This window comes from Mytilus galloprovincialis, chromosome 8 (assembly GCF_965363235.1).
Source record: "Mytilus galloprovincialis chromosome 8, xbMytGall1.hap1.1, whole genome shotgun sequence".
Lineage (NCBI taxonomy): Eukaryota > Metazoa > Mollusca > Bivalvia > Mytilida > Mytilidae > Mytilus > Mytilus galloprovincialis.
The window spans coordinates 37,237,664-37,309,752 of NC_134845.1; the positions used below are offsets into that span (position 1 = coordinate 37,237,664).

At 30.8% G+C, this 72,089-nt stretch overlaps 4 protein-coding genes across 9 annotated transcripts; 2 read left to right on the forward strand and 2 right to left on the reverse strand.

Moving 5' to 3' along the window:
- Positions 1–357: 357 nt before the first annotated feature.
- On the reverse strand, positions 358–13,354 carry LOC143041845 (WD repeat-containing protein 55-like). The gene is made up of 8 exons (XM_076213944.1): positions 13,282–13,354; positions 8,318–8,427; positions 6,534–6,722; positions 5,674–5,746; positions 5,304–5,410; positions 2,896–2,995; positions 1,627–1,805; positions 358–742 (listed from the first exon to the last, which is right to left on the reverse strand). The coding sequence occupies exons 1-8, from the start codon at positions 13,282–13,284 to the stop codon at positions 397–399; spliced, it is 1,107 nt and encodes a 368-aa protein (XP_076070059.1). The 5' UTR covers positions 13,285–13,354; the 3' UTR covers positions 358–396.
- A 204-nt stretch (positions 13,355–13,558) lies between these two features.
- LOC143041846 (post-GPI attachment to proteins factor 2-like) lies at positions 13,559–31,859 on the forward strand. Its single transcript, XM_076213945.1, has 5 exons — positions 13,559–13,771; positions 19,664–19,928; positions 21,424–21,530; positions 22,724–22,832; positions 23,551–31,859. The coding sequence occupies exons 1-5, from the start codon at positions 13,607–13,609 to the stop codon at positions 23,766–23,768; spliced, it is 864 nt and encodes a 287-aa protein (XP_076070060.1). The 5' UTR covers positions 13,559–13,606; the 3' UTR covers positions 23,769–31,859.
- A 5,441-nt stretch (positions 31,860–37,300) lies between these two features.
- Positions 37,301–50,270, reverse strand: LOC143041847 (autophagy-related protein 13-like). Its single transcript, XM_076213946.1, has 5 exons — positions 49,849–50,270; positions 45,260–45,822; positions 40,349–40,516; positions 39,549–39,879; positions 37,301–38,223 (listed from the first exon to the last, which is right to left on the reverse strand). Exons 1-5 carry the CDS (start codon positions 49,999–50,001, stop codon positions 38,014–38,016), a joined length of 1,425 nt encoding a protein of 474 aa, XP_076070061.1. The 5' UTR covers positions 50,002–50,270; the 3' UTR covers positions 37,301–38,013.
- Positions 50,271–50,360: 90 nt separating this feature from the next.
- Positions 50,361–65,436, forward strand: LOC143041848 (acyltransferase PGAP2-like). Of its 6 annotated transcripts, none has more exons than XM_076213950.1 (7): positions 50,361–50,542; positions 53,845–53,856; positions 55,529–55,787; positions 56,130–56,245; positions 56,943–57,051; positions 59,438–59,634; positions 63,513–63,704. In XM_076213950.1, exons 1-6 carry the CDS (start codon positions 50,393–50,395, stop codon positions 59,584–59,586), a joined length of 795 nt encoding a protein of 264 aa, XP_076070065.1. In that variant the 5' UTR covers positions 50,361–50,392; the 3' UTR covers positions 59,587–59,634; positions 63,513–63,704. The 6 variants fall into 6 exon arrangements, with proteins under 6 accessions (XP_076070065.1, XP_076070063.1, XP_076070064.1 ...); XM_076213948.1 differs by having other exon boundaries at positions 59,438–59,586; XM_076213953.1 differs by lacking the exon at positions 50,361–50,542 and adding an exon at positions 50,559–50,850 and having other exon boundaries at positions 59,438–59,586.
- Positions 65,437–72,089: the final 6,653 nt, after the last annotated feature.

The window sequence follows — 72,089 nt, forward strand, 5'->3', positions numbered from 1 at the left end:
TTATGTAGACGAAACGCGTGTCAGGCGTACTAAATTATAATCCTGGTACTTTTGATAACTATTTTATAATCCTGGTACTTTTGATAACTATTTACCAAAAAGAAAGTTTAAAATGAGAACATGGCATATTCCTTCAGAGAATAGAAACATTGAAAAATCAAATTGCACAAAACTAAAACAAAAGCAATATTAACCCCTTTGAAACAAAACTAGTGGTAAACTCAGGTGCTCAGGAAGGTTAAGCAGTGTTTCCTATGTATGCTAGTAATGTCTGGTATAAAAATACCCTTATACCCAATTTAAACAGGTAAATAGCAGTGATGTCTACAAGCTGAATAACATAAATCCTTAAAAATATCATACATAAGTTGATAAGAATAATTTTTATTATTTTTTTTAATTTTCATCACTGTCATCATCTTCACTATCACCATCATCGTCATCATCGCTATCGTCATCGTCACTAGAATCATTGCTAGCACCTGTTCCTTCAGCCAGTCCTGAGAAGAAGTCATCTTTCTTACCAGCCGATGATAAAAGTTTTGACTTATTAGATTTCTTTTTCTTTTTGTCACTCACTCTCTGTTCATCCAAATCGTCAATATTCCAGAATTTAATTGTTTGATCATGTGAACAGCTAGCCAGTAATTGTTTGTCATGTGACAAACTAATGTTCTCCACAGGGAATTTTTCATGGTCACCAACTACACCAATTATTCTGTTTGGTAAAATATTAATAGCTCTGGAAAAGAAGAATTAATATTCAGTGTAAAGAAATACATTTTCAAAAAGATTTTTTTATATAAATTTATTGGTAAAGTTTACCTAGATTTCTACAACTTATAGTGAAATTCAGTTGCTTTGTTTCATTTCAGTTATCAATTAGATTTGTAAGAAATACATATACGGTATGACATACAAAAATATTTGTATAAAAATTGTTTTTATTTGAAAGTTAGAAATTTTAATTGCTTTGCCATTCTTTTCAAACTAATCATCTTTGCAGCATCATTTAGCAAACCTCAAATGGTGCATGGCTTGCTATGTAATGTACACCAATTTATAACAGGAGGCCTTGCCTAGCATTTTTGCCTAACAAAAATTGATTCAATGCAACTGGATAGGAGGAAGGTTAGATTTTTTTTTCTGATTATTTTGATTTTTAACAGTTTCTACCTATCTATCATAAATTTGGAGGTAATGGACAAAAACACTTAAAATCTTTAGTAAAGGGCAATAACTCCTTTAGGGGATTCTGATCATTTTGGTGAACATTAGAAGTAAGTAGATCTTGGATCTTTACCTATATAGCCTGAAGTATGTTATACTGCTTATCGCTATTTTACCAAATTTTCTTTTGATCCTACTGAATGATAATTTCCTTTCTCAGCAAATAGAGTGATATGGAAAATTATCGCTAGAATATAAGGCCACATGTTCCATTGTCAATGAAATTAAAAACGTTGTAAAAGTAATAAACAGATTATCATTGGTCACCTAAACTTGATTGCTTTTCTCTCTTTCACTGTACCTTTTCAAACAAGAAAATCAATCTCGTTGGGTTGACCAACGAAAACCTATAAATATTATGAGAGTACAGAACATTGCTTTGAATAAAACATTTACCTGATATTTCCATCATCACATCCACAAACTATGATATCATCTGTGAGAGCTACCATACAGTCTAAGGAAACAGGTGGAGAGTTTAGAGCAGGGAACATGTCACTCATATTACCCCATTCTCCCCAGTTAAACAGGTAGAATACACCATCTCCAGATCCACAAATTACTTTCTGATTGTTCTGTAAATTAAAATGGAATATATCTTATTTACCTGTACATGAAAACAATATATGCTTTATATAAAGTATATATTCTTTTTCTCTGTATGACAATAATTAATAAAGTATATTATAACTAAAAATAACCAATGAAAGTCTATTTATTTTTAACAGTTTCTTTGCAACTAAGCACTTGTTAAAAGAATTGTTATAAAAAAAAACATTGGTTTTAAAGGGAGATAATGTCTTAATAATATATCTTAACTTTGTATTATAGTATAAGACTTCAACCCATTGTTTTTTTTTAGACATTTATAAATTCTACATGGAATAAAAGTGAGATATAATGTTGTGACAAAAATGAAAGCTTTCAAGAGATCTCATACTTCAGTGTTTTGAAAAGAAGACACCTATACATTTCACTTCTGAAACTATTTCTCCCCTATCATTGGTTTATAAAGAAACATTTCAAATTTTCTTCTTATTTTCTTGTCATGAATGAATATCTAGCTTGAAGCTTTTATAGTCTTATAGTCTAGGAGAAATATAAATTAATAAAATACAATTGGAGTCCTTTTTTGAATTGATTTTTATGCCCCACCTACGATAGTAGAGGGGCATTATGTTTTCTGGTCTGTGCGTCTGTTCGTCCGTCCGTCTGTTCTTTCGTCCGTCCTTTCGTTCGTCCGTTTGTCCCGCTTCAGGTTAAAGTTTTTGGTCAAGGTAGTTTTTGATGAAGTTGAAGTCCAATCAACTTGAAACTTAGTATACATGTGCCCTATGATATGATCTTTCTAATTTAAATGCCAAATTAAAGTTTTGACCCCAATTTTACGGTTCACTGAACATAGAAAATGATAGTGCAAATTTCAGGTTAAAGTTTTTGGTCAAGGTAGTTTTTGATAAAGTAGAAGTCCAATCAACTTGAAACTTAGTATGCATGTTCCCTTTGATAAGATCATTCTAATTTTAATGCCAAATTAGAGAATTTATTCTAATTTCACGGTCCACTAAACATAGAAAATGATAGTGCGAGTGGGGCATCCATGTACTGTGGACACATTCTTATTTTTACATGATTGCTATCAACTATGTTACGCTATTACTTTACCTTCATTTGTGCTATGGATAGAAACTCTGAATCAAACAGTTCTGACTGCATTTCTAACTTTTTCCGTCTGATATTGTAGGCGGTAAGTGTACCATCACCACTGAAAAAAAAAAGTAAACAATATTTTAGATTTATAAAATGTTAACAATAAAATTTCAGAATGCATATTTTCTCAAATGTACTACATTCAAATAAAAGCTTTATATAATGAACACTGCAACATGAGCATATGCAAAGAAATAGAAGACATGTCTTTCATGTACTTAGTCCTTTGATTCCAGAAAATCATCTATTAAACTTAAACGAATGTTTATTTAAGAAGTTGTTTCTACAATTCAGCAAACCCCCGTGCAGTTGTCATATGAAATAATGAATTAATAGTTATCAAAAGTACTAGGATTATAATTTTATACGCCAGACGCGCGTTTCGTCTACATAAGACTCATCAGTGACGCTCAGATCAAAATAGTTAAAAGGCCAAACAAAAACAAAGTTGAAGAGTATTGAGGACCCAAATGTGTTGTACACATATGTCTAAATTCTGCTAAAAGTCATCAACTGGAAGGAAACACAAACTCCATCTTCAAGAAATCATTATGCACTATTGTACTAAATATAAGACTTATGATATAGTAGCTTGCTGTTTGATGTGAGCCAAGGCTCTGAATTGAAGACCATACTTTGAGCTATAACGGTTTATTTTTACAAATTGTGACTAGGATGGATAGTTGTCTCACTGGCACTTACCTTCTTATATCTAGATACAATAAAAACAGTTCATGAAATTTTCTATGTCTAAGGGGTAAAATTCAGTATTTTGCCAAAAGTTGGTCAATTGGAATGAAACACAACCTCTATCAAGTTTATCTGTAAGTTATCATTATACACTAATTTACCAAAAATCCAATCAATTCTGCTGGTATAATGAAATAAGTCCAGACACTGTTTTTACCTGAATGACAGAATGACTGACATGATAATACTATATGTGCTGGCAATGCCAATATAGTCTCTCCTTTTCTATACTAGAGGCTCTAAAGAGCCTGTGTCGCTCACCTTGGTCTATGTGAATATTAAAGGAATCAGATGGATTCATGACAAAATTGAGTTTTGGTGATGGTGATGTGTTTGTACATCTTACTTTACTGAACATTCTTGCTGCTTACAATTATCTCTATCTATAAAGAACTTGGCCCAGTAGTTTCAGTTGAAAATGTTAGTAAAAATTTACAAATTTTATGAAAATTGTTAAAAATTGACTATAAAGGACAATACCTCCTTAGGGGGTCAATTGACCATTTTGGTCATGTTGACTTATCTTTAGGTCTTACTTTGCTGTACATTATTGCTGTTTACAGTTTATCTCTATCTATAATAATATTCAAGATAATAACAAAAAACGGCAAAATTTCCTTAAAATTACCAATTCAGGGACAGCAACCCAACAACCAGTTGTCCAATCCATCTGAAAATTTCAGGGCAGATAGATCTTGACCTGATAAACAATTTAATCCCATCAGATTTGTTTTTGAGTTATAAGCCAAAAAATGCATTTTACCCCTATATTCTATTTTTAGCCATGGCAGCCATCTTGGTCGGTTGGCTGGGTCACGCCACACATTTTTTTAACTAGATACCCCAATGATGATTGTGGCCAAGTATGGTTAAATTTGGCCCAGTAGTTTCAGAGGAGAAGATTTTTGTAAAAGATTACTAAGATTTACGAAAAATGGTTAAAAATTGACTATAAAGGGCAATAACTCCTAAAGTGGTCAACTGACCATTTTGGTCATGTTGACTTATTTGTAAATCTTACTTTGCTGAACATTATTGTTGTATACAGTTTATCTCTATCTATAATAATATTCAAGATAATAACCAAAAACAGCAAAATTTCCTTAAAATTACCAATTCAGGGGCAGCAACCTAACAACGGGTTGTCCGATTCATCTGAAAATTTCAGGGCAGATAGATCCAGACCTGATAAACAATTTTACCCCATGTCAGATTTGCTCTAAATGCTTTGGTTTTTGAGTTATAAGCCAAAAACTGCATTTTACCCCTATGTTCTATTTTTAGCCATGGCGGCCATCTTGGTCGGTTGGCTGGGTCACGCCACACATTTTTTAAACTAGATACCCCAATAATGATTGTGGCCAAGTTTGGTTAAATTTGGCCCAGTAGTTTCAGAGGAGAAGATTTTTGTAAAAGTTAACGACGACGGACGACGACGACGACGGACGACGGACGCCAAGTGATGAGAAAAGCTCACTTGGCCCTTCGGGCCAGGTGAGCTAATAAATGAAACTAAAATTACTGTAACTTGATTGTAAGCGTTTCACTTTTAAATTCATTGGGTGGAAAATAATATTATAATTTGTGTTAAAAATGCAATTATCTCCCCTTACCTGGTTGCTAGCAGCATTCTTTTATGTGGATCAATTCCCATGTCACTGATAAAATCTTCATTTTCTTTTATTTCTACAACCTCTTTGTTAATTCTCACATCCCAAATCTGTTCTGAAAAGAATATACATGTTTACTAATTACATTAAATTCAAATTTCATTCTTCAATATTATAGCTAAAAATACTGTATTGGTACTTTTTCAACATGTATATGTTTAAACAAGAAGAATATACCAGAATGTTCATAAACAAATTATATTCCTTTATTCAAATTTTTGAGTTTTAACAGTGAAAACAGTTTACTTCATAGCAAAAAAATGACAGTATTGTAAATCTGAGCAAATTATTTAGTCAAAATGTTTGACATTACCTTAATTACACCATCATCATCGCCTGTTGCTATAAAATGTTCTCCTGTAACCAGCATAGAGTACACAGGACAGCTGTAAATATCAAATATTCGCAATTATATAAAATACTGAGTTGCATTCAGATATAATTTCAAGTAAAAGCAAAAAGATATGTAAAGTTACATAAGTGCAATATAAAAATAAAGAAATTTTGTATGATCACCAAAGAGACAACATTCAAACTATAGACTACAGGTCACAGATTGGCCTCATTAGTTTGATATTAAGCACAGCAACTATGAGCCATTGTACACAGATGCCTTAACAACACTATCATTTTATATGGTCAGTGAACTGTGAAAATGGGATAAAATCTCTATTTTGATATTAAAATTAGAAAGATCAAATCATAGGGAACATGTATACTAAGTTTCAAGTTGATTGGACTTCAACTTTATCCAAAATTACCTCGACCAAAAACTTTAGCCTGAAGCAGGACAGACAGACGGACAGACGAACAAATGCACAGATCAGAAAACATAATGACCATAAATGGGACATTAAACAATAACTTAAAACAGACACAAAGAGCAGATCTAGATTCCTCACAGTTAGCTAAATCCAATACCCATCATAGGCTAGAAGGACACTAAAACCAAATCACATTTAATCAATTTATTGGTACATGTATATATATCAATAAGCAATGATAAGAAATGAAAAAAAATATATCTTTTAAACATAATTCTTTTCTTTTTATCAAAATATTAAAATTAGCATTCATATATTTCAACAGATGATTTTAATCTTCAAACAGAGATTTTATATACAGGTACAATAAAGTATTTCTACATCTTATTTATTCTGAAGTTATACTTACTCATGAGCTTTTTTGAACTTATGTTTCACACCACCAGTATTTAAATCTATAATCTGTATTGATTTATCTTTTGATGCTGTGTATAGTTCTTCTCCATTGTTGGAGAACCTCAGACATCGGCAAGCTTTTTTGTGATGTGTTAATGTCATTATCTCACTTGTGTCTCCTCCTGTAGCAGGATATGAATATCTATAAAAATCATAAAACAATACAGCAAATGTACAAGATTATTCTTATATTCTAAGGAATTTGTGTTGCCTTGTTCTTTTTTCTTGTTTTTTTTTGCTAATGTGTTTTACTTAGCAGTGGTGTAATTTAAGAAATAGATTCTATTTTCAATGTTTGTGCCTAATCTTTGAAAATTTATCACAGCTTGATTTAGAATATGACTAACATGACAAGTTGTGCTCAAGTTTTGAGGTAAATACATACATGACATATAAGGCCAATTAAAATGAATTGATGGATTTTCATCCCCGCCCGCCCTGATTTTTTTATTTTTGAAAAAAATACGATTTCCGGATTTGTTTATTTCCGTTACCGGTAACTGTCGAAAATTCGTTTCATTAAAAACTTCATGTTTAAAATTTCGGTTTTCGTATTTCTTAGAGTATTCTTACTAAATAATTAAGTCAATATATTCTGCTGATCAATGATGACAACATCATTTACCGAGAATAGAGATTGATTATGAGAAGGGCGTGAAATAATCGGATTACGAGTAATACGCCGTGTCCAAGAACGCAAATCGCCGTATTTCACAAATGTTTGTGAGTAAAACACCTTGGATTTTTTTTTATCTTTATACATTTGTTATACAATGACTTTGTGTCAAGAAATTTGGACTCAAATGTCCCAATACTCATGATAGAGTCATTAAACAAATTTATGTTTTACATTGTAATTATTTTTGCATCTGGCATATTAAGGACCAACCCTATTATGTCAACACTGTTTGAGTTTTCATTTAATTCTGTACTTATCATACTTGTGTTGTATACCTATTACCAATGCATTTGCTTCATTTTATTAGGACAACAAAACATTGCTTAGAAAGCAAAATAAAATTGGTGTAGGTAGTCCAACTGAAGACTCACTGAGCCTTTCTCCACGTTTCTGCTGTTTACTATAAAATAGGTTTCTATATAAAGTGGCAATTAAATGTAGAAAAGTGGTTGCCAATTAGAGATATATATATATTTACGAATTTGAAAAATTAGCACCAGCATATGGAGTATATGTGTCTCAACTGATACGTTACTATAGAGCTAGCTCAAAGTACGTTTATTTTGTTGAATGAGGAATACTGCTTTCTCAAAAGTTGCTAAGACAGGGCTATGAATCAATCAAATAAAATCAATATACGGTGCAGGAAATGCTTACCCTTCCAGAACACCTGATTTCACTCCCGGCTTTTAGTAATAATGGAGTTCATGTTGTTTCTTATTTATTATTTAAAATTGTGTCTTTGTTTACTCCTTGGTTTTCATTGTTATTGTCTTATACACGATACATTATGCATGTATTTACATGATATAAGCTTATTATTATACTTGCATTTTTGAATAACATGTGACAAGAAGATTTCATATGAAATAAAATTTTTAAAATAAAATCCTCCCACCCGCCCCATTTTTTTCAAAAATTTGGATGAAAATCTACTAATTAATTTTAGTTGGCCTAATCAAAATCAAAAACTTTTGAGAAACGTTAAGTGTAGATATGAATGGTTAAGATAAAAGTGAACCAAGTGCAACTACTGATTCACCGCATCTGATACTTACAGTCTTATATCCCCCTCCATATCTCCTGTTGCCAACACATCTTTTTTTGGATGAAAACACAAATCTACTGTTACATTGTCTGTTTTAATTGTATTTGGCTTGGAATCCATCTACAAAAAAAATGATTCATAGTTGAAACCAGATGCTCTGCAGGGCACAGCTTTACAACCGCAGAATTCTAAACCCTGAACAGTTAGGGCAAGTATGGACACAACATTCAAGCTTGATACAGCTCTGAATTTGGATTATGATTAATGACCCCGATTTGACAACTTGAAAACTGGGCCCATAATCAAAAATCTAAGTACCGGTACATGTTTAGATTCAGCATATCAAAGAACCCCAAGAATCAAATTTTTGTTGAAATCAAACAAAGTTTAATTTTGGACCCCGATTTGGACCAACTTGAACATGTTGAACTTATTTTTGTCCATCTGATAAGTTAAGCCTTTTTCAACTGATTTTTATAGTTCGTTCTTAAATGTATGTTGTATTGTTATACATTTTGCCATTTGCAAAACTTTTACTGCCAAATAAACATTTCCTTCCTCGAGTTTTCGCTTTAAAAAAGATGCAGAAACTTCATAAAAGTAATGAACAGTGCTAACAGAGACATATAAAACATGTCTCTGGTGCTGAAAAGTTCATTTCTAAATTATATGAAGGAAGTCTTACCCCTTCTCTGACAACGTGGTCTCGACCATTTTAACCATCTACGATTATTTCATTATTTTTAATTTTACAACCGCTGTTGAACCTGTATTGCTTCAAGGAAGCATTCATGTTATCAAGGGATTCATTACATGTCCGTATTTTACGAAGTTGTCCATCCATCACTCTTTTCCAAATGGATCAGAGAAAAAACGAAACGAAAAATTTGTGTAAATATGTAGAAAATATCGATAACTGTCAACCAATCATCAAAATACATCAATTAGATAATGCTTTAAATTTAATATAAACATAGGATGGCTTGGATAAGGAATGGCATTTCATGCTACAGATAAGATAAGATAAGATAAGATATTTTTATTTCCAATGATGGGCCCCAAAGGGCATAAACATTACAACATCAATAATTTTTTCATAATACAATACAAACAATGAGATAAAAAAAAAAAAAAAGTTAAACGAGAACTATTTAAGTTCTTAAAGAATACGTAGATAAAGAATCTATAGTATGTTGGTTTTTTTTAATACTAATGCATTTTATTACAAGTGTGGTTGATATAGATAACAAACAAGCAGCCCAAAAAGAAAAAAAAAAAGAAAAATAGATATCCACATATGTATAGTACACAAAAAGTTGGATCAATTAAATATATAATAATTAGCCAAAAAGAAAGTAGAAATTAAACATGTCCATGACTCATCCTGTGTCAGCAGCAAATAGGAAAGCATTATGGTTTCCTAAAGGCAGCTGACACCAGGGGACGATACCTTATGGGCCATAGGCATGTAAAATGTGTGTAAATGTCTCTTTCCTACCTGTATCAAAAGCAAACAAGGAAGCATCATAGGTAACTTGAATGCAGTTGATACCAGGGGACGATGCCTCAAGGATATAAGAGAACATTTGAATAAATAATATATCTTAACAATTATTTTTTTTTTTTTTTTTTAATCGGCTAGTACGTTTGTGATATTCAGATGAATATAATTTTCTATGTCCAATCAAATGTATATACACACATAGATTTCCTTTAACTAATCTTCACTAAGGAAGATGTTTGTATATAAAATTACATATTATTTTAAGTAACTCAACATTTTCTACACTAAATAACCAGATAATTTTGCTTTGACTGTTCATATGATTAAAATAAGAATTATATTGTGCAATACTAGCTAACATACAATTTCTATCATCCTCAAATTTGTTACAATCAAATAGAAAATGAGCCTCATCTTCGACAGTATTGGAAGAACATTTATTACATATTCTGTTAATTCGGGGAATACCCTGATATCTACCTAATTCTATTTGTAATCTATGAGAAGATACACGTAATTTAGTAAAACTTCTTCTAAGTTCAAAATTCTTGATCAATGTTAGATATTTTTCAAAACCAAAATTTGTTTTAGGTTTTCAGTTTACTGTCTGAAAATTTATCTATTTGTTTTTTCCAACAGCTAATAAACAATATTGATAGCTTGGTTTGTAAAAATTAAAGCTCCGATGCCGGGATGCTACATAAGCCACAAATGTAAACAGGAAGTTGTGTTAGCCATGCATTAAGGGAGATAATTTGGGAGGGAAAGTCCTAAAAGAAGTATTGTCAAATCTTGACAAACTTATCTGGTGGCAAGTCTTCAAATGTTTATAAAATGATCTCAAACACAACCTCTAAATGTGGTAATTGTTTCAATTGGCAAACATAATTTATTTGCTTTAAAAATAAGATAAAAATCTTTAAAAAAAATTACATAGGATTTCTTTCATATTCATTTTGGAACATGTTAGCCTTTTTTAAGCAAGTCTTTGATAACATTTGAATATTATTGAAAGGGCAATTTCATTTCTTCTTTTTAAATACTAAACTCATTTTTATTGAAAAGTTGTAATTTGCTAGAAATGTTAATAAAAGTTAATGAAAAAATACTAATCTTGTCGTCATGGTCATTGAAAACTTCAGTAAATTTATGAAGTTGTAAAGGATGTATAACCAGTTTATAAGTCAAACAACTAAAAGTGCATACTTACTCTCACACAAAACAATTGGAAGGATGGTAATGAAATGAAATCATATGAATTATCTAGTCATTTTAATTTTTAAAACATAATATTTAAAATGTAACTTTTTTCCATTTTAGTGAAAGCATATGTATACAAAATGCAGGTTTTTGAATATGAAATATAATATCAACAACATGGTAGTTATATATAAATGTAACATTATGTAAAAATGGTGAATGAATCGATCATCGCGCGCTTACCACAGCGCTATCAAAAAATCCTGGGGAGAACACTGATGGAAACTTGTGGTATAATTTCAGGGAGATTTTAATGTACATGTATACACTTAAACACAAGTAATTGACTGAAAATTACAAAAATGCTTATTTGGGCCTCTTTTTTGACCCCTCATTTATTGAAACCCCCCTTCCACCTTGGAGCAAGAACCTCGAAACTCCATTTCAGCCTTTCCTTTAAGTAGTAAGAAACCTTGTAGCATAATTTCAAATTCACTTAAAGCCAAGTTATTGCCTGTAATCTAGAAAAATGCTTCTTTTTGGCCCCTTATTCCTAAATGTTCAGGGATATTAACCCAAAATTAATTCAAAGTCTTCCCTTCGTTATATGGAACCTTGTGGTACAATGTCAGAGAGATCCATACAGTTATACACAAGTTAAAAAAAATGCTTGTTTTTGGCCCCTTTTCAGCCCTGAATTTCCTAGACTGTCTGTTGGCCCCATTAACCTTAAAAATAAATCTATGTCTCATAATGATATATTTATTAAAAATAAAACTTATTTAGGTGTGGGCATCTGAACAGAGGCATATGAATTTAAACAGGTTTCAATTTTCGCCATTTAAATTATGCATACATAAAATTATTCAAAATCTTTGCCGTCACAGTTAAATCTGACAGGTTATTCCACTGATCCACTAATTTAATTGAACAAGTATTTTAGCACAGGAGTTTAAAATCCTAACAATAAGGGGGTAAAAATATACCAAAGTCGACTATCACAGTAGAGCTTCTTTGAAATCTTATCAATTCAATTCAATTCAATTCAATATTCTATTGCCATATTGGAAAGAGCACAATAGAGGTGTGATCCAAATATAATATTAAAACAACATATAAATGAAATAAAGATGCATGTAACAACAAGTTATAAGACAATTCTATGTATTTCATTAAATTATAAGAATCCGGGTCCGTTCGTGCCCATTCACGTTCGCACCCACTCATGTTCGCTCCCTTACACTTTCACACCCTACATGTTCTCACCCAAAGTCCGTTCGCACCCTACATGTTCGCGCCCAATTTTAATTGGTTTTTTTTTGTAATCATGCAAGTTTTGGCAAGAGTATTCTTGTTGTCATTGTCTTAAAATAAAAAGAGACATTGAGACAGCATTTTCTTTTTGTGTTGAATAAATCTTTATCATGTTTTGGATAGTGTATTGTTAAAAAAAAATATAATCCTTTCTATAAATAAAGTGAGATTCTGTCATCGTTTTATTTTGTGTTGAATAACTCTTAATCATGTTTTGGTTACTGTATTCCTATAACTTTGTTTCAAAATATTGACTTGTTTCAAAACAACTAAGTGAGATTCTGACTACGTTTTTTTTGTGTGTTGAATAAATTTTATCATGTTTTGGTTATAATAGTGTATTGCTTTATTTTATTGTTTAATTGTATCAGATCAAAGTGACCAAGCTGTCAAAAACAATTATCTTTTGTGTTTTTCATTCAAAATCTACCAAGCTATAAATACATTCAATATTTACACCAAAGCAATTTAAAACAACAATCATAATTTCCAATTATTCAACTGGAATTTGAATAAAAATTGGGGCACGAATGTTTAGGGTGCGAAAGTGTATTGGGCGCGAACAGACCTGATGCCATTATAAACTGATATTGATACCATGATAAACTTATACATCAGTATTATTCTAGATTTTCATAAATTTACTTAAAACACAATAAGGGGGTAAAAATATACCAAAGGCAAAGTCGACTATCACAGTTATTCGCGAGAAGCTCTACTGTGATAGTCGACTTTGGTATATTTTTACCCCCTTATTGATAGGATTTTCAAACTCCTGTGATTTTAGCCTTCGCACTGCAAATAATTTGTAACAAACCCCTGTGCTATTTAATTAGCAATTAGTTCAATTACGGTGGCTTAAAAAATTGCATTATTGAAAGCATAATATTTTTAACGTTATAAGTCTTTTTAAAATTATACACTAGAAATGATATAAATATAGGGTTAAAATATACCATGTTTACAATTTCGTCCCCAAGCCAGGATCACACGTGCACCTGTTTACGTCTGAAATTTTAAATTTTACAAAACGAAATCATGTTCTGAAATCATTATTTTTTCGCAGAAAGATATCTTACAAATCAAATATAAGAATAATATTGAATTGACATTTTCTAAATGTAGATTAATGACAAGTAAATTAATATTTACGAATGATGACTAATATTTATTAAAATTGATAAAATATCGTTTTGTATAGAAGTTTGTATTTTGTATTGTCTGACAACCGGTACAACATCCGGTTAATACGCTCTCACTTTTACAGAAATTCTTACAAAAATGACGCTGATGAAAGAGTTGCAAGTTCAGGACAATATTCTTTTGCAAATTAATTTCCTCAAATATGCTATAGTGACAGTTTCATTGCCTGCTATTTCTTTGCTTTGGTGCTTCGTAACGGGAATTATTTTCCAGTTCGACCAAGTGAATGAAACAGTTTGTAAGGTGAGACTCTTACCTGTATAATTTTACATAAAACGATTCCAAATCTGTACATTCAGCCTGACTTTCCTGTCCGGACTATTCTCACTCGCCCCCTTTCTTAAACCGCAGTCACACTAGGTCACGATCGCACTACGATCTCTGAAAGAAAATGCAAATTTTGACGATCGCAGTGCGATTTTATAGATAGCAGTAATGTGGTGTTGAGGTCACATGAAAGTGATGATCATGGCCAACTTTAAAACATGTTTAAAACAATCATGGTGCGGTTGTACATGTTGTATCAAAATCAGGTCATAGGGCCAAAAAAAAAAATATGCGTGTTTCCGGTTACCTGACCTACCCTATTTTTTTCCATCCAAAATCCTGACCCTAAACTTTTTTTGACGATTTCCGAAAAATTCGGATATCGGCTAAACGAATATATTGGCTATTGTTATATTATTTCAAAACACCAATCCCTTCCCTATATGTTTAATGTTAATTTCATCGTGTAATCTAATAAAAGAATATATTGGCAAATCGGATAAGAATATTCAGGTAAATTTGTTCAAATCCATGCGCAATCAGATATTTTCAATGTTTTTCTGACAGAATATGGACGGAGAAGTTGCGAATTTACATTCTTGTAGAGCATGTAGAGAAGAAGATTTTGTTTTTACTGAATAAAAAAGAACTATTTCTTGATAAATTGTTGTCTTTATTTATTATCTTCCTTAACCATGTGAATAAGATGCCCTTTTACTTCAAATGGTTTGAATTTACAAGACTCACTTGTAAAGATCAGTACGTTGCTGTTGGGAGAATTTAATGAAACTCTAAATGCTCACAGAATCAGAAATATAATCTTAACAGAATGTATCTCCCTCTGATTAATTTATTGCAATGTTAATGTAAATATAAATTCCTTTTGACAAGAGAAATCTGACTTTTGTCAGAAACATTTTTTCACAAGTGGCTGTGCAAAAGTAAAAACATTTCATAAATTTTATACAAATTTGTGAGGAAGGCGCTAGAACCATGACCTAAAAATAAATAGTCTTCAAAAAACGTAAACTTTATGCAATTTTGTTTCATCAATAAGGATTATTTTCATAAATTCAAACTTGATTATTTAAAGAAATAAAATTATAACAAATACGATTTTAGTTTGGAGATTCTGCACAAACATGCTTGATCTATTTATAGCCAAATTAGTTTACCTGTGGCTGTGTGATAATGTAAATAATGGATATTAATTTGTTTACAAAACAAATAAAGACACAAACTATGGATGGTACATGTAGATAATAATTAATAAATATTTTATATTTTAGGACATTTGATTTATTTTAATATATAGGATTTAAAAACTGCAAACAAATTTAATCATTACTGATGACTACATAATCAGGGCCAAAAATAAAATATTGTTTGTTTCCCCTCACACGACCGACCCGGTAAAATCACTGCGACCCGAAAAATTTTATTGGCCATTCTTGTCCACTATTTTTTTTGTTGCTATGTTGGTTATTGGTGTTATCTTTCCGATGCTGTAGTCAACGAGCGTTGGTTTTTGGTGATACCTTTATGATGCTGTAGTCAACGTTTTAAATCAAGGCATTTATGCAAGGAAGCGTCTTCATGATTCGGAATCAAGGAAACAAAGCCACACGATTTGTGTGCAAGGGTGATCTTTTTTGAAAATCAAAAAAAACCTGAAGCATCTTTCAACCCGATGAGTGCATCTTGATTTGTTTTGTATCTAACCTCTGTTCCTGAATCGTGCTTTAAAATCTATCTACTTACTTTGTCTTTGAACAGGTTGGGCACAAGTCAGGAAATGTGGGATACATGTATTCCCTGCTTTCAGGGAACGTCCCTGTTTTCTGGTGTAAAAAAAACCCAGTTTAAATGGGATTTTCTTTTTCAATTTATGGCATGAACATTACAAAAGGGCAAGTTTTAACGTTATAACTGCATCCGTAGAATTCGTAAATACTTATTAAAAGTATTTTAGGAAATACAAAACATGAATATAAAGTGAAGCCATGTTTCTTCTAGAACTCGAAAAAAACATACAAATCTTTGTTTAGGAATCAATTGACCAAGCTGCATGATCCAGGTGTAACTGAACATAACTAAATTAATATGTTCACTTCTATTGAAAATTTTTATTCATTGGATTTTAATTCCCAAGTGATTAACATACATGTATCTTTTTGTCATCTCATAATTGATGATCAAGGTATGAATTGGTGAACAAAGGAATTGTTTTGCTGTGAGTTATGCATCAAATTTGACTTGAAATAAACTTGATTTTTTAACTAAAAAAACACTTGCTAAAATTGCTATCATTAAGCATTGTTATCACAAGTAGAATATGCGCTTTTGTAGATTTCATTACATTAAATGAATAGGAAAAAAGGAGGTCCCTGTATACTGTTTTGTTTTAACACCAGAAAACTGGGGTGTACACTGAATTAGAATACAGGGAATACCCCACTTTTCTTGACTTGAGTCTTACCTGTTGAATTTTATATAAATTCAATATAGAAAACCATATCAAGGAATAAAATAAAATAATTTACCTATCTACCTACCCATACCCTAACAACCTCAGTCGGGTTGAGGGGAAACAAAGATATTTTTAATGTTGGCCCAGCTGATGTTTTTAAAATTTTTTTTTAACAATATATATGTTGAATTTAAACCCCCCTTTTGTTATTCGTATAAATAAAAATAAAAAAAAAACAAAAACAAAAAAACACCTACCTACCCTATTTTGAAATTCAATGTAATAGGAAACCCACATATTTTTTTTTTGCCTAGTAGAAGCATTGCTACAAATGTATACTGCAGTAAGGTCTTGGTAAGATCGAAAGGTCGCTGTACCATCACAGCGAGAGCGTAGTGAAAGCACAATTCTAGTCTGAGAAATTGCTCTTGGATCACACAGCAATGTCACTACGACCATCAGGTTCTCCCCGCTATCCAACAATGCTTCTACTACAACTATACTACATTTATACTCTGCTGTTATACTACACTGTTGAAGACCATAGTACGATTCTAGCATGCTCAAGCTGTCCTTATCATGCTCATTTTACAACCTGACTAGTCACTACATTCATATTAATAAGACCATTTCAAGTTCTAGCCATGCGCATTTTCACTCCAGTTTGTATGTAATTTGGACCTCAGGTCCCTAATTTCCAATAGATCAACCATTCTTGACACATCTATGTCATTCCCACTATCAGGACTATTGTTCAATAAAATAACGTCCTTTTGTCTTGATGGATCATCAATACTTGCAATACGTTGTAATTCAGGTTGGATTGGTTGAATCGACATCTCTACTGGATTCGCGTGTGAGGCCCCTCTGACTCCACTTTTACCCCTACTACCACGGCAACATGTTCTGGTAGATGTAGGTGGCATGCCCATGGTGTTTTATTAATGACTTGGAAAAAAATGGAACTGTATTTATATGGAACAGGATGTGGATATTATTGCTGAGAGCGTAGTAAGATTGCGTTATGAACGTGGTAAGATCGTAGAATGATCGTGGTAAGAGCTTGCTAGAATCACAGAAGAAGCGTGGCAAGATCTTGTTGCAATCTGATAAATCATGGTATGGTCGTAGTGAGAATGTGATGAGAGTAGTAAGAACATGATATTCGTAGTGAGGTTACAGAATAAGCGCGGTGAGAACATGGTATAATCGTAGCTGGCTTGTTGTAGATAAGGATGTAGTACTAAGTAGCATCGTGAAAACAACGAAAATCTACATGTTCATGCGATTGTGGTTGTGTGGGACTGGGGCATTAAGGTTTTGTATTGAATAGGGTTATATATATATATATTGTGTTGTACTATTTTACTTCTTAGTTGGTGTAAATTTTGCTAATAGGTGTAGTATTAGTATTCATGGTAATATGAGGCAGGGATTACCTGACAAAGTCTGTATCAATTATATTTTTTAATTCTAATATATATATTTTAATGTTTTAATGTTCAATAAATTGCTTTGCTGAGGGCAGCTGGATATGATTGCAGAGGTCCAACCCTTAACAGTAAGGTTAGCTAAAATAGGTTTCTGACACAGAATAACTGTAGTCAAAGAACTTAAAAATAGTAACACTGTATATGATTTGAATTTATATTCAATTTTTTGCCTTTGTGCAATACACTATTTTGTTGTGAATTGACAACCCCCCCCGAAAAAAAAACCAAACCCCTTTTTGTTTTGCAAAAAAAAAATATTTCAAGAAATTTTCTTTTTAATTTCTTGAATCTGATCATGAACATGATGAAAGGAAAGGAAATTGTCCCCTCCCACAATTTCAATTTCTTATATAACCTCCCCACCCAAAATTTCTTTTCACCTTTAGATCTACACCCGTTTCCCTTATTCAAAAAAAAAAAAATTCCTCAAGATATGGTCATAATCTCAATTCAAATTTCTAATGAAGTTTGAAGCCATAATCATAAAAGTCTTAAAATAAAAAATGACACACATGTAGTTGTAATCAAGGGTAAAATTGATATTAAAATTAATATATAAATAGCAACTTCTAAAAATAAATTGACAGTTAATCACCTCAAGACAATATAACATTTCTTAATACCGGGGAGGTAAACCAAGACTACACAAAATTGTACTTTAAATGGGATTGGATTACCTCCCTTATACTGCTTTTAAATTGTTCATTAACCAGGAAACCCATGGTTTTCCCCCTTTTTTGCTCCCAATTCCTATATGGTTTGAGCCATAAACCCCACAAGTCAATCCTAACCATCCCTTTATATTTAATTTGTGGTATGGAAACTTGTGATATAATTTCAGAGAGTTTCATACACTTAAGGATGTACTTAGGTGATCTACATGATCTAAGGTAAAATTAAAGAAATCAAAATTGACACTTTAAGCTGGAAGAGTAGTAGTTAAGGATCAAAATAAGCTAAAAATTTTGATAGGTCATGGAGCTCCTTTTCGAGATATTTGATTTTATAAAATATGGCGGGAAAAGGCTGACTCAGATTTTGACCTTATATTTGCATTGGTATTATTTGGGTCTCAAATCAAAAGAAAGAAAATCAAGAATTTGCTTAAATTTTGTCAAATGACCTTTCATGAGCTATTAAGACTTATGTTAAAAGATAAATTGGTGTTATGGGGCCAATATTACCTTGTATCATATGAAAAAAACACTGAAGAGTCTGAACATTTGACACTAATTCCAAAACCTCACCTAAGTACATCCTTAAACACAAGTTATTGTCTGGAAACTACTAAAATGCTTATTTGGGCCCCTTATTCCTGAACTGTTGTGACGGTGAGTGACCATAACCCCCAAAATCATTCCAACTTTCTTCTTGTTGGGATTATAACCTTGTGTATAAATTTCATGGATTTCTATTTACTTATATACTAAAGTTATTGTCTGGAAACCAACTGTCTTGAATATGGTGTCCAAACTTTAACTAACTGTTCAGGGTTCAACCACTGTGGTCGTATCAGGCTGCACTCAGCGAAGCATTTTATTTTAAAATGTTATAGAATTTATTTTTATTGTTAAGCTGTCAATTAAAATTGAGAATGGAAATGGGGAATGTGTCAAAGAGACAACAACCTAACGTTAGAGTAAAAAACAGCTGAAGGCCACCAATGGGTCTTCAATACAGCAAGAAAATCCCGCAAATGGAGGGTGCTTCAGCTGGTTCCTAAACAAAAATGTTTACTAGTTCAGTGATTATGGATGTCATACTAAACTCCGAAATATTTAAATGAACTAAAATGAAAAATCTTAAGGCTAACAAAGACCAGAGGCTCCTTTCTATTCTCAATTTTAACTTTTATATTACTGAATTGTTAAAATATATATAAAGCATGTTTATGTTATTTTTCAGGCTCAAAATGTTGTTCCATCTATCAGCGCTGTAACCGGTATCACACCTGGAGCCTATGTATGGCGTATATGTATAGCTATACACTGTACACCAAGATTTGCAGTTGGATTTCTCCATTACAATCATTATAAAAAGAGAGCTGAATTTATAAGTGAAAAATATAAAGGGCTGTATTTGAAGCTTATTAGCCTTAATTTCTGGATTTACCAAATAGAAAATTCATGTTTGGTAGCTGTCACCTATATTTCCAATAAGGAAAATTATCGTAAGTATATGGAAATAATTCTTTAAATACAGGTACACTGTACATGTATGATAAGGTTTTGTGATGAGTGCATATTGATTTATCAGTTTGAAATAATTACAGCCAGTGATGGACATCCATAATTTCAAGTTGTGAGGATTGTTTTCAAACCACTTGAGAACAACTCTCACAAAGTGGCATTCTGGATTTATACATGTTTAATTGAATCCTGTCAGGTAATATGATTAAGTGCTAAGGATTGTTTTTAACAGTTTATTCAAATTTTTATTATCAATTTTTGTATTACTAAAGCCATTAAAGCATGTTTCACAGTTTTCATCAATAAAGACAGCTTTATAAGCTCTATTTCAAATCCTTTGTGTCTTAATCTCCATTTAAACTGCTATAAATATATTTATTATGTAATACTAAGTAGTAGTAAATACAGATAAACTGTATGTGTAATGCAATCAATGGTAAGTGTGCTATATCAGCCACCCGTGATGATATCGATATCAGCACGGTTGTAAAAGCTTTATCACACCTTTAAACTGTGTGACGTCTTGTTATCGATTGCAGTCCCTGTTGCAAAGGCTTTATCAAAACCCTTACCTGTATGAGTTCATGTAAAACCTATAATCTGTATGACGTCATTTCAAACCTCCTTATCTGTATGACGTCATGTCACATAAAAAACATCTACTTGAGGTATATGTATATAATTAAGGGTATATGATATGGCTTTTTCAATATCACACACCGTATCAACCCTCAACAAATATAATCCCTCAAGCAGAGCTCTTGGGATTATATTGGTGTCTCAGGTTGATACAGATGCAATATTGAAAACGCCATATGATATTCTCTATATACACCTACGTCAACAATATTTCAAATATATTTTAATAAATACCTGTACATTTCCTGCAGGTCAAATAGACTTTAATTCTTATTTCAACTAACCTGAGTTTGAACCCAACATCCTTTAAAATAACAGATTTTCTTATTATTCAATTAAAATCTATTTCAATATAAAGAATACCACTGTTGAAGCTTTTTCCACCATCATTGAAAAAATCACTAGTACAGCTCTGTATAATGATGTATTAGATTTAGCTCTTCAGTTATAAACATTACTTATACATGTATATAAAAGTAGGGGGTACATGTCAATGAAACAGGAACCAAATTACACAACAAAAAATAAAAAAAAACAAAATACACCTCTTTAATAATTGTATTGAAATATGAAGTATATTTACAATGTATGTGCCTTTAAGCGGTATTGCTTTGGGAAATTAAGTGTAATTAATTAGTTGTAGTTGCATTGCATAAAGTCAAATGAAGTGAAATGTAAAATTAAATATTTTTTACTTTAATTAAAAAAAATTACTCCATCATGTTATTAATAATTCTATTTTCAGTTGTTCACAAGAAGATACATTGTATTTGTAGAATACTATTTTAATTCAGCTGTTCACAAGATGATATTTAAAGAATTACTATTTTATTTCAGCTGTTCACGAGAAGATATTTGTAGTGTTTATGATCAGCTGTTGTTGTTACATGTTATTGAACACAATAATCTTCAGATGGTCAAGGTCTAGTCCAATGACAGAGAGGGTAAGTATGGCTTAGTGTGAAAAACATGATGGTAGATCTTTGATAAAATAGGGAATGGAAATGGGGAATATGTCAAGAGACAACAACTCGAACAAAGAGCAGACAACGGCCGAAGGCCACCAATGCGTCTTCAACGCAGTGAGAAAATCATGTACCCAGAGATGGTCCCTCAATACAAATGTATACTTGTTCAGTGAGAACGGATGTATTACATGTATACTAAACTCCAAAACATACATACATATCAATAACTAAAATTAAAAAAATAGTTTCTATAAATTTAAGATCTTCACACCTTTATTTTTAGATTCAAGACAATTTTAGATGACACCTGTCTATCAATGAATTGATTGATTTTTTGCATGCACTTGATTGAAGAATAAAGATCTAGAGTAGCATCTGTCTGGATGATATTTCATTAGCATTCATTCATATTAAGGATGGAGCATGAAAGTAACATTTGACCATTGATACCACAAAACTTTGTGATTAAATTGCATTTACTATTATTTAAGTTGCATATATATTTCGATGAGCCCGTCCCTAATCATTGAAGCAGAATGTATAATAATGTACACAATTGAAAAATAGATTAATAGTTCAGACAAAATTTTAGATACTGTAGGCAACACCTGTTTTTTTCAGACATAACATATATCTAAGTGTTTACACTTTAATTACAGAACTATTTTCTTACAAGATATAGAAGTTCATGTGGGAGTTGGTTTTTATGCCCCATTTATGGGCATTATGTTTTCTGGTTTGTGCATTTGTTCGTCCGTTCGTCCTTCCCGCTTCAGGTTAAAGTTTTTGGTCCAGGTAGTTTTTGATAAAGTTGAAGCCAAATTAGAGATTTTACCCCATTTACACGGTCCACTGATCATACAAAGTGATGGTGCAGATTGGGCATCCGTGTACTATGAACACATTTTTGTTTTGCTTCTAAGCAGACACCATATATCTAAGTGTTCACACTTTTAATTGATAGGAGCTATTTTCCTACAATTTGAAGATAAAGAATTTCATGTGGGAGTTGATTATTTTGCTTCATAGCAGACAAAACATATCTTTGTTCACACTTTTAATTGATAGGAGCTATTTTCTTAAAAGATAAAGAAGCTCATGTGGGAGTTGATTATTTTTGCTTTATAGCAAACAAAACATATATCTGTGTTCACACTTTTAATTTCCAGGAACTATTCTCCTACAAGATAAAGAAATACATGTGGTTGTTGATTATGGTATCTACAGCTGGTTTGATATATAGTTTTATACTACACAGATTCTATTGTGTACCGTTTGGTATGTCATATTTATTTTTAACTTTGTATTGTTTTATTATTAATTGATTTATTCCATTGATGATTTTGACTTTGAGCATTACTAAAGAGACAATAATCAACATGTGCATCTGACACAGAAAACATTGGTACGGTACTCTACAGTAAATGGTATTTCACTGATCTTTAGGACATGTTTTTTTTAATATCATGAATATTGGATCTTATTTATAAATTAAGATGTGGTATAATTGCCAATGAATCAACTCTCCACAAGATATCAAATGAAAAGAAAATTAAAACTGTGGTCACAATACGGCCTCTAACAATGAGTAAAACTCATTCCTCATAGTCAGCTCTATAAAGTGTCAGAATGAAAAAAATGTAAAAACAATTCAAAGCAGAAAACTAACGGCCTGATAATGTACAAGGTAATGATGGAAAAACAAATATCATATGCAGCAACAAACAAGATAAAGAATGTGGCAGGGTTTAACAAGTTTGTTGGTGCCAACTGTCATAGTTTGTGCAATTTCCACAATATGATCATTTTAAACACCCATTTGAAATAAATGAAAGTCATGATTGTAAATTGAATTTGCCCTTAAATTATAATTGATCTTCTGAAATCCAAGGTCTCAGTTATATTATCAAAAACCTTGTGACATGATTAGCATTTGTATTCTACTAGAATATTTTCAAATCTGTATTAATTGTTTTACATTTTAATTTAATTTCAGCCTTTAGTTTTTTCTCAGCTTGTGAGTACTTTATAGCATATTCCAACATGGCATACCATGTCAGCGCTTATTTAGAATTCTCTGACTTGAGTGTAGTTTATGGCCATCTACATACAGTTCCAGTTCCGAATAATACAAATGGTACTTCTATAGGAAATGGAGAAACAATGTCACCAAGACGTTTACGTTCCAGGAAAAAAGGAGAAAAAGTCCATTGATGATTGGTCTTATGGTTAAAGGATAGATTTCATTTGTATAATTGTTGATATTACAGTGTACACATTTTTCTAACTCTAGAACATATCTTCATTGTATGACTTCTCTACTTTCAGTGGTACAAATAGTACAATGTAAATTAAAACTTTTTACTTGAGCAAAACTGTGATAAAAAGGAATATGTCAGTAAACAATTGTAGGTTTTTTTTTTAAATGAGTAAATTTTTAATCAGAAGGATATTTGACAAGATGATAAAGAACTAAATCCACTGATTTTGTGAAAGTTTTTTGACAAGATGATAACTATAGTGTCTTATTTTAGTGTCTTCAATATTGAAACTTTTCTATTTTTAAAAGCTTTGTTCAAAGAGTTCCTTTATAGTGTTTTTAAATTTTTGAATTTTGTCCAAATTGTATATTGTGTTGTGTCCAATGCCATTGTCAGAAATTATTTCAAATATACTTGTAGAAAAACTTAGAACTTTATATTGTTGACACTCTTTTTTTGTGGATTAAGCATATTAGGAGAAACTTGTATTGAGTTGTTTTGACATACAACATGTACAAGCCTATAGGAAATTTATGTTTTGTTGAATCTTTTAAATCGCAGTCTACATAAAATACACAAAACCTCGGAAAGTTGGTATCTAATGAATAAAATCACAGTAATTTATTCATGTAAGATTACTTCCCTTTAATAAACTATTTTGGAATATGCTACCATACAATTATAGATTCTACTATTGAGTTAGTAAAAACAATGTTTCCCCAACTTGTGATGGTTAAACTTTTATATTTCAAACCTGTATTTAACTCATAGTAAACTCCAAACCTTTCGACCAAACCAGTAAAAATGTAAACAGGCCAGAAATAAGTTTCTACAGATAATTTACAATATACATTTTTTACCACTACATCAAAAAAGTTTTTTCATAAAGACTAAAATATAAGGAATACTATTTGAATATTTATAGAATCACAAATCCAAGAATTCATATATCTAAAAATATTCTAGGTGTGATATGGATCAATGGATTTATTCAAAAAGTTTGTGTTTAAATAAGCTTGAATACTACCCAGTGGCGAATCCAGAAATTTTCATAAGTGGGGGCCCACTGACTGACTTAAGAGGGGGCCCGCTTCAGTCACGCTTCAGTGATTCCCTATATAAGCAACCAAATTTTTTCCCATAAAGGGGGGCCCGGGCCCCCTGGGCCCCCCTCTAAATCCGCCTCTGCTACCTTATCTCTTTTATCAAGAGTTGTGAGTTATAGCTCTGTCTAGTTATGTATTTTTCATATCATATTTTCTACTGCCAATACACCAGCTAACTTTTATTTTAGTTTATACATGTACCAATGCTATTTTATTGCCTGTTACAATGTTGTTTTGGCATGAATTATTGAAATTCACCTTTTATTTTCAACAAGTATGTTCAGAGTTGAACATTACTGTAAATTCAGAAATTATTGCATGCATTTATTATTGCGATGTTTGAAGATTTAATGAAAATGTGAGTTTAATTATTGAGATTTTTAGGAAAAGCTAGGTACAGATATGTGTATTTGATATATCAGAATGTGAATTCTTATTATTGGGGAAAAAACTAGCAACAAGTTCTGAATTAACAGTATCTAGACTATTTGAATACATATGTAGTAGTTTAGTCTGTTGTTATCATTTGAATACATATGTAGTAGTTTAGTCTGTGAATACATATGTAGTAGTTTAGTCTGTGAATACATATGTAGTAGTTTAGTCTGTTGTTATCATTTTTTCATCTTCATTTAAATAGATTTCCATTTATGCTGTACTAAATGTATTATATTATATTATATATATTATTTCTATTAGTTAAATTTTTATATTATTTTTTCACTTGTATTATATTTTTAAAAAATTCATCTTGTATTGAATTCTATGGGGTATGTTTCACAAAGTGCACCTTATTTCATTGTATGGTAATTTGATGCGTTGCAGGCTTGTTATCATGTACTAGTTTATTGAAGCATACAAAGTCTTTGACTGCTGAAATAACCTTGTTTTTTTGGAACTTGAATCTTCTGTTTAATTTGTAAAATCTTTTTTAATTCATTTAAATATTATACAGAAAACTAAGTAGACAGCAATATGACTTCCATTTAGAGATTATTTATATACTAGGTTATTTCTACAAAAGTAATCATTCTTGTTTCAAAGGAAATTAATTCTCAATAAGGGGAGACAATCACAGCACAATATGAAAATTACTAGGTAAGTAAATAAATTCATTGTGTAACAATGCAAATGGTATCAAAAATATTTCCCTAAATCCTTCTTATTCCAAGGCAGATGAAATAAATGATCTTTTTCAAAATTTATAGGTTATTGCTGTGCAAGATTTACACTTAAAGGTTCTTAATTTAGATTGTTACTTCCCTTTGCTTTACTTGGTTGCTATTGAGAACTTGAACATCTTCATGAATAAAGCTTTAGAGAATATAAAGTAAATCATATTATTCAAAGATATGAGACTGAATTATTTTAAGATAAAAGCATTTAAAAAAATGAAATTTGGCATAAAAAGGATTATAAAAATGTGAATTATTTTTTTTGTAAAAGAAAGATGTCTTCAGATTTTTGTATGTAATAATCATTAAAAAACAGAGTGTTAAACTGTAGTAAACGGGTACCGGAAATGTTTCAATACTCTGAAAATATTTATAATCTGAGTAGTATTTGATAGAATGTTGAGAAAATTACGAAAATTACTATTATTGTAGAAAACGCAATATTCATTTTAAAATATAACTGAAAAGTAGAAGAGATGTGTATCAAATATTATGTAATGTTAAAATTGTCAGTGTTATTCTTGGTGCTTTTTACCTTTCTATAAAATGAAAATTATTGTTATGTGCATTGCCTAGGGTAACTTTTAATGGCATGCTTCTGTCAATAACCCTTACTCGTTTGTCAACCAAAAGTGGTTCATTTTATTATACTCTGTTGAAAACTAATAACTGTTGTAGTAAATATTGTTCAGGTAAAAAATCTGTTAAATGTACAGTAAAGTATTATAAACAAATATTTAGGTTAACCTATTCCTCCGAGCAATTTTATGCCATTAACTTTTTATACCCCAACTTACTGAAGCTGCAGTTAAAAGCAATCATTGGGTTTATGGTCCATCTGCTCTATATGTCTCTTAACTCCTTTTTAACTAGTGGCTGGATTAATAACCCTATAACAGTCTTCACACTGAACTGCTAAATCTACAGGCCCACAGCTCAATTTTTGAAAATTTTTAGTTAGATTCTGTTGGCCTGTAGGTCTGATTTTTACAGGCCCGAGAGCAATTTTACCAGCCTGGGCTGCCTGGGCTGCCACTCGGCGTGAAGACTGCTAATAACTGATGCAGCAGTTAAAAGCAATCAGTAAGTTTGTTGTCCATCCTCCCCATGTATTTATTTTCTTCAAAACTAGAGACTGGTCTTCATTCACCTTCTCATGTCATGGCTATACAAAGCAATCAACATTCTGTATCTCTAACTACGATAGTAGAGGGGCATTATGTTTTCTGGTCTGTGCATCTGTTCGTATGTCCGTTCATTTGTTCGTTCGTTCGTTTGTTCTTTCGTCTGTTCCTTCGTCCGTTCGTTCGTTTGTCTGTCCTGCTTCAAATTAAAGTTTTTGGGTCAAGGTAGTTTTTGATGAAGTTGAAGTCCAATCATCTTGAAACTTAGTACACATGTTCCCTATGATATGATCTTTCTTAATTTAATGCCAAATTAGAGTTTTTACTCCAATTTCACGGTCCACTGACAATAGAAAATGATAGTGCAAGTTTCAGGTTTAAGTTTTTGGTCAAGGTAGTTTTTGATGAAGTTGAAGTCCAATCCACTTGAAACTTAGTATACATGTTCCCTATGATATGATCTTTCTAATTTTATGCCAAATTAAAGTTTTTACTCCAATTTCACGGTCCACTGAACACAGAAAATGATAGTGCGAGTGGGGCATCCGTGTACTATGGACACATTCTTGTCTTAAAAAGTGATTTTTTTTTCGTTTCAAACCTTTGACATTGCCATATTGAGAAAAGGGGTAGGCATCAGTACACACAATTCCTTCTAGATCTTAATCAATATATTTCAATTTAATACATGATTCTAATGTGCATTACCTTTTGGGAATATCTATAATACTAAAATTACGAGGTCCAATTTGTCAGCCGTCATCACGTAATAACGACGAATCAAAGAATTCAACTTTATATATAACTAATATAGTACAAAGGTGTAGATTAAAAATTACACCACTCAAGGCCCTTTTGTTTTCCACGTAATTAATATTGCCAATAATTAAGAAGTTCCGAGTTGAATCCGATACCGATACCAATAGTATATTCACCTGTTACATATTACCTTATCTGTACGTTCCGCATCTGACAGGCACACCACCAAACGGTGTATTCAGGATTAATATGCTATATACACGGGTCATAATCACAGGATTGACACTACTAAATTGTCAAATTGTTACCTACTGTAGTATTTTAATCAGTAAGACTTTCTAAGATAACAATACGAATACTAAAAATCTGGACTAAAAATATGGCGTATAGGTACAGTTTTCAATTTGTTAGCGGGCATGACGTGAAACAGCGAATCAAAGAATTCAACTTTATTTATAACTAATATAGGACAATGCTGTTGATTAAAAAATACTCCATTCCTGGACCTTTTGTTTTCCAAATAATTAATATTACCAATAATTTGTTCCAGTTAGACGGGTTCAAACAGAAAGATTTGAAAGCAGAGAAAACTGTGTATCTTATAATCGGCATGACTTTATCAGATGACAATACTAATACTCAAATAAGGCTTGCGCATAGTTATATACTTTAATTCAGTCACGGACCCGCGATATCACGGGTGTGTTCTAGTATACCATATTACAACATGTAGTACCAACCAGAAAAGCAGAGTATGAATTTACAATCTTTCCTCAACAGTTTTTTATACTTTGGCTCTAACAAAATAAGCCACTTTTAAAAAAGTTCAACAGATGGATGGTTCTTGCTTAAATTATTGTGTTCATACAAGTCTAGTATCGGGTTAGTTCTGTCCTAGTCATTGTCATTGTGCAATTTATAAAAAGTCAATATTAATTTTTGATATTACAGATATTTGTGTTTTTAAGATTCCTTGTAACTTTGTCCAAATACAAATCAATTTAATAATTAATGATTCTTCTATAAATGTATTTTACCGTTTCTTCCCAACTACTGATCTTTATTTTTCAAAATTTTGTCTTTAGAGTGTTCAAGTAGAACTTTGAGTTCTGACACACCAAAACTTATTAAGTGCTATTCTATTTGCTAGCATTGCCATTTCTTATTTGTTTATTTGTTTAATTAATTTTATTTCCAATTTCCATGTATATGCATCAGCATTCCTTAATATTGCATTCCAGTAGAAGTAACTATTCTTTGTAATGTGAGGTAAGTTTCTTAAAACTTAAAACTTAAAGAAAAATTACCAGCTTTAGGGACCACATGACTTGTTATTTACTTTTTAGCTCATCTGGCCTGAAGGGCCAAGTGAGCTATTCTCATCACTTGGCGTCCGATGTCCATTGTCGTCAGTTGTTGGCATCATTAAATTTTTACATTTTTAACTTCTTCTAGAGAACTACTGAGTGAAGTAGAACTAAACATGAAGTGCTGACCAAGTGTTGTTACTTTGTAGCCGATCCATCATCCAAGATGGCAGCCAGCGGTGGACTTAGTTTAACATAGGACCCTATAAGAAATACAAACAAATGTCTCCTTTTAGAGAACCTTTGAATGGAATGAAACCAAACATAGCATGAATGTTCCTTATGAGTTGCTAACCAAGTGTTGTTACTTTGTAGCCAATCCATCATCCAAGATGGCCCCCAGTTGGGGACTAAGTTTAACATAGGACCCTATAAGAAATTTGTACAAATGTTTTCTTTTAGAGAACCACTAAATTGAATGAAACCAAACATGGCATGAATGTTCCTTATGAGGTGCTGACCAAGTGTTGTTACTTTGTAGCTGATCCATCATCCAAGATGACCGCCAGCGGTGGACTTAGTTTAACATAGGACCCTATGGGAAATAACTTCAAATGTCTTCTTTTAGAGAACAACTATATGGAATGAAACTAAACATGTCATAAATATTCCTTATGATGGGCTGATGAAATGTTGCTACTTTGTTGCTGATTTACTGTTCAAGATGGCCACTAGGATTTATTATTCAATTGTGGGGCCATTATTAAACCAAATTTGGCCTCAATCATTATTTAAGTATCTGTTATGATTTTTATCTTTTTATGGCCCTGCAATGAAGTTGTCGGTGCCATATAGTTTTACCCTTGTCCGAAATTCCAATATTCCGTAATTCTGAAATTCCGTAATTCCGTCATTCCATCATTCCGCAACAAACCATTATACAGAGTTTTTTTCTAAACGCCTTCAGATATTGGGCTGATTTTTGGTATGTGAGTTAACCATGATGAGTTACAGATCGAAGTTTAAGTTTAGTTCCGTTTCACTAATTTTTGCAGAAATTACAGGCTTTGGACTTTGAAAAATTGTTGAAAATCACAGTTATACAGACTTTTTTCAAAACGCCTTCAAATATTGGGCTGATTTTTAGTATGTGAGTTAACCATGATAAGTTACAGATCAAGTTTAAGTTTTGTTCTGCTCCACTAATTTTTGCCGAAATTACAAGCTTTGGACTTTGAGAATTTGTTGAAAATCGTTGAAAATCACAGTTATACAGACTTTTTTCTAAACGCCTTCAGATATTGGGCTGAATTTTGATATGTGAGTTAACCATGATGAGTTACAGATCAAGTTTAAGTTTCATTTTGTTCAATAATTTTTGCTGAAAATTACGATCTTTGGACTGAGAATTTGTTGAAAATCACAGTTATACGGTCTTTTTTTCTAAATACCTTTAGATGTTACGCTGATTTTTGGTATGTGAGTTAACCATGATGAGTTACAGGTCAAGTTAAAGTTTAGTTCTGCTCTGCTAATTTTTGCTGAAATTACGGGCTTTGGACTTTGATAAATTATTGAAAATCACAGTTATACAGATTTTTTTCTATACGCCTCCAATTTTGAGCTGATGTTTGACTGTGATGTGAGACTACCATCATGTTTGTGTCTACATGTGTTTATATTGAAATTGCAGATTTTACAACTTTTTGGAACAGGGCCATTCGTGTCGCTTTGACACATCTAGTTTTATATGATTTCAAAAACCAAAGAGTCAGGTGAGCGACACAGGCGCTTAAGAGCCTCTAGTTACTATTTTTATTCTGCATTAAATAAATGACTTTAAAATACCTCACTATATATAATAATTTATTTTGCAATAATGCACTAGTCAGTTTTTGGGGCATACTTTGCCCTATAATTGTTTTACTTTTTTACAAATTGTGACTTGGATGGAGAGTTGTCACATTGGCAGTCATAACGCATCTTCTTTAAAGATCTATGTTATTAGTTTAAAAAGGTGTTTCTCACTTTGAAATTAAAATAAGTTTTTTTACCAGTATTGGTTATGATTAAATATAAGAAGAAAAAGAGGCACTGCCATTTTATTTGAATTTAATTTAAATTCGTGTTTGAAACTCACAATTTAGCTTGTAGTAGTACAAACTTCATGTTTGTTTTCTAGTCCAAAAGTTTGAAGGTCAACATAATAGTATTAAAAAAGAGGGCATTCTGTGGCAATATCATGTGATAGTGCTATGATAGATTTTGAAGAGTTTTGGAAATAATATTTAAACTTTATTTATTTGTAAAAAAATGTAAAAAATCATGCATAGAGGACTTAGTTTAGTATATATACATGCATATTTTCAATAATTTCCATGTAACTAGTTGCATATGGCTTTACAACACATATTCTGATTTATATTTATTACATAATATTCAGATTTTTATAGGCAGAAACTATTGTGTCTTTACATGTTTGTTAACAAATTTGGTTACAGATGAGTTGATGTAACTGCATATAAGTTTTTATTATGTATATGTATTACCAATAAATTTTAAGCAAACTGCAATGGTTGTTATTTTTTATTTTTTTTCTCATTTTATTTCATGTACCGCTAGGTTACTGACACCAATTTATACTGATTCAGTTATTTCTCCATATAATTGCTGTTGAATAATTTGATGTATGTTGTAATGTTTAAGCTGTACTAGCCAAATGCAATCATTTTCTCTGCCCACTATAAAATAAGGACCAGAGACCACATGATGTAAAAGTTTGCAACTATATATCATTGTACTACATTCACAACTATGAGCAAACACGAAGCACTTACTTGTATGGATCGGAAAATTAGTATTAAACCTGAAGATTTACATTGAGAATGCAAAAATAAGGTTTTCTATCAAAATTAAGCATATCAAGTAACATTTGTTCCAAATGGTTCTTGAAAGATTATTGTCTTGCCTGTGACCAAATAGGCAGAATAAAAGACTTAGAGAATTAAACAATCCAGCATCAGAAGTGTAAACTATTTGTTAAGAAGTTTCCGTCTGTATTGTGTCTAATGACTTTAACCTCACTGTCGTGGTTCATTGGCTGCTTAAAAAAATAGGTATTTTTTTTTTGTCATACAAATTTTATGCTTATTATGAGTAATAGGATAACATTGTTTAGTAAATGGATTCCTTGCAATGTCTACAGAACATTTCTTCAGGTAGGGTTCACCTGAACACAACCTCAGTTCATGGATAAGTAATCAGGGTTTGGGTTGTGTGATCCGGTTTCTTAGATACTATAAGCAGTATGTCAACTATATGGGTTTTATGTAATGATTGCAAGATGTACATGTCAGTCTGGCAGGTTTCATCAGACTGACCTCATTGTAATGGTTCATTAGAGAGTTTGGATCTTCAGTGAAAGGTCATATCTATTGAAGTTGATTGTAGAGTGTATCTATTTTTAGTTGACCTGACCTCATTTTCTACATAAGAAAATGCCTGTACCAAGTTTGGAATATGACAGTTGTGTTCCATTTGTTTGATGTGTTTGAGTTCAATATTTGTTACTTTACTTTTTTCATAGTTCATTTGTCATTTTTTTTCATTTTCTTGGTTAAGTCTGTTTCTTAGATACTAAAGCACACATCAACTATATTTGGGGTATCAAATAATTGTTAGATGTGCATGGTGTGTATCATCTGACATTGACCTTGTTTTTATTGATAATCAGTCAATATGATTCGGTTACAGTGATGCCACCAAAACTAAAACTTAATCTGTATTTTGTGATTGTGACATTGGGTAGAAGTTTCATAACATTTGGTTGAGGCAAACTAAAGATATAGAACGAAAACATAAATTAAGCAATTTTTATGTTTATTAAGGGGCATGACTGAAGAACAGTAAAAGTGACGCCACCTAATTTGGAATTTGATCTGTATTATGTGGTTATCAGTATGGTGTATAACATTAAGTTGAGGCATACTAAAGTTAGAGAATGGAAACAAAAAATTCTGTAGTTTTTCCATTTGTAAATGGGCCTAACTCTAGAACTGTTAAAGTGATGACACCAAAATTCAAACTTGATCTGTGTTTTGTGGTGATAAGCATTGTGTATAAGTTTCATAACCTTTGAATGAGACAAACTAAAGTACGAGAACAGAAACCAACTTTTGGAGGTACAAACGTGCAGACAGACCAGGGTAAAACTTAATGCACTCTCCGCTACAACAGGGGCAAACAAAATTTGTCTGAACTTCAGAAAATGCCTATACCTGTGTAAAGATAGGCATAACAATTTACGGTAAGCAGAAAGGCTGGAAACGGAACTCTTTTAGATTTCTGCCCTATTTTAGGTAAACGGACAGAAAGTCACAGGACAAAAAGTCACAAACTTGGTAGGACAAAAAGTCACAAATAATTTGTTGACAATTGTTTGAATATATATGAGAAATATCATGAAATATTTACTTTTTAATACATATATTCAAATTAAAGTTTAGGAAATGTGTCATTATACTTGAAAAATCAAGATTTATTTAATTTAATCATGCAAAAGATATATTTCTTGGCACCATGAAGCCATTTAAGTGCCAAGCCACTTTGACATTTTGTTTTTTTAACAATTATTTGATTATCTTTGATATATTTTTGATAAATTTTGTTTACAAAGTTGGTATATATACAATAGTTCAAGAAAATTACAAAAATATTTTTGTAGAAATAAGCTGTTTTTCTTTAAAGAAAATAATCAGAAAAAATGAATTGTGACTTTTTGTCCTGTGACTTTTTGTCCGTGACTTTTTGTCCTGTGACTTTCTGTCCTACATTCTCTCATATTCACTGACTTCTCAATAATAAATTAAAATACCATTAGTATCTTACAGTTTTCTCCTTTATTAATAACAAACACAACATGACAGATGTCATGATTTAACAAGTGACATTTTGTACATAAAAAGTAACAAACAGTGGTTAAAGTGTCACATTCACTTGCAAAATGACATTTTCAACATCAAGAAAATCACATCCTGGTTGCCTGTACGATTAAGGGTGGTACCAAACACCTCAACTAAAATTAATTTGGCTACATAGATTTTCATAGAATTTTGACAAATTATTTACTGTGAACCTTTGACAAAAATATAAAAATTTGACAAAATCTTGAACCGCACACTTTATCTAAAAAAAAATTTGATATTTAGCAGTTTGACAAACACTAACTTTGATCATTGAGAAGCTTTATTAATATTTCATTAACAATAAAATGTGAATAAAGAGTTCAGTTGATTTTTACAGAGTTATCTCCCTGTAGTGTTATGTACCACCTTAATAAGTACAAATCCTTCAAATTCCATTGATGATGTTAATGTTCTACCATTCTACAGGTATTAAAGCACATTTCCCAGTGAATACTATTAGGTTAAAGATAATAACATACACAAAATAAATTTAGGGTGGGAAAGTACACAAAATATAGCTACTGTTAACAAACCATACAAAAAATAAAAACCCACCATTAGACAACCTCCTTTCTAAGTAGCAACAACTGTTGCATTCAGTATGAAAATGGACTGTATATAAAAATAAAAAGATGTGCTATGTTTAACATAAAATTGAGAATGGAAATGGGGAATGTGCCAAAGAGACAACAACCCGACCATAGAAAAAAAAAAAAACAGCAGAAGGTCACCAACAGGTCTTCAATGTAGCGAAAAATTCCCGGTATTAATGAGACCACTATCCACCAGAGACCAATTGATGTAGTCTGTTTCACATGCATCTATAATTGAAAGCAGTGTGCAAAAAAGTGACATTTGTAAAATATTTACCCAAAAAATAAAAGCATTGTAGAAAAAGGGTCAATTACTCCTGTTTTTTTTTTAATCTATGTACGATCTAAACAATTTCAACATCAATAGCAAACAATTTTTAAATCATCTCTTTTCAAATACTTTAAATTTAGAGCATTACATGTTTTTCGTTACTGGATAAATCAAATGATAAATATCTCTCAATATAATCTTCTGATGTACTGCAGCAAATATATCAAAAGTTTATATATCTTAATAGAATGGTAAAAAAAAAAAATATATTGAAAATTTCAAGTAAATATCTGCATCTGTTATACTGATTGATTGGGTAGTTGCTTTACATTGTCTCAGCACTAAAAAGACCTTTTATGCAGACATTTGTTACTAAGATATTGATACTGTACTTGCAAATACTTAAATATAATGGGGAAGTTTGATTTTGTTCCTAGGTGATACAAACCATTCCTTTATTTGTACCTTGTTATCTTTGTAAGTTTTTTTTTTTTGTTTGTTTGTTTTGAACTTAATAAAAGTATTGTAATTAAATGAAAATATGCACAAATGTGGACACAAAAGCTTTCAGATGCAAACAAAATAGTAAATGCATCAAATTTGCCATGTTCGGTAAAGTAATCACACTTGGGCAGTTATCTTACAGCCGATTTCATTGAGTATGTAAATAAAGGTAATAACTTGTGTTAGCTTAAAGTCATTATTAGGTTATATTAGGTATACTACCCTCCTTTTGAAGCAGTCTTGTCCTACAGACAAATAAATTGGTTACCTGTCAGACTAGTATACTCTAAAAGGAGGGTAGTTAACCTAACCTAATAATGACTTCACAGTTCAGCTAGCAAGTAAGCTAACCAAACATATTATTTTAACCTACACACTTAACACTTAATGAAATCGGCTGTAATTATTATTCAATTCACTAATTATAACTTACAACAAAAATGTTCATGAACAAATAATGAAATTAAAAAGTTCAAACCAATACTAACATATGATGCAACATTGCCTATCTTACGTTCTGTCTGCTGATGAAAAATGATCACTTTAAAAATGTGTTTGTATGTTAACAAATATAACCAAGAAATGATTTTAACTGAAAATATTTTCCTTACAACTTATTCTTTGTAAAATACCAAACAAATCCACAACACCATGTCTAATTTGGCAGTGGCATAAACCTTTATTCTATTTTCATCAAAAAATTGTGTCAAAGCGAGAAAAGTTTGAGCTGAATGGCATTTGGATAATTTTGACTTTAGGCAGTTGGAGCTCAGACATTAACACATTTTTTTTAAAATTTACACGTAAGTCAAACTATATGTTATGATAAATATATTTGAACAATTTTAGATCTGTCAAAGTGAAAAAATGACAAACATATTGAGGTTAATGTTACATGTATGTATCATAATGAAACTGGATGTACAAAAATCAATGTTATAGAAATTGTGTGAGTTTTTTGCCAGTATTCCATAGGTATTAATTTCCATTGTTTTAGTTAATAATAATAACCATCCTTTGTATAAATGTATCTCAATGATTTGTCATGTTTGATATTCATGTTATCTGAAGTATAAAACAAAGTTACCAAAAACCTACAAAATGCACTAACTTGCTATTTGCATCTATGTTGCAAAGATGTTGTGTGATCAAAATCTAGAATAGTCTTGCACTAGTAGCCATCAGTGAGGTATGAAACTATGGATTCAAGATAAAGAGCAGCAAAAAAAGAGCTATTCCTTTACATGAAGTTTTGTTGGGTACTTGTATGTATTTTTTGTTGTATAAACTAATTATAAACATCACTTGTTTCCAAATAAATCAATATTTTTTCAATGAACAATGAGAATTGCCTTACATGAACAAAAGTGTTTTCATAAAATATAAGACATGATGCAGTTTAATAAATATTAAAAATATATCAATATTTATATAGAAAATAATTCTATAAATATGAAAACTGCCCTAATGTTTTCAACATTATTATTTACATGTGTATTTATCAGATATAAAAGTCTGTAGGTGATACACAGAGAGACTGTTAAAGTGATTACAAATACTTGTATACAGTTTATATGCTGCTATTTTTCAAGGTATCAGTTGTCAAATGCACAATTTTCATACTGAGTTTGGCTTAACATGCTAAAAATTAACAACAAAAAATTTTCTTCCATTGAAAATCCTTTTTTTTTGTGTGTGTAATTTGTAGAGTTTGTAAAAACTTAATATTTAAAATTAATAGAACTTCAATTAAATCAAAGTTAAATTTGAAAATAAACACAAATAATGAGAATTCATTATTATACTTAGGATACAAATTTTCATGGATCTTGTTAGTTTAGGTAAATTACAATTTAAAAAAAGGTTAGTTAAGTATAAATTTTTCTTTAAGCTTCATGACGATGTAAGCAAACAGAATATAGGAAAATAAAGGAATCTACACTTCTCTATGCATTCTTGTTAAAGCAAAACATCTTAAATATATCATTTATAAACACCAATCTTTAACACTTTTACAAAATAAAAATCATTAATGACAATAATGCACTGGGATCAACCCAAATCATGAATCTCAAATGTAAACAAACTACCAAACAGTTATCTTTTACAGTAGACACAAACATGACAAACTGATACAGCAAAAATCACAAACATTTATCTGGTCCAGCCATTCCCCAAACGTTTTTTGGTCATTTTAATTGCACCATTCATCAACAACAGAAAATGAAATTCCAAAACTTCTCCTATGAGTCATTCATTCCAGTGAAAATTCCACAACTACACTCATTGCGGTGAAGATTTGTCAATCTCTGCGTTTCGACAACTTCTGCATTCATACCAGTAAAGATTCCTCAACTTTTGCTTTCGTTCAAGTAAAGTTAAACAAATTCTCCATTCATTCCGGTGAAGATTCAACCACTTCTCCAATGAATGAGTCAAACTCATATACATTAGATTCAAACATGCTTAACTGGTCTGTAATTTGTTCTAATGTTTCACCAACTGTAGGTTCTTCTGTGAACATGTTCAGACTAGGAGCTAATGAAAAATCACGGTAGAACTTTCCAAGGTCTGTATTAGGATCTGCACCAGCAAATGGTGTTTTCTAAAAAAGATAATAATTATATTTTTATTAATCAATATGAATATAATCTAAAACAAATAAGAGACCATTAAACTGAAGTTTTTCATTATGTACATGTAGCCTAGGTATAGTATGTATAATACAGTTCTTTTCACTTTGTATCATGTTGATATGTATGTGGTGTTGGGGTTCAAAATTTTTAAACTAACATGTAAAAACTAAATTTCAGAATAAAAAAAAAGATTTTAAGAGCATTGAAAAGTAAATGAAAGAATGAATGATAAATGTTGTTTTCGAAAATAGATAATCAATAATTTTTTTTATTAAGGTTTAAAAAATATATATAAGGTACACTGAAACTGAGGTTATTTATAGGTACATTTATAGGTACAATAAATATGATATACAATCAAATATTTTTTTACTTGACATTAAACAGTCAGGGGTACTACTTGTACAAGTAATTTTTTGGTACTTTAAGAAGTAAAAAAAATATACACATATAAGAATATTATAATGTTTGAATAATCTCCCCTTGATTTTCTCAAAAATTCAATTGTATAAGTAAATTTTTCTTACAATCCCACACAAATTTTTAAGTTTTGAGATGTAAAATCATGCCTTTAATGTTTTTCCCCAGATTAGCTCATAATTTTTTATTAAAGTTCAATTTTTCATCTCATTAATGAGGGGGATAGGACCTTTATCAGGACTCCAGGATCAGGTGTTTTTAAGCTCAGGATTTCAGGATTTACCCTTTCGGGATCTTGGAATTCTTTTTTTTTGAATTTCAGGATGTCAGGATATAAATTTATTTAAATTCGGAACCTCAGGATTTTGTGTTTTTAAGCCCGGAATTTCGGGATCAGGACCCCTCCTAACTAAATAAAATTCACTTGTATAAGTATCCTACAAATTAACTTATATGTGTATAATTTTTTTTACTTCTTCAAGTAAATAAAAATTATTTGTATAAGTACTAGACTGTTATATATGTCAAGTTTGTGGTGTAAGGGTTCAAGTTTCATAACTTTAAAAAAAATTCTTAATCAGCATAGTGATAAATGACTAAATAGCATCGCAAAGTAAATGAAAGAATTTGAATGCATAACTTTTTTTGTATTTTGGTTTGTTGATAAAAAAATAAGTGGCTTTGAATTGCTTGCAGACAATTATCTAATTATAAAAGAGACCAATTGAGATGATGTTAAGTTATGTTTTGTAAGTTACTGACTATTTTGTTTTTTTGTGTATCTTGCCTATCAGTATGGCATCTTTAAGTTACCCGATCTACACCTTGGTAAGTTATTGGTGGAAGACAGAAGACAAATAAACAAGAAACCTACCAATTCCACCATTACAAAATCATCTGGAGGTAATTCTTGACTAATAGAACTATGATTTGACAACACACTCTCATGTAGTTTTTCCCCGTCACCACTAGCGTGGCTAGATGATTCTCTCCTGTCACTATCACATGAATCGTTCCGGGATTTTGATGATTTTGAAAGTTCTTTCACATTAAGTACAGTTTTGTCATCTATTTTTATATCATCCTGTATGAGGTTAAGAAATGGAATGTCTTCAATGTCTGATTTACTGTCCCGATGAATTTTGTTGTCAGCAAATGCTCCTATTTTCTGGTAGCTTGTAAAACTTGTCTGTTTTTCTGGATTGCTACAAATATATATATATATACATGATATAGAAAAAGGTATTCAAATTATGATTTCAATATTTTTTATGTCTGACTCTCAACATGCTAATATATCATGTACATACGTTTTTTGTAAATTCACATTGTGAAAAAAATATGTTTTTTAAAATTAAATTAAAATAAAATCCGAAGTGAAAATATGAAAAATTTTAGGGTAAATCTAGGTTTCAGCATAAAAAGGTGTGCAAAAATCAAAACTTTTGAAATTTTCATGCCTATCTTTTCATAATGCAGAAAAAATTAAGCCACTTGTGATGTTATTAATAATCTAGCTTGGTTGTAGATGAAAATAATTTTGATGATTTAATTTTTCCCCTGAGTTTTACAAAACCATCAGCTTCTGCAGGCATTTGTTATCTATGACATTACTTTTTTCTTATTAACTAACATGTAACAAACTGAATAGAACCCATTACATAGATATCTTACCTGTGTGCTTTTGAATCATGATGGTTACGCGGGGATGTGTTGTTTATCCCGATCGGCTGTGATCGTGGGATTTGACTGTTTTTTAGAATATTATCCCCTGGACTGTTTGTAAATGTGAAATCCTGTGTCTCATCAGACCCCTGACATAACTCATCTGCTACACTCTCACTGTAATGTAAAAAGAATATAAAATACGGATATTATGTTAAATTAGAATAACTTTACAATATTCTTATTACATGTACAATCTTTTTGTTGTTGGGATGTACAAGTACCGGCCCATGTCCACTCTATGATTTTTGTTATATATGTATTCTATTTGCATCCATCTGATGAGTTAAGCTTTTTCAACTGATTTTAATAGTTTGTTCTTATGCTGTACTGTTACACCACTGTCCCAGGTTAGGGGATAACATCTTTAATCCCTGCCACATTCTACATTTATGTGCCTGTCCAAAGTCAGGAGTATGTAATTCAGTGAATGACGTTTGTTGCTGTGTTACATATTTGTTTTTATGCCCCACCTACGATAGTAGAGGGGCATTATGTTTTCTAGTCTGTGCGTCCGTTCGTCCGTCTGTGTGTTCGTTCGCCCGTCTGTTTGTCTGTTTGTTCTTCCGTCCGTGCGTTTGTTCGTCTGTCCCGCTTCAGTTTAAAGTTTTTGGTCAAGGTAGTTTTTGATGAAGTTGATGTCCAATCCATTGAACATGGAAAATGATAGTGCAAGTGGGGCATCCGTGTACTTTGGACAAATTCTTGTTCATTTATTTTTTGGTACATTAAAATTAGGCAAACTGCACAAGTGAAGAGGCAGAGGCTTCGTAATATGATCAACAGATATCAGCTCTCTAAGTGACCGCATTTTAAATTATAAATGTTTTTAGTGAGAACTTTTGCACAAGTGAACAATAGGATAATGAACAACTGGATATAGGGGGAAGGAGGGGGGGTGTATTAAACCATCTGTGAGATATTTGTTTGAAAAATAATATTCATTAAAACATTAGAACTTTAAAAGACGTGTGTGCATGTAAAATATTTTGCAAGGTTGCAGCCAATTTTCCTTTTCATTTGCATTTCTTTGTCAATAGTTTATAATGCTAAAACAAAGTTGTTTAAATCTCTGATTTAAGCAGAGATATTTATGTCATGTACTTCAACATTTAAAATATTCAATATATAGATTATAGTTGCATAAAATACAGAAATTTAAAAGCTATTTTCTGAAAATTATGGTCACAGTGTAGAACTTACCAAACAGACCCAACAGATAGTTGGTCAACATTATGTGGCATTATTATTAAAGTCCAAAATATCAAATAAATTTCCAATAAATTAGAGATGGCTAATTTTTCAAATCAATAATCTTTTGCAAAAAATATTACATAACTGTCAACTTCAGGTCATAATTTATATTAGTGATTAATTGGGGATTTCCTGATTTTTTTGGTCACATGACAGCATATATGAACACATGATAAACATTGATAAAGGGAAGAAAATAAATAAATTACTAAAACTGAAAGCAAAAGAGGAAGTATAATCCAATTCGTTCAAACTATAACCTAATATCTGGGTCAACTCTTAAATTAGAATATTATAGTTTACAGAAAATATGGTAAACCCTAAAGTTTCAATAGCCATTTATACATGTACATGTATATACATGTATGCAAGATATATATGCATGTGTGTCATTGTTATCCTTTTCAGATGCATATCATCTGTCATAATAAATGCTGGTTACTTGAATTAAATAGAGCTCTTAAGTCTACAACGTCAGAAAATCCATCTGTTCTGACATGAGTTATCTAAATATGTTATTATTGGGGCAGCATTTCAGGGATTTCCTTTAAATCTATAAAAAGCTACATCAAAATATATTAATGCAGCTATATGCACAGTCAACGTTCTTATCTCTCAATTGCTGAATCAATCTATTTATTAATAGGAAATACATTGTACGTTGTACATGTACAAATAATAATGTGACATATTTCATCTTTCCTCCAATCAGATTGTATTATATTTTTATATGGTTTTCATGTAAATATATATGAAACCTAGGAAATCATTCAAATACATGTAGTACTATAATAATTTGCATATTTATATCTTTTAATGTTTCTTAAACATTTGTTAAAAGGACAAGAAACAATTGTTTCATATCTCCTAGCAAACAAAAAAATAGGCTAGTAAATCATTTGTAAATAGGGAGATAAAATAACAATAACAAGCTTTAGCAAAACTGCATATTTTTTTTAATTTTACATAGAAATGTTCCAGACTTTATTAAATGTTCTTCTATAATAAAAATGTAAATATATTGTCCTAGGGTAGGCATGAACATTAAGTGTAGGTTATGTAGCTATAGCTAGACAGAGACAAGAAACATGACTGAGTCTGACTTATATTTTTCTTTTGGTCCTAGTACATATGTAGTACACCATGTACCCATGCTGCATACATATGCAGTCTGTGCCAAACAAAATAGGGTTTATCTGACCGAAAAAGAAATTTTAACTTTCTACCATTTATCACTGTTTATCATGTTTATTCAACTAACAAATATTTATGTGTACATGTCATGCTGCCCATCAAGGGCCTTTGACTGGAATAATAAATATTCTCATTCTTCTTATTCTCTACTTATAAGTCCTATCTGACATTTTGTCGGACCACTGACATGACTGAGTTTGGGATCCGCTGCTATTGCACACATTCCCATGTACAATGATGTACATGTAAATAATAAACATAAAAGACCAAATAAGACACCTTCTGATATTAAACATTTGTTAAATACATGAAATATAAATGTTACTTTTTTATGTACATACAAAAAAACAAAAAATCTAACAATAATAAAGTTTTGGGTTTACCTCCATATCATCCCTTAATGTACATGTAGCTTTAATACTTACATCCTCATGATCATGTACATGTACAAGTGAATTTACTTAATACTCAAAGAATGTGTTTGGTTAAGTACTGTTTAAGCATGTAAAACAAAAATATTTTTGGTTAAGCACCATTCGAGTCAAAAACATTTCTATTGATATATTATCTACAGTGGCAGGGGAAAAAATCTTAGGGTAACCCCAGTTTTAAATTCAATTCTGTTTTAAATCTCATCATGTAACAGATAGAAATTATCAATGACAATAAAATCCTACAAAAAATTGCCACAATGGAAACCTCTAAAATTAACCCCACAAAAGGAAATCTTTCTACAGACATGACAGCATATGCATAAAAAATATTTTTTCTTCAAAAACTAATCTTTTTACCTTGGATAGCTACGTAATCTGCAAGTATACCCTATTTTCTGCCAGGAAACAAAAACATAGTACAAATGTATAAATACACTACAATGTATTCGTTATATATGATAAAAAAAACTTTTTTAAAAGGTCCCATATGCATATAATGTAGGTCACAACCAACATGTACAGTTGCACTCAGGCCTTGGACAAACGTTGGATGAAATAGAATAATTTATCAGTTTACTTTATTTTATAGTTTAGATTTTATACATGCATTATACATGTTATACATGTTACACATGCAATAACAGGTGACTTAAGAATGTGAAAAATAACGTAACTAAGGAATTTTAAATCTTGTTAAGCATGTTAAGGGTAGAAAGTTTCAGACTTAAACATGTTGAATATGAAACAATATTTTAGCATACATGTACATCTACATCAATGTACATCGACATGTATCCAACCCAACAGAACAAGGTTCCAATTTAATCAATGTTCAGTTTCTTGGTTACATGTATTAACCTCAGAAACATCCTGCTTTCTGTTATGGTGGGCCCTATTACTAGATCATATACAATACCATTTATCTTTAGTTGGTACTTATACATACATGTGCATTATCATCATGATCATGATTATATTTGAGCATTGTGGTGGCAAAAAATATATTTGATTAATAAGTCCATTTGTACCATACCCCTCTACAATTTGACAAGAAAAAAGGAAAGATATTTTATAACTTTTTTTGTATTCAGCATGTTCAATGAAATCTTGATGCCTCTGATACACCTTTGACAGACAGGCAGTTTTAATACATGTACATGTAAAAGAGGGACGAAAGATACCAAAGGGACAGTCAAACTCATAAATCTAAAACAAACTGACAACGCCATGGCTAAAAATGAAAAAAGACAAACAAACAACAGCACACACGACACAACATAGAAAACTTAAGAATAAACAACACGAACCCCACATTTCTTTAAGTTAACTGACAAATCAATCAGATCAACCAAGCCAAACAATGTAATGTGTAGTATCATTATGATCATTATATTTTACTAAAGGCTAACACTATAGGGAAGCTTCCTTAACTTTGTTAAACATAATTACCATGATTACTGTCATCATGGTCATGACTGGAAAAATTATCAAAGGTATATTTATAAGATTTTGAACTTGTACATTCATTTGACATTACATGTACATAAAATAATAATTTGGAAAGTTTTTAAGCTACATTTTGTATTTAAGGGATGTATCAATATAAATGTAATGGTTATTACTTGAATTACTGTAAAGGTTTACTTGTAATTTACAATGATTATGTAATTCTTTTAAAAAGCAGAGATCTAATTATAAGGGTGGTTACCAATAACGATTCTTATGAGTGGAGTGATACATGTATAAAACTGATGAGTCTGATGTACAATGTACCTAATGAATCCTGAAATCTATTATTTCTAATAATAATCCAAAATACATGTAACATATATGTACATGTACCACCACTAATTGTTACTTTAAGCTTGTACATGTAACATCTGGGTATTTACTTTTATTCTGCCATGTACATGATGCATCTGTGACAAATTTTGAAGATAACAAAAACCATTGAAAACTCTTTAAACTGTGTACTTACTTTCTTTTATATCCCAAGGAACAAGGTTTGGGGGTTGTTGGTCTCTTAGGACTAACATTGTCTTTTTTAAAATGGTCATCTTTTACTTCAAAAGGTATTTCTTTCATAGTTTTCTGGGGTGTGATTAACAGTTTTGTTCTATATGCTAAATTGATATTGATGGTTCCAACTGGTGTAGGGACAGATCCAACCTTTGCTGTCTTGTAATCATCTCCAAGCATGAAAAATTGAGGTTCTCCATTATAAATCTTGTAGCAGATCACAAAATCGTCAGCCCCTTGCTGTCTTGATAATTTGTAGGCCGGTGTCACACGTGATACACTTAACAAAGATTTGAGTGCAATACTCATCCTGTTGTACACAGCATATGAGACTTTGACATTTGGATCACAGCTATCGTGATTAAGACTGATGAACCATGTTTCTAGAATCATTGTATCTCCGTCAGCTGTCTTTAAAGATATTTCAACACATACACTTTGTCCCAGTAGAGTTTTCTGTCCAGCCAGTGTTTTCTTTGCCTCATTGTGAACTTCTGAGATGTCTTTTATTGCCAAATTGAACTGAAAAAAAATATTAAACAATTTTGTACTTTAAATAGTTCATGTATTGTATATTTACATACAACTGTTGTAGCATAAAGATATACATGCGATGTACTAAAAGGGCCTGGGAAAAAAAATACCATCAGTGTACATGGTGTATATCAGTGTTCCAGCTAGAAATCAAAAGGGGCAGGGTGCCAGTGGAGGGCAGGGCACTTTTAATATAGGAAAAGGCACTGCTCATTTCTTTTGTTTACGTTTCTGTGTGGATCACGAGTTTGCACTGCTCATTTCATTTGTTTACGATTCTGTGTGTATCACAACAGGGATGATTCCAGGTGTTTTCAAATGGGTCCCTTGAACATCAAATTGGGAATTTTTATTCTAATTGGGAATTTTTTAAGCATTAAATCTAAGACGAAATAACATTATTTTCCTGTAAAAACGGAAAATGTATATTATTAAGTTTAACCTGTACACTGATATTCATGTAAGTTGTAACATTTTGAATAATTCTGGATGGGCTACTGTTATTACATGAATATCATTGAACATGATGCACCAGTGTAGCATCTTAGCTATAGTTACCTAGGCCTATTACAAAAACATATATTTCAGCTAACATAAACTATAAAAAAAAATCATTCATCGGGTATTTTTTCAACAGCAGGTAAACTCTATACATTTACCTCGATTCAAATGGATTTCAAATTGAACTGGTCAATTGTGGAATTCAGAAAAGCAATTACAAAAGTTCATATACTTAATTGATAAGATATTTAAAGCATTGAACCAGTGTTCTTTAAAATTATTAGAAACATCTTCAAAACTTTTGAAATAGTGCCATAATCATGGTAATGATGACATCGTATTTCATGAATGGTCTGTCATCAACATTATTTTCAGAAAACACTCAAACTTTTGTCTTTTGAGGAAATAATTTCTTTTACAAAACAAGTTTTCATCATATTATATAACCTGCTCTGCTGGGCGATCTGCTTTTAAGAGATCGGCGCCCATTAAACTTTATCCATCAATGTTTATATCAAAATTTGAATTTTCTCTCTGCCGAGGTCTGCTTTGACACCCATTTTTATCAACCTGCTGGGTGATCTGCTTTTACAAGATCGAATACTCCTATAACATATTATATATATTTTAATCAATTGAATTCAGCTGATAAAATTGTTTGCCACATTTTGACATTATTAAATCGTTGTTAATAGAATGTGATTGTAAACAGCATTCTTATCTGGATTTTAAAACGTTGACAACAAACTATGAAAAATTATAATTGCCTTAATCGGTGACAAAAACTTTTCCGGAAATATTGATTTTTATTTTATTTTCCTGAATTGGGAATTCATTTTCATGTACATTTTTTGGGGGCCGCTGGACGATTTAAGGGCCGCTTAGCGGCCCTAAACTATATAGTGGAATCATCCCTGCACAAGTTAACATTCTTTTTTTTTTTACTATATATGTTGTCAATAAACATGATAAAGATGCATAAGTTGTTGTTTTGATTATTTATTCAATAAAATTTGCATTAGAAAAGTCATTCATACTACCTGTTCATAAAACATGGCAAAACACATTCATACATCACATCACTATCATGACTGTTAACCAAAAGAGGCAAAATAAACTTGCTATTCTTCCCCTCCCCCTCTCCTTCCAAAAAACAACATCAACTAAATATCTCATAGTTTAGCATACATGTAGTTGTATTTCAAAATTTTCAGCTAAAGTTTAGCCCTCAAAACTTTTATTCATTGTTTACAAGTGTCTTGGAATTATTTAATATAGCTTCATCTGTTCATTTCTCATAATAGTTTACTTTAACACTACCATTTATGTAGAAATTTAAGTACAAATATATTTCTTACTTTAGATATATAAAAAAGGATTACTAAAAGTATGATTATCAAAAATAAATTGCAATATATTTTTTTTTGTTCAAAGACAGTTACAAATGGTATTATCCATGTTATCCTTAAGGTAATGTACACATGTACACATGCCACAATAAAATCAGTTACAGAAATGTGTCATAAATTTGCAATGAAGACATCCAGTGAATGATATAAATAGGCAGTGTCTGCGCGTACCCGCATGTGGATACAAATAGTCAAATTGCCTTTTTGGCTGCATGTACCCACATCCGGTTTTATAATAAAATGCCGTCGGATCGGGAATGAAACGTGAAATATATACGGAATTTGTTGCAATTAGTGAATAAATTGAGTAAAACTACTCAGAATTTTTATAAATATACACACATATATATAGGCAAGTGAACAGTTTTTTCTCAGTTAGTAAATATTCTTAAAATGGAAGAGAGTGATATTATAACTGTGGGGAAGACATTTCAGACTTATAATGAATTAGAAAGATTTGTACAGAACTATCAGGCGTTAAATTTCATACAATTGATGAAAACGTAAACCTCCAGCGCATTAAAAAATATTTTACCACTGAAGCTTGGAAACAACTAAAAGTTAAGATCACGGAAAAAAGGGAAACATGCGACTGGATATATATAAAGTGTAAAAAAACCTACACGATCAGGACTCGTTGGCATGTGATTGCTGTTTAGACTGGCAACATTTGAAATGTGCAGGGTTGAAATCTGTGCCAAAACAATCATATTGGATATGTAAAATTTGTTCGAAATCTTAACTAGTCAGTTACATGAATCTTTTATAATTGGTTTAAATTGATTTATTACTTGCTACTTTATTTTTTATAAACTCAAGCTTTAATTTTAGTAGTTTTATATATTTTAAAATTTCAGTTTCGGTTTTACATTTTATTAAAAGATTATATTAAAATATCATATGGGTATATTTTTAAATTATTAAAATGTCATGAATGTTATTCTTTAAATTTTCATTTAAATTTTATAATAGTATTAATTTCTATCATGTTTTTCTTTTACAGGGACTGTACAGTTTCATTTTACATCATTGTGCATTTAATTTTGCAATGTTTATTATGTATCATTATTTAATAAATAAAATTTGAAAATATTATTTTTCATACTCTTCACTCTTTCTACACGAAATCCCCATATTATCGATAATTTCCGTATATATTTCACGTTTCATTCTCGATCCGATGGCATTTTAATAGAAAACCGGATGTGGGTATGTGCAGCCTAGAATGGCAATTTGACTATTCGTACCCACATGCAGGTACGCGCAGACACTGCCATATAAATAAGGTGGAAATAGATCTATAGACTTTTTTTTTTTTTTTTTATCTCTGTTCTTATTTGAAAACAACACAGAGTGTAAATTTTATAGTCAATGTGCAGCACCCTTCAATTTCCTTCTCTCTAGTACCCTCACTCTACATATTCAGGTCCAATCATGCCTTGAAAGATTTTCAGTTGCACAGGTTTGTCTGTTCAGGAACATTTTTAAGGTGAAAACAAGGCCATAAATGAATAATTACAAAACCCTGGTTAAGTAGCTCCAATTGAGGGTTTAAGTTCACTTGAAAAATAAAAGCAAGGCTGCTAAAATAATATGGGGACGAAGTCCCCAATAACAGTAGAAAATTCAATAAAAAAAAAATTCGGGAAAATTTCCCGAATTTTTCATTGTACTAATGAACTCAAAATCGTTCAAATTTTTTTTGTCGTGTTTTGAAATCCCAGACCTGCGCAGAAATGTACAATGTACTTCCTTTTTCCGGTCTCGTTTGTATGAAACTTTGAGTAAAATATATATTTATCAGTCTAGTATAAAATAGGAAGGAACGTGCAATACCAATTTCATTTTTAATAATTCCTCGATATGAAAAAACGTTACCTGATGATAGCATTTCTTTGTTTACATTGCACATGACGTCATAATTTAAATAAGGTCACAACTAAAATCCCTAACAACAGAACCAAAATCGGAAACGTTACGGTATTTCCGTTTCTTTTTTTTAACAAATATTTAAGTTACAAAAAAATAATTCATACAGACTTCGTCCCCATTTACAGGTAATGCCTGCCTCATATTAATTTATCTCTGTATCCTAATTTCTTACCCAATCTGCTCCTGTGGCACTAAGCTTAGATTTAGTTGATATTTTTTCTCCAAGTCTTGACTGAACTATGATCTGCAAGCTCTTGTAGATGAGAAACTTTGTAAATTTTTCCAAGTCTTTCCTATCTTGATTACTTAACTTTGACCCTGACATAATGATGATTGGTGTAACAATACCATAAATGACTGTCACTGTCAACAGTTGAATTTGATGAAACCAAAGTATGTCAAACCTTAATTCGACTATTCCCGTCGGTTTAAATCAATGACAATATGTCATTTAAACCCTTTATGACCAAGCCACTAATTTGCAACAACTATATGTCGAATTAAATTTGCAACTTAAGCATATTCGCTTATAATCTAAGCTTTGTTTCCACATTTTCGCTTTGTCAAGTGCCATGTTTACACGTTGAAATTTGAAAGGTCAAGGGCAAAGTTCTTCGAGATCGGGATATCGTAAACGTTTGAAAGAACGAAGTATCATATGTTAATTTTCAAGAGTAATCAGTACCAAGAATAAACAGAATAACCAAAAACCGAAAATGGGCTCCCAAGGAAATGGATTACTTTTCCAAATCACCATAAATAAACTGGCAAAGATAATGCTTTTTCTTCCATTCTTTGGAGCAGCATTTTGCATTATTTGGTCGATAATTTTCGACTTTGAATCTTCAACTTCTACACATTGCAGGGTCAGTTGAGACATTTTACAAATTCTAAAACCCTGGGTATCACTATGAACGCAAAAAGAAAGTAACAATAACAACCATTTCGTACCATTATTTTATAAATGCTAGATTTTGGCATGGTTTGGGGAGATTCTCATTTACAATTGTATGCAAATACTTGGAATCACACCAATACTTGAAAACATAGGCAAAAGTTTAAAGACATCACAATTTAATGTGATGACATTTGAAAAAAAGCATGATTTTTTAGTAAAACCAAAAGGCATGGTGAGCAACTTGACAAAAAAACCCAGGACTTTATGTTAAAAAAGGTCAGGATAAACTAATAGATTTTTTTTTATGTCCCGGCTGTTGAATCAACTACAATCAATGCCTTATACAATGCAATGTTTAATATGTCTTCCACTTATAAAATAATTTTTACCTTGATTTCTAAATGTATTTCATAGTCTTCTTTGAAAATTGGAGTTATCTCTCTTTTTTTTAATGGTAGTTGAATCAACTACAACCAATGCGTTTTACAATGCAATGTTTGATTTTAATGATAAATTAAAGCAATCTTTACCATTCAGTGCCTACTGTTCTAGGGTACATAATGCCCCTTTAGAAATAAAAAAAATTGCTGAATTTTTCATTTCTGTTCTCCTACTTAGTTGTCTCCACTAAATGTATTGAAATGTACATTTGTACATAAAATGTTTTGTATCTCCAAACACAGTTTAAGGGGGCTCACGGTTTTAAATCAAATTTTTTGTTTGATATAGGATTTCGCTATATTTTTTATATAATAAACTCATCATAGATACCAGGATTAAATTTAGTATATATGCCAGACGTGCGTTTCATCTACAAAAGACTCATCAGTGACGCTCGAATCCAAATAAAGTACAAAGTTGACGAGCATTGGGAACAAAAATTCCTAAAAGTTTTGCCAAATACAGCTAAGGTAATCCATGCCTGAGGTAGAAAAGCCTTAGTATTTCAAAAAATTCAAAAAATTATAAACAGTAAATTTATAAATATAACAATATCAATGACAATTCATGTCAGCACAAAAAGTGCTGACTACTGGGCTTGTGATACCCTTGGGGAAATAAACATCCACCAGCAGTTGCATCGACTCAAATATTTTTAATGCACTTAATAGAAAAATGGAAAAAAAATTAAATGGGGTCAACGTTCATTTAAGCTCACAATCTGCCTCTGAAAAAAGCATACATTTTTGTCAATGTCCTTTTTTTCTGTTGAACTAATACAAAAATGTAGGAGAAATAGAGGTAATATCAAAATAAAAAAAATAAATAAATTACAGAAATCGCTTAAATTTTCCAATTATTTAGTTTATGTACAGCTTATTTGAAAACAATAATAAAAAACATAGGTCACCAGTGATTTAAAAAATATATGTCAATTTTAATGCAACAAAATTTAATTTTTACATCAAAGGGAGATAATTTGGATCTTTTTCACTAACTAGTGTAATGAGCCGTATGTATGAGCCATATTTTTTGCTCCATGATGTATGAAAAGGGTGAAAAATTCAGATTAAATATATCATTAAATTGATATTATCACTTGCTTGCTTGATTATATCCTTAAGCATGTTAGTATCTGAAACTAATTGGATGTCAGTATTTATTTCTGATGCAGTTATAATTATGTTATTTTCACTGACTAATGTTAGGTATATATGCTATAAATCTACTTATTTTGACATTTGCAACTAATTTATATTCACAGGTTTGTATACATTGTACATGTAAAATGATATGATGATATTAAAAACAAATATAAACTGAAATTCCATAGTGTCAGCATCCTTAAGAGGGAACCGTCAGCAGTGTGACTGTTTTATATCAGTTTTTCATTTTAATATATAAAACTGAAAGTGTTACTCTCTGAAAATGTAATTCCTTAATACATTTTTACATTTATAAAGTATCTTGTTTTAGCATTTTTCTTTTTCAAAGTCAAAGAGAACTAAGAAATTGGCTGATTTGTCACTGCTTGTTTGTTTGTTTGTTTTATATAATATTTTAAATGCTGCGTTGTTCCTAATTACTGAGATTTATACTGCACTCGTTCAATTTGAGCAGTCAAAATGCGTTGACTGTATATTTCTATGTCATATACAGTCACTGACCCGATATCACTTTTCCTCATGAATATTTAAATAGAATGCCGAAATAACATTTAATTATGCATACGACCTCTTCAACCTGTTCTTGTTTCCAATGCATACAACGATGCGTGGAACGACTCAACTTTGTTTCTTTTGCAATTATTGAAAAAACATATTTCATTTATTAATACTGTTTGTTTGCAACCTATAAATCATTAATTTGTTATGCTTATTGATATTTTAGTCCATATTCAAATGCTTTTGTTCACCATCGAGTGTGTACATTTCATTGTGTTGAAAATTTCTCCGTGAGCATGGTATGAGGCCTTTTTAAAGGTGATTTCCCCAAATATTTAAATCAAATAAATAACCTTAACACATTAAACAACAATTGAAAATGTTTTTTTAGAATGCAGTATAAAGACAATAATAGTGCATTGACTTGACATATCAATGATGTAAGGATTCGGCACGAAATTGGGAAATAGCTCGACACAGCCTCGCATTTCCCCGTTTCTAAGCCTCATCCTTATATCGTTGATATGTCAAGTCAATACACTATTATTGTCTATTTATAAGGTTGTTGACATCTCTTTCTGCTTAAAGGATGCTTATCGGGTATCTAAAATATTCTAAAATAAGGAAATAAATTTATAGTTTTTGATTTTTGTTTAATTGATATATGACAGACATAAAAGTTTTTGATTACCAGTAATAAAATTGAGAAAAGGGGAGGGTACATGATGCCTTAGATGACCAACCATGCCAAAGAAAGATTAAAGTGCCAAGCCATTGTTTTCATTTGATTATATGAATAAAAAAAACGTTCCATTTTACATAATTTTGATATGAGATAACAGGTTTAATCTTAGTTCCAATTTTATGTGCACAACATAGATGTGGGTTCACACTGTGAGATCTGTTACAAACAATTAACTGATTTGGGGGGAGAGGGGAGTGTCTCAAACAACAAAGACTTACTAATGAAATTTTTAGTTTCAATCACTTAATTTAATCAATCTTAAAATTGTTATTATTAACAGTTCATAAGTTTGCTCTCGTTACTTTTCAATGATAACATGCACATATATGCTTATATTACTATAGATGCAATGTGTATATAGATAATAAAAACTTGTCAATTTCTACATCATAGCATATTTTTCACTTTTATTTGATTTAGTTTCGCAGCAAGGTAACATTGAAACCAAAACAAGAACAATTACCATGATAGTTTTGATATGTGTATAAACAACCAATGACATTTTCTGAAATCATTTGTTAAAAAAAACTCTTTTGAAAGTTCAAAATTAAAATAAAAAAACCCAGATCCTGTAGTTATGGTTTTTATTATTTAAAAAAATCTTTTAGGCTTAGTTTTTGATATTTTTGTATGATATTCAGTATTTGTGTAATTAAATAAATTCATGGTAATTGTTGTTTTATATTATGTTGCTACAATTAAATAGCTTTTTGATATTTAGTATAATTTTACCATGGAAGCTTCACGTGATACTAACAATTACATGGGGTGTTATTTGATATGTAAATGAGAAAGGTTGTTTTTTGAAGTCCTGAATTTAAACATTTTTTAATATATTTTAGCATGTATGGTTAAAATAAATGTACATTGTAGTTATCAATGATATAGATGCTTGTTGTCTATAAATCTAACATGTGTTAATAGTCATATAGGAATTATGAATTATCCATGGTAAAAATATAGGAGCGTAAGGTGTGTCATCAGTAATTTCTATGTTTTAAATGATTTCCAAACCTCTAGTTTCCATCATATGTATGTACATGTATATCTAGTCAGTCAGCTAAAAACTATATCCAGCTTTCTTGAAATATATCTTGTGTCTCTCTCCTATATAAATGTAATCAATAGATTCTAGTTAAAATCCTCAAGTTTTAAAAAGAATTTTATACATTATTTTCTTAAAATGAAAGTTGTGACAGACAGTATAATAGTTTTGTTATTATTAGTAAAGAAATCTAACTGCATGATATGTTTTACTTTCATCAATGATTTTACCTATTAAATATAGATATTTTCTTTTATTACATGCATGCTTTAACTTATCAACAACTGTTATTTAATCTTGCTTGTGCCAATAGTTGTTGTTTCCTATGCAATGAATGCTACTTTATTTATTTATATACATGATATACCTGAGGGTAAATTCAGAAATTTTTGTGTGCATTTATTATTGCCATTTTTGAAGAATGGACATAAATATTTGATAAACTATTGCAATTTCAGAAAATGCTGCATTTTAATAATGCCACAAAAATCTAAATTTATTTTGTACCACTTCATTAAACCTGTTCTGATACATATGCAATAATAAATCATCACAAAAATTTCTGAATTAATAGTGCCAACACCATTAAGTGCTAAGTATTTGATTTTCTGGTGAGGTTGATTTCAGAGTAAGTATTTATGATAATTGATATTTTATAAGTAGGAGCACTTAAGGATCCTTACATCATGATTGCATGCAGCATTAAAGGTTGTACTTCTTTAGTCAGTAAAGAATTTTCAGTTTAAAGTAGATCTTTTAGGGTTACAGTCATGAATTATTCTTCAGTGATTTGTGAATTGTTCCATCTATTTCCATGTGAAATTATTCTTCAGTGATTTGTGAATTGTTCCATCTATTTCCATGTTAAATTATTCATGTTATTTTATTAGATGTTTTATAAAAAAGTATTTATGCTAGCCATTAATGTTTGGAAAACTAGTACTAAACTCAATAATGTCAATAATAATTTGTTTTCTGCTATCTTTTACATTGTTATTATTTTTGTGATGATTTATTATTCATTTGTACATTAAGATAAATTTATATTTTTGTTTTCAGGTCAAGAATTATCTCCCTTCAATAAGTTCAGCTATAGGTGGCTACACACCTCAAAGATATGTGTGGAGAATATGTATTGCACTTCACTGTAGTCCACGTTTCTTTATAACAGCAGGATACTACACATTTAACACACAATTCAATGTGGGAATCAGGAACAATATATACAAATTTTTAGCAGGATTATGCGCTATTTTGAACAGTATAGAAATTTTAGCTTTAGTTGTGTTGACCAATATATCTTCTATAGAAAATTTTAGTAAGTGGTTTTCTATGAATACTTAAATTTTTTATATTTACTGCCAAATTATGTTCAAGACTGTACTTAGTACCAACACAAAAGGTAAACTATCAAACTAATTATACTCCTGAGTCTTGAGACTAAAGACATGAAAGACAGTACTATTAAAAATAAAGGCAATTTGATAAAAAAAAAAATGCATTGCTAGCTTCTTTTCGCGAGTACTCGTACAGAAAAATAACAAATTTTGAAGAATAAAATATAAAACAAATTGTTCTCTCACCCCAATTTATGGAACAAATGTCTGAAGAACTAGATTTCCAACTGTCATGGTCTAACAATTATATTTTTTAATTGTAGGTATTCATGAGAATTCTTTTATAACTTTCATGGTAACCTCTGAATGTTATATGTTGTGTAGCTGTATAGTATTTAAATGGGGACGTACCAGTAATGGTAGACAGATGACTCCAAAAGTAAGTACATCTGTTCTCCTACACATTTCAACAGTCATGCTGACTGACAGTATTAATTTACATACATAAAAAAGAATCTGAATTTTGAAGGAGGAAAGTCAAAACATGCTAAAGTCAAACACCAGTAAATATAAGAAGATGTGGTATGAATGCCTATGTGAAAAAACTCTGTCCAAGTCACAATTTGTAATGTAGGTCAAGTAAGGCCTTCAATGGATCCTTGGCTCAGACCGAATAGCAACCTATAAATACCAAGATAACACAAGTTTATCCATGCTTTTCTTTTCAGGTTGTTTCTTGATATTGCCAAAGTTATACTTCTGTTGTATTTTTATGTATTTTTTACCTATAACTGTATAACCATCATATTTAAATGAAAGAGAAATAACTTTTTTTAATATGAGATAAACTGTATGTACACGTATTATAGTTTTGATTTACATGTATTGAGACTTTTATAGAAAAAAAAAATAATCTATAATAAAGGTATTGCAATTCCTTTTGTAAACAAATGTCTTTTTTCATTATAACCATGTGCTATTTTGTGTTGATACAAGTTATGTAAAAAAAATAAGTTAATTTAGCAAATTAATTCACAAATATATGAATATGCTAATTACCAATACATATATTTTTTGAAGTGATGAAAACTTTTCTTAGAATGTTCTATTATGTATTGTTGCATGTTTATTTGTAGGAAAAGAAATCCTTTCATTACAAAATTGCATTATTCCTGTTCAACATCAGTTGTTTCTTCATAGCAATTTACCTTTACCTCCGACATAATAGTTACTGTGAAGCTGGCGGTAAGTGATCTTTATTATAGTATTAATGAGTGGGTATTTTTATAAATTAATTGCCCTGTTATATGTCCAAGGTCTGTAATAATGGTCGAGGAAGTCTGTAATGGCCTGAGGCAACGCCTGAGGCCATTATTACTGACCAAGGACATATAACAGTGCCATTATAAAAACACCCATTTCTTAATACATTTATTAACCAACTGAAAAAAAGTGTATGTGTTGCTGCCAACTTGATGTACTCTCTTACTCTTTTAATGACAGTTTAGTTTGAAAAAAAAAATTTGTACTTCACCATGATCGAGCTTTAAATATACCAAATATCCAAGATATTAAGTTGAAAGAAGTTATGTGTTGAAAACAGGATGAACAGTGATCCCTTTATATGGTTCTTTAATGTTTGTTGCTGGTTATTAAATTAAATAAAATACAAAAAGGTATTATACTCTTTACAGCTTAATTTTATTAAATCTATTAAAAACCCTAACTGGGCTTAATACAGACAAGCTGGGCATTAATACAGGGCCATTACAGAAAAACAGGGCCATTACAGAAATAACAGGGCCATTACAGAAAAACAGGGCCATTACAGAAAAAAACAGGGCCATTACAGAAAATATGTTATTTTTAATAACCAGTCATTTTTGGCAATAATGTACTTAGTTGGTTAATAAAGTAATCATATCTGTCATTGTATGAGGTAAATTTATATATTGTATTTATAGACATGATAGATATATTGTATGGATTTCTGACCATTATTTGATTTCTATGATTTAAATATAACAGACTTTTTCTTGTATAAAGGTTGTACCAAACACTTCGACAAAAAATAATTTGGCTCCTTTAATTTTCATAAAATTTTGACAAAATATTTACTTTGACCTTTTGACAAAATAGGATTTAAAAAACTTGAGCCACACACTTAATCAAATTTCTTTGGATATATAACAGATTGACAAACACAACTTGATCATTGAGAAGCTTAATATTTCTTTAACAATAGAATGTAATTAAAACATTCAGCTGATTTTTACAGAGTTATCTCCCTGTAGTGTTATGTTCCATCTAAAGAACTCATTCAGATTAAAATACAGATCTGTGTTCTAGCTTTAATTTCAAGGATCTGACAAAACTCAATTTTATTATTCTGCTCTGGTAATTATTCCATCAAATGAAATTTCAGCCTTCAACTTTTTGAGGGTGTGTATTAATAGGACAAACCAGAAGATCCTGATAGTCATCTAGAACAGAAAGTATAATAGAGTGCTAAGTATCCTTGAAAGAAAAGCTTGCATGGTCACAAGATCTAAATTTTAATCAGATTTTTAAGAATTGAAATCATAATCTTCAGATGGAAAAAAACTATTTAGAATGGGAAAAGAGTAAAGAAATAGTTTCTCAGTATTCTGTGGAAGTAGAATAAATCTTAGATTACAGTACAATCTGTTTGATATAGTTTACTTTGTATTGTAAATTTTGTCATCAAGTGTTATAATTTATAAACATAAGCTTTTCAAAACTCCTTTCCTCAGAAACATTTCATTACATGCATTGCCTACCCTTAATTTTGTCTTACATGTACAATTTTTATCCTTTTAAACACCTGCTCCCCACCATCCGCTAATGCACTAGCCATGCCAGTTGCTGGTTAAACATGCAAAAGTTTATACACCTTTGCAGAGATAAAAAAAATAAATTATAAAGAGTTCCTTATTACTTGCACATACTAGATATACACATTTTATGCATAATATTACTATTTTTATAAGGAATTAAACACAGGCAATATAAGTATATATATATGTAATGGTTTAATACACAAACATAAAAGATTAATTAATTAAAGAAATACATCTAAAATAGTTTCATATAGCATTACATGTAAAACAGCATATGGTTGCAAGACAATGCTTGCTTGGATAGAGCTTACATACTTTTCAATTATATGTAAGTTATAATGTAACATATGGTGTCTGTTGTTTATCTTCCTTGTTATGACAATAAAGGAGTTTTCTGCCCTATTAAGTATTTTTTTTTTGTAATAATAGTTGTCTTTTAAATATTTTTTTAGCTCTATTATAATGGTTTGTTCCAATGATTATTTGCTACAATAAATGTAGAATTTCAAGTTTCCTATGCCATTTTTATATAACAAATATAAATAAGGTTAGTTCTATTTCTATTTCTGTATTTTTAAATATATTTAGGAGATTTTCTAATGTTCTTAATTTAGATCACGGATATCTGAAAATCTAAAGTAGTTTAAAACATACTAATATTTTCATGCCCTTAAGGAATAGGAAAGGCCTTTGAATTTACATATTGGTTCCCAATCAGTATATTGAGCACAACAATCCCAAATTATGCACTATGATATATTTTCTTGCAGTTTATTCCTTGTTTTCCACTTGTGAATACCTTGTTGTATTTACCAATATTGCATTCCATGGCACAACCATAATTGACTTTGAAGGAACAGTCAATACCATTGCTCCATCACAGTTGGTTGAAGATAAAATTTCAAAGCGATATCTATAGGTAAATCATGCACCAAAGAAAAATGAGGCTCAAGAAGGTTTCTTCTAGGTATAAATCTTTTAAAAATCTTTTTATTTAACAAAATCTATTGCATCCTTTGTTTATGGATTATCAGTTGCCATATATTGTGAATTCATTTATTTTCGTGGGTACCATTTTTCCTGGTTTTGCAAATCTCTGCATACAAAGCCTAAAGAAAATTTAGAATTCATTGTACGTTTGAATTCATGGTTAACCAGTACCCATGAACCGCGAAAAAAATTATCCAACCAATAATAATGAATCCACAGTACAAGTCAGGTTATATGGATGTTATTTGGCAGGTTTTAAATGGTGTCATTCATATCAAGAGTTCCAAGTGGTGAAGTTGAATCATCACTTGGAAAATTTCACTAATGCAATTACAAATTGGTTGATCGTTATGGAATATCGGTTTCACAGATGATGATGAAAATGTTACAAACTTTGTTACCACAATCCTGACCTCCTTTTCCTCTAAAAATGACCTAGCAAATTAGACTAATCACATGGTTTGAACTTAAGTGAGCAACATTACAGGTGCCACATGAGTAGAAGGATCTGCTTACCCTTCTGAAGCACCTGAAATCACTGGAGGTTTTTGATGGAGTTTTGTATTGGTCAAATACTTGTGTACTATTTTTTTTAATCTTATTCCGCAAAATTGTGTTTGAGTCAAGTTAACTTCTTGAAAGTCAGGGTTACAGCTGATACCTGTGTTGCAATGCTGTCCAAAGTGTATCTACAAGTATGTATCTATGCAGTTATGATGTTTATGTTTGGTATTCCTTCACTAATTTTTTTTACCCAATTGGTTGGCTTTGGACCAAAGGTTTGTCTTGACAATGAGAAATTTATTTGATATAGGTCAAGGTAAATCAAGTCTTTACATGTACTTTAATGAAGTCAGGTTCATATCTATTTTTGTTTGTCTAGATCTTAGTAAAAGATTTTAAACACATCTGTTATACAAGATATGCATAAAAGGTCATGTATTGAAGGTCAAGGCTAAATCTCACATCAACTTAAGGCCCATTTGAGATGATAAAATCATGTCTTTGTCATGCTTAAATACTTGACTTTAAAGTTAGAGGACCTGGTAATGTTCTCACAAATTAGGTTACAGCTACCCAAGCTTAAATCTAGTGTGACCTAGCTTCACATTGATTATATTAAGGTTACAGCTTGTAGATTTATATAACTGCAATATGAGAATACCATTCTTGAGCCATAGTGATACTAATTTCAAAAAAATAATCCAAATTGTAGCAGGTTTTAGTTTGGATTTAGTGGTGTTTCTTAAGGAGGTAGACCTAGGTTAAGGGAAATAACTCTTTAAATCATCAGTACGTTTGTGTCAACCATTTTTAAAAATATATTCTAAGCTTCTAGGTTACATAGATTATTTTCAATCTGTTTCAGGTAAATGCTTAAAATACATTGATGAACTTGACTTTTACAAACGTACTGATGATTTAAAGAGTTTTCTCCCTGAACTAAGGTCTACCCCCTTAAATCTTCTTTGTGTATATATATAGATTCCTTCTTTATTAACCCTTGTTACATATTTGCATTTTGTGCAGGTAACGTAACATTAATAAATTAGTGTTCTTCATATACTAAAAGATATTGCAATGTGTTGACCAAGTGAAGAGCAAAAATGTCACAGCCTATCGCTTTCTTAATTCCTGGCTTGAAACTCACATTTTTGTGCACACACACAAACACACACCTGTATGCACAGTAATGTTACATTTGATTTGTTTAATCTTTTGAACATTTTCTTTCTAATCGGATCAAATAACTACAAACTATACATTGTTGGTGGATTGGTGAATGTAACAGGCTCCATTTCAATTTTGTAAATTTTCTGGTCGATGTGATTGGACTTTAAACATGTTAATCATATTGAAGGCAATATTTATTCACCCAAGGATATTTTTTTTTGCAAGTTTTTCACAGAGTTATTTTAATGACTTCTAACTGAATGATTTCTATTTTATTCTTACTTATTTTTACAACAATTTCAGTTTTTTTAAGACCGGCAAATTATGAGCTTCTGACACAATTGTTTATTTATTTAGATAAATGGTTCTTTACATTTCTTATTCTACTAACTTCAAAGTACCTTCCTGGTATATCAAACATGATGAGATGGTACACAAAATGTTATGTTATTTTATATATCACAAATATATGTATAAAATGTTTAAGGTAATTATGTAAATTTTTAATGCTATTGATTTTGAATATCTGCAAAAGAATGGAGATAGATGTATAGCTACTTCAGTTACTAGGTAGCAGACTTGGGGTAATTGTAATTGTAATCATTAATCAGCTGTAATTGATTACAATTTTTCAAGTAATCATTGTAATCATTAATCAGCCAAAAATCTGATTACATGTAATTTAATTTAATCAATTACTTTTCAAAATGCCCTGTAATCCTGATTACATTTTGATTACATTCTGATTACAATGAAAAAAATCTTGAACTGTGTTTATGGTCAATAAATGAACCTTTTTGTTATTCTTATTTAATAGATATTTAACAAGTTAAGATAGTTTGGTTTACTTTTTCAAGCATGTTAATTGATTTGTATACTTCAGTAAAAAATAAACTGTTACAATATTAAAAAAGTCATCATTAGCCTAAGAAGGCCTTAGTAAAAGAAATTGTACATATATTCACAATTTAAAGATGTACATGTATATATTTGATAAAAAAAAACTGTTATATTTAAGCAATATTATATTTTTCTTTAACCCTGAATTATAATCTTTTGTTAATATTGTGATTATTGTAAACTTTGAATTGACAGGTAGGAAACCAATTAAGGCTTGTTTTTATTGCAATTTCCAATTGGGTATAGCTGTAGGACAATATATATGATAAAAGATTAATCAGACATGTGAAAATTTATCTAATTAGCACAAACTAAGTTAACAGTTGGACAAATATCTTGTTTAATATAAGCAAATTTTTGTATGTACTTGGACTGGACATGTAAATTGCACAGACTTACTATGACTTATAGTACTTGAATTTTGTTTACAATTTGTTTAAACAATTCTATTAAATTTTTTCATAATTTTTATCTGTTATTTTTATTTCATCCATATTTTAACTTCCAAAAACTGCACCTTGAAATACATATAAAGTCTGGAAGAGGTCAGAAGACAAATAACAAACTCTTTATAAAGCCATATTCAATTGAAGTCAAAATGATTCAGAGATCAATAATGATAAAGTGTAATGGGTGATACAATGTTCATGTATGTTTGTAGTGAACTTTTGTGGTTTATTAAATAGATGAAGTTTGAAGTTATCATTTTAAAATATATAAAACAAAATTCTTTCTAAAAAGAACTAATTGTATATTAAACATTAATTCATTCTCATCATTCAAAATGGTTTTTTTTTTAATTCATTGTAATCAGATGTAATCATGATTACTTTGCCAATGTAATCATTAATTTAATCAGACACTTTCAGAAATGAAGTAATCATTAATTTAATTTAATCGTACAAATGACAAAGTAATTGTAATTTAATCAATTACATTGAAAGTAATCAGACCCATCTCTGCTAGGTAGTGTTCATAAAATTAAAAAAGATGTGGTATGAGTGCAAATGAGACAACTCTCCATCCAAATCACAATGTATAAAAAGTAAACTATTATAGGTCAAAGTACACCTTCAACACATAGCCTTGGCTCGCACAGAACTACAAGCTATAAAGAGCCCCACAATGACTAGTGTAAAACAATTTAAACAGGAAAACCAAGGGTCTTATGTATAAAAAAAAAACAAGATTAGAAACAAGAAACACTTATGAACCACATCAACAAACAACAACCATAAAACAACAGGATCAGTATGTATAATTATATGTTATCTATTTCAGTGTACAGTCAGTTCGCCTTCATGGAATATCTAGTAGTGTTATCTAACATAGCATATCATTGGACAATGTGCTTAGATTTTGACGACTATGTTTTGGGATTGCGGAAATGCGCTGAAAGCATGGAATTAACTATCATCAAAACTGTGTAGCATTTAGGACAAGTGCAAACTTTTGTTCATTACTATAACAAAAGTTGAGCGTTATAACTTTCATAGATTGAATCAAATACCAGAATGGCCAAAAGAAATACTCTTTATATTTGTTTTTGATTTTTTTATGTAATATACTTACAGAAGGAAGGGCTATAGTGATCATTGTATCTTTCATTCATTTTTTCATTTTTGATGATATTTACTTAAGAATGTACTTAGGTTTTGGAATTTGTGTCAGATTTTCCGACTCCTTGTTTTTTCCCTATGATACAGGGTAAAATATTTTGCCCCATAACACCCTTTTTTCTTTTCAAATAAGATTCAATAACTCATTTAAAAGGAGCTCCATTACCTATCAATATTTTGAGCTTATTTTGTTTCTTAACTAATGTTCTTTTCGACTTTTAGTATCGATTTTAAATTCTTGACTTTTAAATTTCACGTAAGTTCATCCTCGAGAATCAAATAAGTTATTCAGACTAAGGTATCCTGTCTTACAGAAACTTGGGATATAGGGATCATTGTAATTTTCATTTACTTGTTTTTAATCCACACTTTGTATCCACAAGTCCTAAACTTGCAATATTTCATTGAAGCATTTAGAAAATCTTTAGTATATAATGGTATTGGACAACTCCTAGTTTATCTTTTATGCAAATTATTTAAAAGGTTTCTCATATCAATACAAGTACAACATATACAATATCATAGCTATACCAATTTGTGAGCAGTTGTATAAATTTGTGAGTTCTTAAAAAGAGTTTGTTAAAATTTACCACCAATTTCACTGCCGTAATTTTGAATCAAATGAGTTACTGATTAATTTTAATATTCCAGTGAGAGTGTTCATTATGATAAGACTGTTAAATGTATTCTATTGTCAAGACCATGATTCATATAGTTAAATAGAAAGTTAAGAAGAATATGTTATATTCAGACTATATGTAGACTCACTAAACAGCTGACCATTCATCTTTTGCTTTGAACAATCAATAATATTTCAAGTTAAGAAAAAAACGAACATATATAAATGTTACATTTTTAAAATCAATTTTTCCAACTTTTCAATAGAAATGACTTAGATTTTTCATTATTCCTCTGAAATAATTTAGAATTAAGCGATTTATATAATAGAAGCCATAGATGAACAGACAATGAATGGTTGATAGCTTACAATATTTTATTTACAAAAAAACCAGATAGTTTTAATTATGAAAATTGTAATATTTAACGTTATTTTAATTTATCATATTCAAATGGATAAAATGGTATGAGTCACATTGCTTTAATAAACCTTAAACAAATCATGGTATTAAATTAAACTTTTAAAATCAGTTTTAGTGCATATCTGAAAGTTTTCATAATAAATGACACGAATGAGTTGAGAAATTGCTGAAGAATAACAAAAAATGTAGTAAGCATATTCTTACAAATAAATACACTAACACAAATTACTGAATATAAAAACTGAAGATAGGACGTCAACTTCAGACAAATACTAGGGCATTTATTGTGTAAATTACATATAAAATTATATGATTATTGATGTAATTTTAATATTATGTAAAAACTTGTCTGCTTTATATGTTTCTATGTTATTGATTAAATCTGTGATATTTTCTAAATAAAATGTGCAATTAAAGTTTTTTATTTAACTCACCAGAGCTAGGCAATGACTTTATAATAACAATTAAATACCAGCTGTGAAATGCAATTGTAAAAGTGCACAATTTATTGTCAATTAAAAACAATAAATTCTTATAAAAGATTGACTATTGATTGATTGAATTACTGTGGACTTATTAATATTCATAGGAAACCACTAATTCTTAGCCATGTTCAAAGAAGTGGCAATTATCTTGAGGATTGTAGAGAATAGAGTGAGTGGTGTACTGAAATTTGGAAGTCTCTAAACTGTTGAATCCAATGGATTTTAACACTCTGATTTGGAGGATCCAAAAATCCTCTCTGTTACTCCTTTGGACATCTGTCATGGGGTCATTTAGATTGTTCCAGAGGACTTCGATGATTTCAAATGACATGTGGTGAATGTTGTACCCTGTCTGGTTGTAATGTTTACCAGTGGGTTCCAATTACTTATTTTTGACACATCCAAGATGTTCGCCAAGTCGAGCTGTAAATGGACATTTGCTTTTACCAATAAATTGTTGTTTACAAGACTTGCATTTAATCATGTACATGATATTTGATGTTTTGCAGTCACCAATATAGTTTTGTCGAGCCTGCGACCTTTGTTCAAGAAAGCTGAACATAGGGAAAGTGATCCTGTGGTGCCAGCCGCTACTATGATGGGGGCCTTAGCTTACTTCTTAAAAGATTTGTTTTAGAAGGTGGAAGACCTGGATACTTCATTATTTGTATATAGATGCCTCATGTTATGAAGTTTCTGTCTATCACATGTCTATTGTCCTTGACCTCATTTTCATGGTTATGTGACTTCTTGGGAAAAAAAAAGATTATTTTGATATGTTAATTTCTCTCTTTTTATGAGTAATAAGATAACTATATTTGGTATGTGTGTACCTTGTAAGGTCCTCATGCCTGTAAGCCAGTTTTCTATGGAACTCAACCTCATTTCATGGATCAGTGAGCAAGGTTAAGTTTTGGAAGTCAACTCCATCTCAAATACTATAAGCAATAGGTCTAGTATATTCTGTGTATGGAAGGAATGTAAGGTGTACATGTCCAACTGGCAGGTGTCATCTGACTCTTTTTCATGGTTTAGTGGTTAAAATTAAGTTTTTGTGTTTTAGTCTGTTTGTCTTATACTGTATGCAATAGGTCTATTATATTTGGTGTATGGAATGATTGTTAGGTGTACATGTCTAGCTGGCAGGTGTCATCTGACCTTGACCTCATTTTCATGGTTTAGTGGTCAAAGTAAAGTTTTTGAGTTTTGGTCTGTTTATCAAATACTGTATGCAAAAGGTCATCTATATTTAGTGTATGGAAACATTTTATGATCTACATGTCAGTCTCAGGTTTTATTTGACCTTGACCTCATTTTCACTGCTCATTTTGAAGTTTTTGTGTTTTGGTTTGTTTTTCGTAAACTATAAGCCATAGGTCAACTTTATTTATTCATAGTATGGAAGAACTGTACATATCTGCCTTGCGTGGTTCATCTGACCTTGACCCAATTTTCATGGTTTGTTGGTCAATGTTAAGTTTTTCTGGGTTAAGTCTGTTTCTTAGAAACTATAAGCAATAGGTCAACTATATTTAGTGTATTGAATGATTGTAAGGTGTACCTGTATTTCTTGTTTGGTTTAAATGACCTTGACCTCATTTTCTTGGTCATGTTAAGTTAATGTGATAGTTGTAGTAAAGCTTTATATTTAGGACTTTTTACATAATAATAATGATTAGTTAAGAAGGCAAGACATTTCAGCTTGTGCTCTCTTGTTTCTATATTTGCATTCTGTGAATGTACTGGTGAAGGACTTTTGGAAATTAATCCAAGGACAATGGCTACATTCATCGCTGCTGTATTTGGTCAGCTCGTTTAATGTACTAATGTCTGAGGTGCCGGGCGAAATTGGTGGATCATGGAATACTACTTTAACTAGAATATCTTACTGTGCTTATCCAGTGACCTTTGGGGTATCACAATAGCAATGGCTCAAACAGTTTACCAAATTGAAGTTAGATTTCTTCTCCAACTAACTGATCAACTGGTAAAATATTTTAGCAGATTGCTCAAGTGAAATGTTGTTAGTATGAAGTGAGTGCTGTAAAATCAAAAGTAATACTTACAATCCAGATCCAGTTAGTTGATATCTTTGTCATTTGTTTCAAACACAAAAATGACTTACTATAGTATGAGTCACTGAATAAGAAGGTCTAATTTTGACATGGAAACTTCTATCATAAATAGATTTTATAAATAAATAGTTGAAAACATTGTTTTGTAAGTCTGTAATTTATAGCTCTGTTTTCCAATAACAAGTTAGTGCATAATTGTAATTTGGATTTTTTTTTCTAAAGCAATTACTTATCTGCTACCATTAAAGGGAAATAATTTACATTACTGAAAATCAGCAAAATGTTGTCACAATTTTTGTCTGACAAATATCAACTTTCCTCATTTAATTTGTTTGTAACATTACTTTTATGATTATTAAACTTTTATCCTATGTTTTGAAAAGAAACAATGAAATTTATTTTTAGATGATTAAAATTTTGAAAAAAATTGTAGGCAAAATCAGAAGCCAGGTATCATTGATTAATTTTTTAGTGTACAATAACTCAATAAAAATTATTTCCCTTTAATGCCAGCAGATCAGTAATTTGTATAGAAAATATTATACGAATCATAATTACACAATAACTTTGTCTTAGAAGACAAAGCTATAAAATATCCATCTACAAAACAATGGTTTGAACTATTTATTTATAAAATCTATTTATGATAGAAGTTTTCATGTCAAAATTAGACCTTCTTATTCAGTGACTCATACTATAGTAAGTCATTTTTGTGTTTGAAACAAATGACAAAGATATCAACTAACTGGATGTGGATTGTAAGTATTACTGTTGATTTCACAGCACTCACTTCATACTAATAACATTTCACTTGAGCAATCTGCTAAAATATCTTACCAGTTGATCAGTTAGTTGGAGAAGAAATTTAACTGCAATTTGGTAAACTGTTTTGGCCATTGCTATTGTGATACCCCAAAGGTCACTGGATAAGCACTGTAAAGGTTTTTAATTCTTCTGTAGGCAAAGAGAGGTTGTTCACCAAAAATCTGTTTGGTTGTTTCTTTAGTATGCAACAGCAGTCAAGTAGTGTCAATAATCTGTCTTAGATTTGGACTGTCTTTTGTATAGCTCAACACCAGTGGAATTCTTGTCATATTTTTATACGACCGCAAAAATTAATTCTTCTGTAGGCAAAGAGAGGTTGTTCACCAAAAATCTGTTTGGTTGTTTCTTTAGTATGCAACAGCAGTCAAGTAGTGTCAATAATCTGTCTTAGATTTGGACTGTCTTTTGTATAGCTCAACACCAGTGGAATTCTTGTCATATTTTTATACGACCGCAAAAATTGAAAACATTTTGGTTGTATATTGGTCTCACATCGTTGTTGGCGCCAGCCTCGTCCGATGACGGATGGTTTCTAGATAATAACTTTAGTAAAGGTAAATAGAAATCAATAGAATTGTAACACAAGGATTATTACCACTAAAGGAAGGTTGGGATTGATTTTGGGGGTTATGGTCCTAACAGATTAGGAATTATTGGCAAAAAAGAGGCCAAAAAAGGCATATTTCTAGTTTCCAGACAATAACTTGTGTTTAAGTGTATTGATCTCTCTGAAATTATACCACACGTTTCCATACCACAAAGGGGTGGTTAGGAATGGCTTTAAGGGGGTGGGGGGGGGGGGTTTATGGCTCAAAAAGTTAAGCAATTAGGGGCAAAAAAAGGGGGGGGGAAAGGTTTTCTTGGTTAATGGACAATTAAGACAATTTTAAAGCAGTGTAAGTAATCCAAATATAATATGTTGGAATACCTCCCTTACACTTTTTATGTATAAAGAAATTTTTTATTTTCCTTTGGTGGTTAGCTGTTAGTTTACTATTAAAGTTATGCTGATGTATTATTTTTCTATTATAAGACTTTTAAATTAAAAGATGTATTTAAATGGGTAATAATGGTTGCATCTCCAATAAAGCATAACTTAAGGAAAGATTTTTTTTTTAAAAGGGTGGGGAGGTGAGAAAAAAAATTGGAGGTGGGGGGTGGGGGGTAAAAAAGAAATTGGGGAGAGGGGGATACATTTTTTTCTGGTTTGGGTAATTATGTAATGGCATAGTGTATTGCATAAAATAATAGAAAATGGGTTATTTTTTTTATATTTGGGAAGGGGGGGCCAATTGACAACATCAAAGTGTATTAGACAAAAGCAAAAAATTGTGCATATTACCAAGTTCTAAGTTCTTTGACAACAGTCGTTCTGTGTCTGAAACTTATTATGTGTCAAATATTTATTGGGCCCTGTTATCAAATTGATCCACATTAAGGTCAAAAGGGTCCAAAAATAAACTTTGTTGATTTCATAATAAATTGAATTCTTGAGATTCTGTGACATGGCCATATATTTAGATTTTGGATATTTGACAATAATAGGTAAAAAAAAAATTAAGTCCATTAGACCACATTCATTCTGTGTCAGAAACCTATGCTGTGTCAACTATTTAATCACAATCCAAATTCAAAGCTGAATCAAGCTTGAATGTTGTGTCCATACAATTACTTGCCATAACTATTTGGTCGTATATATCTGGTTGAGTCTTTTTTGACAGTATTAAGTAATGCTTTTCAGCCTTTTGCTGCTGCCTTTTCAATGCTACTACTAAGAAGAGTCCCTCGGAATTTGTTATATTTTAACAATATTGCAGAGTGTTTACGGAAATCTGCGATATTTGTGCAGTTTCTTTTCATCATAAGGAACTGTCCATAAGGTCCAGCTGTCTTGCATGGTATTGGATGTTCCGAATCGTAGTGGAGGTACGAAAGGGTATCCATGGGTTCGTGTTTAGCTCAACCTCTACTGTGCCTAGTGTTTTACGGAATTTCACGATAGTCTAAGAATACAACTTGTTCTTCAGATATGTCTGCTGAAAATTCAAGTATTCTATGAATCTATTCTTTACCACGCATCCAAATTACAAAAATATTATCAATGAACCTAAGATGAAAGAATGGCTTAAGAGGGAATTCACTTAGTAGTTTTCCTATAAATGTCACATGAAGATATTCTAACCATTAAGCCTCTGAAGAAGGTCCATTAAAGGACCGAAACCGGTCAGGCTATATTATAATCAAAAGCTGTGGTAACGGATATATTTTCCTATATCTTATTATATATAGTTTTAGGATTGTAAGCAGACCCACTAAAACTATTAAATCAAAAATTCATAAATATACAATTTTGTTTTAATCCACAAAAATAGGTTCACACGAAAGTAAATGAATAAACATTATATTTATCATCCCCTAATGTGTGCTACGTTTTACCTCATTTTCTCTCTTTTGTTAACCTTTTTAAAACAGTCTATAGAACTGAGGACAGGGGACTCTTAAAATATTTACTTTATTGTGTATATTAATGATCTTGTTATTTTTTATTTTCATTTTGTTATGTTGTGTCACATACTATAAATATGTAGTTTTATGGCAATAAAGATTTGAATTAAATTGTTAACGAACACAACATTGCTTAGTAATCTGTTGACAGTTTCGGCTTTGCAGTTATCTATTAAATATTTATAATACATATATATGCCTAATGGTTGTCTTAAAGTTTTAAAGAAAATGCTTTGACGAAATCTTTTTAAATTTAAGTATGCTGTGACTTAGTGTAGATCATACCTGCCAACTGTCACTATTTGCGGGGGATTTCCCCCATGGAGGCTCCCAAATTGAAATTTTCAAAGAGCAATTATGTCCACAATTTTAACAAAACAATTAATTTTACAATGAATTGAGGCTTATAAAATGATGAAGAAGCCAAAAAACAACATTACACTGTATTTGAAGGCTCCCTTGAAGGTTTTTCAGGAGTATGGCAGCCATCTTGCACGCAAAACCCCCATGGGCATTTTGAAAACTTGGCAGGTATGGTAGATCAAGTCTAATTTTCAAGATTTTTAGTTGTTCTCATTGTTGAGTTGTAGACCTTTCAGTAGCAAAATTGATGTTTGTGCTCCATCTACAATCGTAGAGGAGCATTATTTTTTTCTGGTCCTTGCGTCCGTTCGTTCTTCCGTTCGTCTGTTCACCCGTTCGTGTGTCCCGCTCCAGGCTAAAGTTTTAGGCACAGACACTTGTTTTCTATCCATGGGAAGATCTACTATCCTATATATCACGAGTAATAATCGTAATATATATAGGGATAGTAGATATTCCCATGGATAGAAAACAAGTGCCTGTGGTTTTAGGTCATTGTAGTTTTGGATGAAGTTGAAGTCCCATCAACTTGAAACTGTACACATTTCCCCTATGATATGATCTTTCTCATTGTTAAGGTTTAGATTTTTTACCCCAATTTCACGGTCCACTTAACAGAAAAAGATAGTGCGAGTGGGACATCCGTCTACTATGGACACATTCTCGTATAATAATGTGAAGTTTAGTTATTTCCCTTTGAACAGAAATGCAATTTAATAAGTATGTCATGTAACAATGTACTTTAATAGCTGTAGGATAATAGACCTTACTAAATACTAGGTAAATATTCCATTTTCAAATTTGTCAGTTCTTTGACCATATCATTTTGTGTCACAAACCTATGCTGTGTCAAATATATATTCAACCACAATTCAAATTTATGGCCTTATTGAGCTTTATAAATGTTGTGTACATACTTGCTCAACTGTTCAGGATTTGGCCTCTG

What these genes read in the sequence shown, in the direction of transcription:
- LOC143041845 (XM_076213944.1), bottom strand. An exon ending in AGAATGCTGCTAGCAACCAG is followed by an intron (nt 2,996 to 5,303) that starts GTAAGGGGAGAT and finishes TTTTTTTTTCAG; the next exon opens with TGGTGATGGTACACTTACCG. An exon ending in TATCCATAGCACAAATGAAG is followed by an intron (nt 1,806 to 2,895) that starts GTAAAGTAATAG and finishes TTTAATTTACAG; the next exon opens with AACAATCAGAAAGTAATTTG.
- LOC143041846 (XM_076213945.1), top strand. Translation starts at nt 13,607, where the DNA reads ATGACGCTGATGAAAGAGTTGCAAGTTCAGGACAATATTCTTTTGCAA. An exon ending in TGAATGAAACAGTTTGTAAG is followed by an intron (nt 13,772 to 19,663) that starts GTGAGACTCTTA and finishes GTTATTTTTCAG; the next exon opens with GCTCAAAATGTTGTTCCATC. An exon ending in CTAGTCCAATGACAGAGAGG is followed by an intron (nt 21,531 to 22,723) that starts GTAAGTATGGCT and finishes TTTAATTTCCAG; the next exon opens with GAACTATTCTCCTACAAGAT.
- LOC143041847 (XM_076213946.1), bottom strand. Translation starts at nt 50,001, where the DNA reads ATGTCAGGGTCAAAGTTAAGTAATCAAGATAGGAAAGACTTGGAAAAA. An exon ending in GTGCCACAGGAGCAGATTGG is followed by an intron (nt 45,823 to 49,848) that starts GTAAGAAATTAG and finishes ATTTTTTTTCAG; the next exon opens with TTCAATTTGGCAATAAAAGA. An exon ending in ATTTTGTAATGGTGGAATTG is followed by an intron (nt 38,224 to 39,548) that starts GTAGGTTTCTTG and finishes TATCTTTTTTAG; the next exon opens with AAAACACCATTTGCTGGTGC.
- LOC143041848 (XM_076213949.1), top strand. Translation starts at nt 50,393, where the DNA reads ATGGGCTCCCAAGGAAATGGATTACTTTTCCAAATCACCATAAATAAA. An exon ending in GTAGACAGATGACTCCAAAA is followed by an intron (nt 56,246 to 56,942) that starts GTAAGTACATCT and finishes GTTTATTTGTAG; the next exon opens with GAAAAGAAATCCTTTCATTA. An exon ending in TAGTTACTGTGAAGCTGGCG is followed by an intron (nt 57,052 to 63,512) that starts GTAAGTGATCTT and finishes TATCTATTTCAG; the next exon opens with TGTACAGTCAGTTCGCCTTC.